We start from the raw sequence: 61,712 nt of genomic DNA, 5'->3' as shown, positions 1-61,712 counted from the left end.
GCATTAGATGATCTTAAAATATTAAAGAAAACAGTGAAATTTAGAGTTTTTACTTAGCAACACCACATTCAAGGGGGCTGCATGACACTTCACAAGATGGCGGCGTTAGTTCAAATTTTGGACACGCGCCAAGAGAGCCTTGTCGAACTGGTGTATGGTTGTCACCAAAGAGTATAAACTATAAATTATGTTGTAAATATGAAAATTAGGGGTCAATTTATAAATGACTTGGCAACCCTGATTTTCATCTAAGACCACAGACAACCAATAGTGTTTGCTGTTTGACAGCCAACCTTTACTTAGCCCTCTTCTCTTGGGCAACCATGGCGGCATCGACATGTATTAATTAGCTCTCTAAATTAATTTGTTATACCTAATAAAAGTGATCCAGTTCATCCACTGCTAATCTGCCTTATTATTTCCTCATAACTCACAAGAGGTTATGGGCTGGAGCGACGCTGGAATTGGAAAGGTATTTTACGGTAACTGCGTCACGACCACGCCACGAGGTGAGCGGCGCGGCGTCTCTCGCAAAGCTTGTTTGCGTCAGCGATCTGCCACTTGTAAGTACGTCGTGAAAATATTGGACAATGGCTTCTGGAGCGTTAATTAACCATCTGCATCATCACAACTTACCGTTCGAAAAATTGGAAGGTATTAGTAACTATAACATATGGAAATTCAACATGCGCCACACCTTGATCATAGATGACTTATGGTCATGTATTGAAGGTACTGAGCCTGTCGACCCATCTAGAGATTTACGTGCTCTTGCCCGTATTAGTTTAGCTGTGAAGCCCACATGTGTGCAATATATTAGAAATGCAAACACAGCTAAGCAAGCCTGGGACAAATTAAGCGCAGTGTTCGAAGATAAAGGATTTGGCAGACGTGTAGCTTTATTAAGACAGCTGCACCGTGCTAGCTATGCAGATTTTAATAGTATGAATGCATACTTTGAATATATAACGACTCTTGTCCAGCAGTTGACAGATATTGGAAGAGCTATAGAAGATGCTGAGGTTGCAGAGATTATCTTGAGCGGCCTTCCACAAGAATATGATATAATTGTGTCTAGTCTCGAAGCTGTTGCCTGCACAGGTACAATTTCAAGTGATCTAGTCCGTACTCGGTTGTTGCAAGAAGAGCAACGCAGAGGCCGTACTGAGAGCAAAGACGACATGGCCCTGCTATCTAAGCAAAGGACTAAGAAGGTACCTGTTTGTCATTTTTGTCTCCGTCCTGGTCACAAAAAGTTTCAATGTTACAAATTTAAGAAGGAACAGAAAAGTAATCCAGGAACAGCACTAGCAGCTCAAAGTAATGGAGTATTCGAGAGCAAGGACTGGATTGTGGACTCAGGTGCATCAAGACATATGTGTAAGGACTTACAGTGGTTTATTAAGTTATCAAAGTGTGATAAGACTGTGCAAGTTGCTAACGGTAGTACCCTAAGATGTCTAGGTTATGGTGATGTTGTAATTCCAATGAAAAATAACAAATCACAGCTGGTAACAGATGTTCTGTATATACCTGACCTCTCAACTAATTTAATTAGTGTTTGTAAATTATGTGAGAAGGCTTTATCTGTGAAGTTTAGTAAAACTAGATGTTATGTTTTCGATGGGGAATTTCTTGTTGTTTCTGCCACTAGACAGGGGGGAATTTATATTTTGGACAATGTTTTATATGATTCACAGGAGCATTCTTTTGCTGCAAATAATGTGAATGCTGTGCCAACGCCACAAAGTTCGCTTGACACAGAGGGAGCCAAGGATACACCGGACTTATGCTTGTGGCATAAGCGGCTTGGACATTTGAGTCTCCGAGGGGTAAGTGTTCTCCGTAAACTTGCTGTTGGTGTTAATGCTAACTCGACTCAGCATGGTACAGTCACTAACCAGTGTGTGTCGTGCGTTGAGGGGAAGCAAGCAGTGCAAAAGTTTCCTAGGGGTGAAGCTAAACGTTCCAAGCAGTTGTTGGAGCTTTTACACTCAGATGTGTGTGGTCCAATGCCGGTAAGGAGTCTGGGTGGGTCTAGATATCTGGTAACGTTTACCGATGATTTTTCTAGAAAGTCATATGGCTATTTAATGAGATATAAATCTGAAGTTTTGTCCAAATTTAAGATTTTTAAAGCAACTGTTGAGAAACAAACTGGTTATTTTATTAAATGTCTGCGTACTGATAGAGGTGGGGAATATTGCAGTGCTGAGTTCTCCAAGTTTTTAAAAAGTGAGGGTATAGTCCATCAAACTACTGCTCCATATAGTCCATCTCAAAATGGTGTCTCTGAGAGGCTTAACCGAACACTTTTTGAGAAAGCTCGTTGTATGCTTCTTGAAGCAAATCTTCCTAAAGAATATTGGGGAGAAGCTATTTCTACAGCTATATATCTTAAAAATAGAAGCCCTACTGCAGCTGTTCCCAATAAAACTCCTGAGGAGGTATGGACAGGTCACAAAGTCAACCTGAGCCATCTACGTGTTTTTGGTTGCCGTGCTATGACACTCATTCCACAGGTGAAGAGAGATAAGCTTGATTCAAAATCTAGAAGTTGTATCTTTGTTGGCTATTGTGAGCATACTAAAGGCTATAGATTGATTGATCCCTTGAATCCTAAGCAGATTATTGTTTCTCGGAATGTAATATTTTTTGAAAACCAGTTTATAAACCACTGTGACAGTCATTCTAATTTAGATAGTAATATTCTTATTCATAGTGATGTAGGTATGCAAAGCAACCGAATAAGTGATAATAATATTAATATGGACATGCAAAGCAATGATCCTATTGAAAATAATAGCTGTGATAATAATAATATTAATATGGATATGCAAAGCAATAATCCAAATGAGAATAATATTGATATTTCTTGTGATGACAGTAATGGCAGCAATGATACTGGCCTTACTAGTAAGAATGATTATTCTAGCCAAAATCTTGATGATGAGGTGTTTTCTTCTCCAATTTCAGGTGAGTCTTCCTTCCAAAGTGCAGAGGGGACTGCAACTAGTGCAACTAGTGATGGAGAGAGTAACGAGTCAGACATCACTGTAAGTAACGAAACAGTCGTTCGAGGGGAAGATACAGTACTAGAGGTTCCTAGTTCTAGCTGCGAGCGACCTGTTCGTTCTACTCGTAATAGAAAACCGGTAAGATTCCAAGATTATGATTTATCTGATTCATCAGACTTATCTTTTTTGGTAAATGGTTTTATTTATGACGAACCTCAATCTTTTGATGAGGCAATGGCAAGTCCTAATAAAGATTGTTGGCTCACTGCTATGAGTGAAGAGTACAATTCTCTGATTAAGAACAATGTTTGGGAATTAGTGGATAGACCAAAGGACTGCAATATAGTTAGTTGTAAATGGGTTTTTAAACTGAAATCTGATGAGTCTGGTAACTGTACAAAGTATAAAGCTCGTCTTGTGGCAAGAGGGTTTAGTCAAAAGTCTGGTGTCGATTATACAGATACTTTCTCACCAGTTGTAAGACATACTACACTTCGAATTTTATTTTGTATTGCTAATGAATTAAATATGGACATAGAACATTTGGACATAAATACAGCCTTTTTACATAGTAAGCTTGATGAAAGTATATATATGGAACAGCCTGTAGGTTTTTCTAGTGATAAGACCAAAGTTTGTTTCTTAAAGAAAAGTTTGTATGGTCTTAAACAGGCAAGTAGGCTGTGGAATAATAGTGTTAATGTTTTATTGACTAACAATGGCTATGTACAAAATAATTGTGAGCCATGTGTTTATATGAAAAGAAATGACAAGCAACTAACGATTCTAGCATTATATGTTGATGATTTTTATATCTTTACTAATAGCTCTAAGGAAAAGGACAAATTGTATAATTTACTAGAATCAGAATTTAGTTGTAAACGCTTAGGTAGTATAAAGAACTGTTTAGGCATAAAAATACATAGAGATAGAACTAGTGGAACTATTGTATTTGACCAATCAGACTATATTGTGAAGTTGTTAGAACGTTTTGGTATGACAAATTGTAAAAGTGTATCTACACCGATGGTTGTTAATAAACTGGAGAAAGGCTCTGGTGATAATATTTTAGATGACACTGTTTATCCATATAGAGAGTTGATTGGATGCCTAATGTATTTGTCAGTATGCTCTAGGCCTGATATCACTTATGCTTTAAGTTATTTAAGCCAATTTAATACAGCATTCACACGAGATCATTGGTTGGCTGCAAAAAGGATATTAAGATATTTGCATGGTACCATAAATAAAAAATTAGTTTTTGTTAAATCGGGTACTTTTGATATGTCAGTGTTTGCAGATGCTGACTGGGCCAATGATGTCGTGGACAGGCGGTCTTATAGTGGTTTTGTTGTAAAGATTGGCGACTCCACTGTATGTTGGGAGTCGCGCAAGCAGCGATGCGTTGCGCTTTCAAGTACTGAAGCTGAGTACTTAGCCCTAAGTGATTCGTGCAAAGAAGTATGTTTTATTAGAAATTTTTTGTTTGAAATTTTTGATAAACATTATTGTTGTAGAATCTTTAGTGATAATCAAAGTGCACTAAAATTGCTTGAGACTAGAGAATACTGCCACAAAAAGACTAAGCATATTGACCTTCGCTATCATTTTGTAAAAGATTTTGTAAGAAATAAGGATGTTAGTGTTAACTATTTGCGGTCTGATAATATGTTGGCTGACTTGTTTACAAAGCCCTTGTCTAGCTTTAAATATTTGGGTTTTGTTAATGACTTGGGTATGAAAAGTACAGAGTCATAGGGATTTTTAAGTTTGATCTTTTTATTAGTCAGTCATTTGGAATATAAAGGTTTTGAGATGATTGGTTTATACACAGTCATGCTAGACATGAGATAGACAATGTGGAGATTGTTGTATTTAATTAATCTGAGTTATTAATGTTTAATGTTGTTCTACATTGTAATGTTTTTCTCATGTTACGCATGAGGGGAAGTGTTGTAAATATGAAAATTAGGGGTCAATTTATAAATGACTTGGCAACCCTGATTTTCATCTAAGACCACAGACAACCAATAGTGTTTGCTGTTTGACAGCCAACCTTTACTTAGCCCTCTTCTCTTGGGCAACCATGGCGGCATCGACATGTATTAATTAGCTCTCTAAATTAATTTGTTATACCTAATAAAAGTGATCCAGTTCATCCACTGCTAATCTGCCTTATTATTTCCTCATAACTCACAAGAAATTAATGATATCACAATGTTTATCTTTCGAGAGGTTTGATGTTGTTTACTTTGTTTAGTTCGATTTTTCGATTAATTTCATGAGCTAATTATTTCTAAATAGATTTATCAAATAGATTATTCATCAGTGGGCGAAGAAATTGATTTCTACGTTTATTTATAAGGTAGGTTCCATATGTATAAGTGCAATAAGTTACTGATGCAATTTCCATTCAGCGTTGCACTTTGCACAGAGCTTCTTCGGTAAGTAGGCAAGTACTTACAACAATTGGAAGTAATTACATTGAATTATTATGTACTTATAAAGTAATTTATGGTAAGATATAAACATCAATGCAATGTGTGGAATTTAGTAAAAGTCCGCAGACGACGGACTTTTGTTTATTGCCTTTTTATTTTGTGTGAATAAGAATAAGAATAAGAAGTGTTTATTTGCTAGAATATATGGTATAATATACAAGTACATTGGTCTTAAATATTATGTGGAACCGCATATTCTGCCAAGCGTGGCGTGCAAAATTTATTGAATTTATTTAATGTAACAAATGTCAACTTATTATTATATTAACATGAATGTGAATTGAATTGAAATATTTTTTTTACATATTGTTAATAATTGTACTAAGTAGATAACAAGTGACGAATCCTTTTACGAGGAGCGGTTTGTGATTTGTCCCCGCCTAGGGTAATAATGTTCTGTGGGTTTGTCAGTGGGTTGAGGGTTCCCTTATGGTTCCCTTGTTCCCTCAAAGAGTATGTACCTAATGGGTGACGCTATCAAAATTCAAATCGATGGGTCGACGGGAACGTAGTGATTATATTCTCTTTGGACGAGACAATCTTGACGTCTGTTGGTCTGTGTTTTTCATAGTAATATAATTATAATACGTCCATGGTGTTTTTATTTACTACTCATAGACCAATAACATATGGATTACTATAATTTTTAGTTATATTTATTATAATCCTTCATCCAAGATATTTATGGTGTGGCAGTTGTATGTCATGCTGTCATTTTTAAAACATCAAATAATAGTGATGTAAATGTGTATAATGATGGTAAAATGGATGCAAACAAAAGTTACAGATTAAAAACTTATAGTAACTAATTCGAAATTCAATTTAAGGTTTTAAGGTGTGACTTCGTCTGTGATGGCGTTTGCTGGCGCGCGTGCTGTGCTTGTTTGGAGTGTTTTTTTTTTGTTAAGAGTGGCTGGTTTTTGTGTTAGTTGGTATTTTTTGGTGGTGGAACTGACTGGAAGGCGCTCTAAAGGGGCGCCGCGTGTGTGTCGGTGGGCGCCGACGCAGACGGAGTCCATACTTGTATAAATTCAATAACTTGAAAATATCACAAACTTGACATTGGCTAATCAGAGTAAAGCCAGATTTAAAGAAAAAAAAAAAAAAAAGGTTTTAAGGTTTAAATAGAGATGTTTACAAAATGCCTTTTCTTCTTCTTAATCTGTGCTTAAAAGCAACCATTTTGTGACTCAACGTTTAGACTTTACCTAACCTACCCACAATTTTCTTTTTTAGTGATACACGAAACCCTTCGAGCTGCAGTGACCGCTTGAGAGATTGATTTAATGTACTCAATTAAATGTAAACAAAACATTTCTTTAATAATAAAACTTTAGTACTTACTAATTTTTTCTACTTTTTCTAAATTGCAGGAATAGTTATGTGGGAAACAAGTCCAAACTCGAATGAACCCCAAAATTTACCATTTTTAAAAAACTTCAATGCTTACAACCTGCTGCGTCCAGAGAAAGTAAACCTTGAGAAAACTGACGTTTCTACAGCTACGCTAATAGATGTTAGCGATAGTACGAATAAACTAGATAATTCCTTAGATCTAAGTCCAGATTTACATGGCTCTTTTTTTGAAAAAGTAAAAAAGTCTGAATTCAACCTGATAGATGTATATCAAAATATATTTGTGACTCCGCAAGAAATTAAAAAGGAACCGCGTTACGACCAACACGCAGAAAATAAAAATTCAAATCCAGAAATTGACTCAATTGAAATCGACTATACAGAATTTTTCGAAAAAGCTGAACAGGGTAAAAAATTGTCGGAGTGGACGAAATACGACGAAAACTTAAACAATACGACAAAAAAATACCCACAACCTGATTTAATTAACAGTAATTCAAGAACTTTGGACAAAATTCTTGATAACGCTATCTCCTCGAGATGTTCAGAACTTAAATTAGAACCTCCGCCTGAATTGGATATTCCAAATCAGGATCCAATATGCGAAGATGAGATTGATGAGTTTTTGCAACCAAAACTTATTATAGATCCATCAGTGTTCAAAGAAACAACATCTATATCTTCTTTTAAGCCCATATCGCATTTTGATCATGTTATACCCCCTGTACCATCTTTAAATCACAATGATAGAAAACGAAACTTATTGAAAAGCTTATCAAAACCAATTGAAGCATGTAACACTATTAATGATGCTTTAAATATATCAAAAATGTCTCATGAACAACTAGAAACTCCAGGATCTATAAATTATCGTGACGCAAAATCACATGTACCGTCTATTCTACATGAGAGTAACTTGTATGAAAATAAAATGTCTAAAACTGTACCCAAATCAGATGTGACACCAATTTTCCGCAATGAAATAAATACAAGCCTAACTGACTTAAACAGACCACCTGTTAACTGTTTAACTTGTCAAGGAGAAACGGTTCCTATATTGCATACCGTCAAAATGGATCCAAAAGCGTATCATAAAAGGAGAATCGTCAAAACTGACGCTGAAAAAATTGGTTTCACTAAAGGACCCTGGTATTCATGAGAAATCCTTGGTATTGCCACAAATAATGAAACGTTTAGCTGAACGGAAACAAAGTTTAGAAGAACAACAAATGCAACGAAAGCTTGTGTTAGAAACTTGTGAAAAGCATAGCGAAAATCTTAATTTTGATGATTCAAATGGGGTGGTGAATGCCAAAAAATGTATTAAAACGCAAATACTGCTAAGTACAGAACCACCTATTCAAAACGTAACACATCTGATGCAAGACGGTGCTTGTAAGCATAAAGAACCAATTAATTTAGTAGCATATCAGAAACCAGAGGGAGTTCCCAAGCCTGAAGTTTCACTGAAACCACCAGCATATTTTCTTGAACCTGAAACTTCAGTGGCACTCAATCCTAAAGTGTTAATGGAAGATTGTTGTCTTAAAAGAGTAAAAGCTTTGCAAACGAGAATCGCGTTTGAAAAGTTTGTCAATACAGGAAGGTTACCTCCTTAACGCTTAAGGTTTTACATACAACGTTTTTTGCTAAACTTTTTATTTAAGACAGTTGCCGCTTCTGCAGAGCCATACCGATAAATAATGTAAGTTTCAGGCACAGTTGGCGTTACAAAAAAAGAGTTTTGATCTTGAACCTGTGCAGCGGGAGATTTAGCGATTTACTAGCTTTTTCGACTAATTACCTTGGTGGATTAAGGTGATTTAGGAAACTGGTTAGAATTTCTCAAAATCGTTTCTTAGTGAGGTTCTACAGTGTACATTATAGAGATTACAAGTGTAAATTAAAAATTTATAACACCCCCGACAAGTGAAGGTTACAGTAACTAGAAAAGAGCTGATAACTTTCAAACGACTGAACCGATTTTCTTGAATTATAGCTAAAAACACTCTCGATCAAGCCACCTTTCAAACAAAAAAACTAAATAAAAATCGGTTCATTAGTTTAGGAGCTACGGTGCCACAGACAGATACACAGACACACACGTCAAACTTATAACACCCCTCTTTTAGGGTCGGGGGTTAGAATCTATATGCAAAATCTTAGGTTTTCAGACCCACTGATGTGCGCCTATACGTCTATGTCAGTCAGCCAGTTTCTCTTTTTATATAAATAGATAGATTTGGGTTACGATGTGAATTGTGACAGTTAGAGTAAATATCTATGCTACCGCGCGTTAGTTTATAAAGAAGCATTAGATATTCACAAGGCGAACTGACTAAAATGGTATAGTGAGCATAAAACAAGCAATCCGATTTGAACACTTATTGCATACTAGAGGATGCCCGCGGCTTCGCCTGCGTGGATTTCGTCATTCCGTAGGATAAAAAGTAGCCAATGTCCTTCCCCGGGATGTATCCCAAGTCTGTACCGAATTTCATTAAAATCGGTTCAGCGGTTGGGCCGTAAAAACTTAGCAGACAGACACACACTTTCGCATTTTTAATATGTCATGGATTATAAAAAAACAGATCACAGCCAGGAACCTTAATATATGCGCCCAAATCTTCGCAATATGTCATGTTGCAATTTCAAATTGGACTTCTTGTTTTGCGCGAACTTAAACCGCGGACAGAACTTACTAGAATCATTCACAGAAGAAAACCGAGAAATATTCAACCGTCTGATTTTGAGCTTCCGGAATAAAGGTGCTAATAACATAATTAGTTAGTGTAAGAAGTCGTCTTATGTATTGGACGTATCAATATAATATACTAAGTTATAGATAGTTATGCACATTTATACTCTCTTTAGTTTTAATTGGGTTTAAATTAAAACTTAAATAACATTGTTAATGTATTTTAAATTTTAATGCGGTGTTTCTGTTACTTATAGGTACTCAATACTTTTTTTATTCATTCTAGTTTTAAAATATAGACTAGTGTTGTGTAGTGGCACTTACCTATTGTATTTTTTTTTTGTGTCTAAACTAGCGGCACGCTATGATGGCCGGTTTGACGTTTGTCCGCTCATGAAGTTCCGTATTAATTGATAACGACTTTGAAGGAAATAATTGTATTACTTTATTGACGATAGTGATGTGCAGAGATTCATAAATTTTATCGAATGTAGTTTTAGGTTTAGGACTCAAAATTTATTTATTAAATTGATTTCTTAAATGTATACAAGTGTAGAAAAATCAGTTTGCACCATTTAAGGGGTGAATGTACTTGTGAATATGAACAATTTTCACTATGTGGACAAACCTCTGAAATCGCAAAAAAATATCAATAAATTTTTAAAAATGGAATCTAATACGATCGTCACATAGGATCGCTGGCTAGCACAACTACTACCTCCGGCAAACTCGCGTCAATGCTCAATGCAAAACAAAGCAGTTTCGAATTGACGTTGCTTCGAAAAGTATAAACTGTCAGTGCAATGCGATTGTGATATAGTTTTGACCTGGCTTTGGATTTCAAATATTGATACTGCATTACTGTTGACCCTTGCTCGTTAATTTGGACTCTGTTCAAGCCCTTTGTTGTGGATTTCGTCGATATGACCGAACGTACGCAGAGAACTGTTCTAAATAGTCAGACACGTGAGTTCGTAATACGCCTTCGTAACTATTTCGATCGTGAAGCTCAAAATGGAGGGCCAATTTTACCTATAACGTCAGTGGTTGAACGCGTAGCTGATGCGCTTAATATTGGACAACGAACTTTTAGACGGATAACTAAAAAAAAATATGGCGAGACTGGCACAGAAGAAAATAAACTTCACACACCAAAAAAGAGAAAACGAGCAAAACCAGTCGTAGGCATCGATAGCTTTGATGCCGATGCTATCCGAAGACATGTTTACGGCTACTATTTACAGAAGGAGTATCCAACAAGAAAAAAGTTGGTGCATTCACTGAAGGAAGCTGGATTATTCTTCGGTGGGGAAAGTTCTTTAACGAAGATTTTGAAGACCATTGGATTTCGATACAAAAAATGTAACAAACGCAAAATATTGATGGAAAGATTTGATATAGCGATGGCAAGGTATACTTTTTTACGGCAAGTGAAAGAAATCAAAAATTGGCAAAATGTTGTGTTCTTGGATGAAACATGGCTTAATGCTAACCATACTGTAGGCCGTTCTTGGAACGATGACACAGCAGCATCTACTTCCAAAGTTCCTGTAGGAAAAGGATCGCGACTTATAATTTGTCACGCCGGAACCATTAACGGGTTTGTCGAAGGTTCTCTCATGGCTTTTGCGTCAAAAACCACTGGAGACTATCATGAAGACATGAATGGAGAAAAGTTTACTGAATGGTTTACCTCAATGTTGTGTAGCCTCCCTGAACCATCTATTATAATTATGGACAACGCCCCATACCACTCGATGCAAATTGACAAGCCACCTGCCCAATCCCAAAAGAAAGCTGATATCGTCGCATGGCTTCGTAAAAATGGCGTAGATGCAAACATGAATATGTTAAAAGCGGAATTAGTACGTCTTTTAAAAGAAAACAAACCAACCAAGATCCGATACGTCATTGACGAAATAGCATTAGAACATGGGCACAGAGTTATACGGTTACCGCCTTACCATTGTGAGTATAATGCGATTGAGTTGGTGTGGGCTCAAATTAAGGGATATGCTGCAAGACACAATACAGAACCCCCATTTACCACAAAAAAAAATGCTAAAATTATTAGAAGAAGCTTGTGAACATGTGACTAAAGGAGACTGGGAAAAGGTTGTGAATAGAACTGTTAAATTAATAAGGGAAGATTATGAAAGAGATGTGAAAATAGATAATATTATAGAAAACGAACATATAATTATTAATGTATGTGATGATAGCAGTGACGACAGTGAAAATAGTAGTATGGACGAATCTGATTAATTATGGCCTTTTGTGGCACCTTTTTTGGTATCTTTTGTATTCATATGTTTCTTGTGTGCATATAAAGTATGTATATTCATTTTCGTTCAAATATTCAGTTCGTTCAAATAAATTAAATAAACATATACATTTTTGTTTTATTAAACCTATTTAATCAGGTACAAAAACAAAACTTAATTGTTTTTTGTTCGAGAATAAATTGACATTCCACATCACTATTGTAATGTGTCAAACCGGCCATCATAGCGTGCCGCTAGTGTAGTTTGTTTGTTGTGCCTAATTCTTTTGTACACAATCTGTGAACTAAATCGACAGTTTTAACTTTATTTTAACCATATTATTTTAAAATTAGGTATTTAATAATAAATAATTCAAAAATACTCCATCCCACGATGTCTTTTTTACTTGCCCATCATGATACAACTACATAACATACAGTGATCGCTTGGGTTTCAGACTGGACTAACTTAACTACTTGGTTTACGATAAATGTAACTAATATTAATATTATAGTAGGTAACCATGAACAGTACAATCCATCTTACTGAATTTTTTTTTGAATGAAACCAAGTGATCTACTGGTATGTTTACAGGTTCTTTTTGGTTTTCACAAAATACCAGCTGTAGATGCATAAAATTTATATAAGACTATAGTGTACCTAAATTGGACGATTTTTTAAATAAAAAATTCACGCTCATGAACATTTGGAGCAAGAGGAATGCGTTGGCAAGGAACATTTATACTCTTGCGTTGGACCAGGACCAGGATTTCCCCATGAACATTTACAGCACTAAGGGAACCGCTAATGTGTTGCCAGGATTTTCACCCACCCCTTGAATAATACTATTTGAATGTCGATTAGTTTGGCAAAAATCCAGTTATAGTTACTGAAGAATTGTTTCCTATGAAATGACTTCAGATTGCAACTTCAGATTAAAATCGATTGTGAATCTTTTTCTCCGATTAAATCGATTTTGGTATTATTGCAAACTTTACAACACTATCTGAATCATTGTTTATTTTATCGATTGTCAAAGGCATCTGTTGGCACGTAAGAAGTACCTACTCTGTGGTAGACATTTATAAGTTTATCACGAAATTATTTCTGTTTTTAGAAAAATAATTAAAATTTATATGATTTTATGTATTAAAAACCAATTAAAGTTAAGTGTATTGGAGGCTTTTGCAATAGGTATTGCTTTTTTAGTAATTTTAGCATTTTAAATAGAATTTTCGTTCTAAGCAAACAAGTGCGGTTTTAAGTAAATAATATTAAGTAAATAGTGAAAACAATGGATATACTACATTGTCTTGAGCAAGAAGTAGCTGAATTGAAGGACACCTTGCAGCAAAAAGAACGGGAACTTTACGAAATCAAGCAAAAGTTATTGCCGGTAAGACTGCTTGTATTAAATGAGTAAATTCGTAATTTGAATACCATTAGGCTTTTAAAAGGCCTTAACATCGCCGCCTCACTACTGAGCACGGATTTTCTCATAACGAGAAGTATTTGGGTATAGTCCACCGTGCAGGCCGAGTGTGGATTAGTAGCAAGATTAAATAAAGTGAGGATAGCCTAATGTTTAAGGATTTTCGTAATTTGTAAACTAATACGACAACGTAGGCTTATGGTATTTTAATTGCGCCAATGGCAGTATCATCCTCACAGGTTTATATAAAAATCTTTACTTAAAAGGTTTCAGTTTAAGAAATTAGCTCTAGTATCGACTATTTTGTGAGTTATAGTCGATAATAGAGCTAATTCATATAGAATATCATATCATCAGTTAAACAGATAAATCCTCACGGATGTAAGTTTTCTCTGTACCAAATTTCATTAAAATCAGTTCAGCAGTTGAGCCGTGAAAAGGAAGCAGACAGACAGACAAACTTCCACATTTATAATATTAAGTATGGATTCTTTTTTTTTTAGACAAAATCAGCAGAGAATGGCAAACATAATAGTGAAAACTCAACTAAAGTCCAGTTTGGAGATACCCTACCTAAGTGGGCTATTGAACGATACAGCCGGCAGATCCTCTTACCAGATATTGGGGTCCGAGGCCAAGAGAAGCTGATGGCAGCCAGGGTTCTGATAGTTGGTGCAGGAGGCTTGGGATGTCCCTCTTCCGTCTACCTTGCTGGGGCGGGAATAGGTAATTATTAGGCACAATGCACACCTTTAGAACTGAGTGAAGCTGAACCGTAGCATCTCTTTGTATTAACCTAAACTAAACTTAACTGGAGATGTAGACATGTTCTGGAATGGAGACTTTACCGGTAAGCGCAGTGTGGGACGACCTCCAGCCAGCTAGACAGATGACCTGAAGAAGATGTCGGGGAGCGGCTGGATGAGGAAGGCGGAGGGACGTGTTTGGTGGCGCGCTCTTGGAAAAGCCTATGTTCAGCAGTGAACATGGGCCACGCGTAATGGAATGGAGTGGAATGGAAAACTAAACTTTTTCAACTTTAAAATAGAAATAGAAATATTTTTATTCAAATAAACTTTCCCAAGTACTTTTAATTCGTCAAATGCATCTACTACTGGTTTGGAATGCCTTTCCTACCGAAAGAAACCAGCAAGAAACTCGTTGGTTGCTCTTTTCAGTCAAATCCAGACTCTTTTAATCATTTACATTATCTATGTAAATCTGTACTAATCATCATCATTTTTGTAAATGCGAAAGTGTGTCTGTCTGTCTGCTACGTTTTCACGGCCCAAGCGCTGAACGGATTTTTATGAAATTTGGTACAGACTTGGGATACATCCCGGGGAAGGACATATGCTACTTTTTATCCCAGAAAATCAAAGAGTTCCTACGTGATTTAAAGAGACCGAAATCCACGCCGGCGAAGCCGCGGCTATCCTCTAGTGGTACTATAGCCAAAGTCCTTCTTATTCAGATGGAGATGCTGTTCAGTAGTGGGCCGGTGCTGAGTTGATGATGAAAAAGCTAAATATTCTGTGATGTTTTAGGAGAAATCGGCATAGTGGACTACGACCAAGTGGAGCTGACGAACATACACAGGCAAATACTGCACAGTGAGAAAGATCAGAACTTGAGTAAGGCGCAGTCCGCAGCTAATAGCTTGAGAAGGTAAGTTTATAGCTCAGTCATAGTTTATAGTTATAGCAGACGTCGCTGGCTGGGTCGCGGTTGTTTGCTTCGGCGTTCCCGTGACCCAGTCGCCAGGCGACGCGCAGTAGCGCCGCTGGGGTTTAGTGGGTATTCCGGTCGCCTCTCGGCCGGCGAGTCCCACATACCCTCCCTCAGCTGGCTGGCTGACTAACGGCTGGCTGGCTAGCTTCCGGGGGGGATGCGTAAATGCATTCCCCAGCGTCAAAAAAAAAAAAACAGTCATAGTTTATGACAGTTAATATGCCTAAAAGATAGGATATGCTTAGTGATGTTAGGGTTCTAACCAAGATTCCTCTGATATCTTTATAAACCCCTAGTGGGTAAAGCATGACCCCTAGAGTGTAAAACGTAGTCACTTGTGTATAAAGTGTACCCTTAGAGTATTGAACATGACCCTTCACTTATAGAACTTGACCCCTAGGTTAGAAAACAACCCCTTAGTGTAGTACGTAACCCCTAGTGTAAAGGTCATGTGCCATATAGAAAATAAGATGACCCCTACATTTCTTTTACAGTATAAACTCAAAAATCAAAATAACTCCGTACGATTTCGACCTAAACCCCTCAAATGCTTTGGAAGTAGCAAAGAACTACGATTTGATACTAGATTGTACAGATAATGTACCCACAAGATACATGCTCAGTGACGTCAGCGTTCTGAGCAAGATACCTCTGATATCTGGGAGTGCTTTGAAGATGGAGGGACAACTGACTATATATGGGTATAGGGCCAAAAATAATACAAGTGAAGAGGTAAGAAAATTTCAGAAAATCATACATTACTACGCAATACGTCTATGCTTGCGTGACGCATACGCCGCCTGTGTGGCCGGTGCTTAACAGTCATTATCAAGCTCTAAAATAAATTGTCCATAACTCAAAATTTGAAAACCCCCGACACAAAAACCTCTATAAGAAAACTAGAAAAGAGCTGATAACTTTCAAACGGCTGAACCGATTTTCTTTATGATGCCACAGACAGATACACAGATACACACGTCAAACTTATAACACCCCTCTTTTTGGGTCGGGGGCTAAAAACAGCCTATATTCATCTCCGGGATACAAGCTATCTCTGTACCAAATTTAGTCAAAATTAGTTTAACGGATGGGCCTTTAAAAATCTCCTGGGGACTTGTTGATCTATCTTTGTACCAAACTCAAAATTGGTTAAACGGATGGGCTGTGAAAAGCTAGCAGACAGACAGACAGACAGACACACTTTTGCATTTATAATGTCAGAAAGTATGGATTAATTAATATAATTCACAATATAGAGGGGATGATACTTATATTATGTTTATTTGTATGTTACAGGAAAAATCCTACATAGGTCCATGCTACAGATGCCTATTTCCAACCCCTCCACCTCCAGAGGCGGTGGGTAGTTGCTCTGCCAACGGCGTCGCGGGACCCGTACCTGGCGTTATAGGTATACTACAACCCCTGCCAACCCCTAGGGTGATACTTGATCCCTAGACTATAGAATGTGACATCTAATATGATTAATATGACCCCTAGTGTGTAAGGCGTGACCCCTAGTTTATTTTACATGACCCCTTAGTTAAAGGACTTGACCCCTAGAACCCCTCCACCCACCAGAGGCGGTGGGTAGTTGCTCTACCAACGGGGTTGCAGGACCCGTACCTGGCGTTATAGGTACCTATACTACGACTTCGCAAACCCCTAGGGTGATACTTGATCCCTAGAGTATAGATTGTGACATCTAATGTGATTCATATGACCCCTAGTGTGTAAAGCGTGACCCCTAGTTTACAAATTTTATTTGACACCTAAGTTATAGGACTTGACCCCTAGAATAAGAGGTAGTCCCATTCTGGTTAAAACCCGGTCAAGTGTGAGTGGGACTTGCTCATAAAGGGTTCCGTATCATCGAACAAGCAATAACACTTTAATTTTTTTTGTGATGTAACCATAATTGCACGGTTTTCAGATTTTTCCCTTTAGACATTGTTGCCTGCCAAATTTCATGATTCTAGGGTAATGGGAAGGTTTTGGTTCCCTTGACAGATAGACAGACAAAACAAATAAGTGATCCTATTAGAATTCCTTTTTTCTCTGGCGTAATATCTGAAAATAATATTAAAAGATTTTTCAAATGTACAGCCGTACATGTTTTAATAGTTTTTAACCTACTTCGAAAAAAGGAGGAGGTTCTTACTTTTTTTTTTCTCTCGTCTGGCTTTTACACTGATTAGCCAATGTCAAGTTTGTAGTTATTTGTAACAAGTTAGATAAACTATACAAGTATGGACCCCGTCTGTGCCGGCGCTCGCCGACACACGCACGGCACCCCCTCAGAGCGCTTTCCAGTCAGTTTTAACAAAAAAAAACACTCCAAAAAGTCACTACACGCGCGCCAGCAAACGCCACCACAGACGAAGTCCAAATAAACTTTTACAAAGTGCTTTTCAATAATATGTTGTAGCCAAAACTCTCATTAGTTCAAATTACTTTAAACTGCAACAAAACAGTCAAAAGTTGATTTGACTATAAAGATATACCATTGCTTACCTTTGTAAGTATTTAATATTTTTTTCAGGAGCATTACAAGCTTTGGAAGCTATAAAACTAATAGTGGGACAAACGCACAAAAACTTATTGGTCGAGAGAATGTTACTATTTGATGGTGATGATACCACTTTTACAACTGGTATGTATGTTTTTCAGGAATGTTTATTTTTTTTTAAATAAATTTTATGAACATAGATTACACTATACTCTATCCACGGAAACAATTTGAGAAGAATAAGAGCCTCGATAGCTCAACGGTTGAGGAGCGGACTGAATTCCGAAAGGTCGGCGGTTCAAACCCCACCTGTTGCACTATTGTCGCACCCACTTCTGGCACAAGCTTTACGCTTAATTGGGGGTGAAAGGGGAAAATTATTCATCATAATAAACTTGGCTAATATTCTTTATTGAAAAATAAAATATTATTGCATTATTTTCAGTGAAACTACGTCCAAGAAATCCTGAATGTGAGATTTGTTCGGATTCACCAAAAATAACGACATTACTTGACTATGAAGTGTTATGTAAAAGCAAAGCCAAGGGAAAGGTAATTTTCAGCCTACCTCCATTTTCGTGAACACATTTTAATTTTTTTGGGATGTAACCACAAATTCATGGTTTTCGGATTAATTCCTTTACTTGTGCTATAAGACCTACCTACCTGCCAAATTTCATGATTCTAAGTCAATAGGAAGTACCCTATAGGTTTTCTTGACAGACACGATAGACAGACAGGACTTCGTCTGTGTTGGTGTTAGCTGGCGGGCGTGCTCTGTCTTTTTGTAGTGTTTTTTTTGTTAAAACTGACTGAAAAGCGCTCTAAGGGTGTGCCGTGCTTATGTCGGCGAGCGCCGGCACAGACGGGGTCCATACTTGTATAGTTTAACTAACTTGTTATAAATAACTACAAACTTGACATTGGCTAATCTTTGTAAAGCCAGACGAAAGAGAAAAAAAAATAGACAGACAATAAAGTGATCATATAAGGGTTCCTTTTTCCTTTTGAAGTACAGAACACTAATAAATAAATAAACGTTTATTTCAAACGTTTCCATCCATAGATTGTTAGTGTGTTAGTAACAATTTTTCCTTTATTACTTAATAGTGTTAGTTTGATAATCATTTTTGAAAAGAGCAACCGCCGAGTTTCTAGCTGGTTCTTCTCAGTAGGAACGGCATTCCGAACCAGTGGTAAATTAGTTTGACGATTCAAAAGCACTCATAAAAGTCTACTTGTATAAAAATCTATTCAAATTCAAAATATTTTTATTCAATTAGACTTTTACAAGTTCTTTTGAATCGTCAAAAGCATCTACCACTGGTTCGGAATGCCTTTCCTACCGAGAAGAACCACCAAGAAACTCGGCGGTTGCTCTTTTCTTTTCTTTCTTTCTTTTAGTTCTTAATAAAAGATTTCTATTAATAACTAATACATTCCATACTATTGTTTTAGGATCGAAATCTGCACATTCTACCAATAGAAAATCGAATCTCAGCGAAGGATCTAGCGAAAAGTCTTGATGCGAAAGAGAGCCATCTATTGGTGGACGTGCGCAGCGAATCAGAGTTTAATATGTGCAACATAGGTGGCGCTGTCAACTATCCTTTGGAGAAGATGAATCAAAACCAGTTTGACGAGTTATTGGAGAAGATTAGAGAGTGCACAAGTTATGGTAAGTGTGTATGAAAATTAGTGTTTTTTTTTTTATTCAGATACTAGGCCTTGACTGCCATCTCACCTGGTGGTAAGTGATGATGCAGTCTTAAGATGGAAGCGGGCTAACCTGGTAGGGGTATGGCAGTTTTTTTAGGGTTCCGTATGTCAAAAGGAAAAACGGAACCCTTAAATCACTTTGTTGTCTATCTGTCTGTCCATCCATCTGTCGTGTCTGTCAAGAAAACCTATAGGGTACTTCCCATCGACCTAGAATCATGAAATTTGGCAGATAGGTAGATCTTATAGCACAAGTTAAGAAAAAAAAACGGAAAACCGTGAATTTGTGGTTATATCAAGCAAATGAAAATTGAAATGTGTTCACGACAATTTTTTATAGAGATAAGTGCTTCCCAGTCCACTTTTTCTTTCTTTTTATCTTTATTGTTACAACTTTCTGGTACAGATAAATAAATAATTCACTAAATAACATATAGATGGCGCAGACCGTTATTAACTTGCAGTGTTCTACGTAAAGGTGTTACTGTATATCTTGTACAATGGTAGGGAATCCTTCTTGTGCGAGTCTGACTCACACTTGCCCGATTTTTTTATTGTTTACTGTTCTATGTAAAAGGATGCTTTTTTCTCATTGCAGTAACATTCATATGTAGAAGAGGCAACGACTCTCAAATTGCAGCCAAGAGAGTGTTGGATGTCCTTGAAGAAAACCAACGCAGCCGGGTCAAAGACTTGAGTGGAGGCCTGCACGCCTGGTCCGCACACGTTGATAATGAGTTTCCAGTTTATTAGTGGTTTTAGGGGATTTAGTAGTGGTTTTAGTGGAATTAGATGGTTTTATACTGTTTGATGATGTAAAAATTTTGGTTTCCAATAAATTGCTACCTGAATTTTTTTGTTTTATTTTGTCTAACAAACTCCAAGTGTTAGAACCTAGATGGCGCTAGTTGTATAATGCAACACACTCTTACGATATCTTTTAATAAATAGAGGGACTTTCAAAATTCGTAAAATCCATGTTCGCTGTTAGTTTTAAGTTTGCTATTTTAAACTATCGATTTAACAAAAAAAGTATGTCCAATTAAGTCAAATGTCTTGGACGTCACATCTGTGAATTTCATACAGGCTCCCTTACTAAGCGAGCGTTTTGACGTTTGACAAAAAGGGCCGGCGCACATATGGCGGAGCGCAGCGCAGAGCATTTTTCACAGTCAAAGTATTATCGACATTGTCCTCATTGAAATAATATCTAAAATCAATTGTGCATCCGTGCGGATACTCGCGCATCCGCGCGCGGTCCCGCGCGTGCTCGCGCATCCTCTGGTAGAAATTCGCGTAATGTGTCACGCGATTAGAAAACTTCGCGGGCATGCTCTGCTCTGCGCTCCGCCATATGTGCCCCAGCCCTAATAATTCCCAGCCAGTTCAGCTGTTCCGAATACCGGTATCACTAGTATAATGTGACTTATAGAATTACGATATCTCTCTAATAAAAAAATTGTAAAAACCATTTTCGTAGAGAATTTTAAGATCTACAACTTTGGTCTGAATTTTTTTTTTTGATAAAACTTACTGTTTTCGAGAAAAATCCAAAAAAAACCTCAAAATTTGACCTTTGACCCTGAATAACTTTTGTAGCACACGTAGGATCGATGGGGATTTTTAACACTTTATTTGTAATAGTTAACACCAGCTCTATTATATTTGGCTCTGTGGGTTTTTTTTATATTGACTGGACTATAAAACCCTAGAAATTAGTGAAGCATGGGGAGGGGATTTATTCAGATAATAAAACACAATATTTAAAGCATTAAATTAACCTTTACTTAACAAATACATAATATTGCTACATACATAATATTTTTGTCTATACAACAGTGTTCAAGCCTTCTCGCGGTACTGTTTCATGTGTAGAAGAACCCAAATGGGGGTTGCGAGCCAGCTGCTCACCATTAAACCGGCTAGGACTATGACTTCCTGGAACAATAGAAAAATTAGATTAATACAGTAGAATATCACTATTGTCAGGTGTTATTATATTACAGTACTAGCTGATGCCTGTGACTTCGTCCGCATGGATTTAGGTTTTTCAAAATCCTGTGGGAACTCTTTGATTTTCCGGGATAACAAGTAGCCTGTGTGTTAATCCAGGTTATAGTCTATCTCCATTCCAAATATCATCCAAATCCGTTCAGCCGTTTTTGCGTGATTGAGTAACAAACATTCAAACATCCACATTTTCACATTTATAATATTAAGTAGGATAGTAGGATTAAGCAATTAAATATCACTTGCTTTATCAGTGAAGGGAAACATTGGGAGGATACCTGCATGTTAGAGTTCTCCATAATGTTCTCAAAGGTGTAAAGTCAGCCAATCTGCACTTGACCAGGGTGGTGGACAAAGACTTAAACCCTTCTTATGAGAAGAGAACCTCAGCAGTGGGCAAGCAATATTGTTGAGACTATCAGTTTCTAACTAACACCAAGATGTGACAAAAAGACATTGTTGTATGATCCAGTCTCAACTGATTAAGGGGTATATATGACTGCCATTTAACTAGCCTAACAAAACCGAAGGTAAAAAAAAAAACCATTATCAAGAAGCCAATCTCTGGAGCACCATGGTTTACAAGAAATGATGAAATCCACAGACACCTAGAAATGCCAACAATCAAAGAGGAAGTGAACAAGTATTCCAAAAAGTACAAACTTAGACTGGAAAAACATCCTAACACACTGGCACAGAAATTGCTTGTAAACCCCAACACTAAACGCCTTAAAAGATGGCACATATTGCAATTGGACGAGAGATGAGGCTCCATAATTTATAGCACGAAAAGGGGAGGACATTTATTGGAATGCCCCCTAAACCAATTAACAATTTTCACAACTCCCCACATCTGATTATGGCCGGAGGGCCGATCGCAGATGGACATATTGGAAAAAAAAAAAAATTATCAAGAAGTCATTATTCTTTGAGGACATTTTTTCTTTAGCATTGCTACATGCCTGGTAGTAACCACTAAGCTTTTATCTATTCTCTGTTAATATCCAGACACCATGTTTTGTCATGAGTTTGTCAAAAAACTAGTCTTAATCACACCCTAAATGGAAACACATTTTAATCCATAATAATGAAACAAGTATAGGTTCAAACCTTTAATACTTTTATCTACTGTTTAGATCAGTAGCATAGACATTATAATTTTAGAGTTTAGATTCACGACAAGAACTCGATTAAACGAGGGATAAAAGATAAGAAAAGTAAAAAATAACCTATATGAAATTACGTAACAAAAACATCCTATATTTTAGTCCCAATACTATTGCTAAGCACTGCCTATCGTATTTTATAGATAAAACAATTATTATTCCTTGAATTTAGGGCTTAACTTTACAATAAAACTATATAAAAAATCAAAATAAGAAATCAATACTTACTCCCTTGGAAATCTTATTTCTAGCGGGCACAGCGACGGCGCTCATGTTCCTTTGCTGGACAACATTCTTTGCGAATTGGGGGCTGGTTCTAAGAAGGTTTCTGATGGCGAACATTTTGAAAATCACTTAAAATTTTGCGAAATAATTTCAATCAAATGGCGCAGCGAAAAGCGATAAATTTTTAATTTGTCAAATCAGTTGTCAAATGTCAAATGGGTAATGACATTTTTTTTTTCTTTAAATCTGGCTTTACTCTGATTAGCCAATGTCAAGTTTGTGATATTTTCAAGTTATTGAATTTATACAAGTATGGACTCCGTCTGCGCCGGCGCCCGCCGACATACGCGCGGCGCCCCTTTAGAGCGCTTCCCAGTCAGTTCCACCACCAAAAAACACCAACTAACACAAAAACCAGCCACTCTTAACAAAAAAAAAAACACTCCAAACAAGCACAGCACGCGCGCCAGCAAACGCCATCACAGACGAAGTCCCGTAATAACATTGACATGTGCATGACAGAGTGGTCCATTTTTTTTAGTCTGGCTTTACACAGATTAGCTAATGTCAAGTTTGTAGTTGTTTGCAAGTTAGGGAAGGGACTTCGTCTGTGTTGGTGTTAGCTGGCGGGCGTGCTCTGCCTTTTTGGAGTGTTTTTTTTTGTTAAAACTGACTGGAAGGCGCTCTAAGGGGGTGCCGTGCGTGTGTCGGCGAGCGCCGGCACAGACGGGGTCCATGTATAGTAACTAACTTGTTACAAATAACTACAAACTTGACATTAGCTAATCTTTGTAAAGCCAGACAAGAGAGAAAAATATAAGTGTTTTTAACCGACTTTCAAAAAAGTAGGAGGTTCTCAATTCGTCGGAATCTTTTAATTTTTTAATTTTCAAAGTAAAATAACTATACCAAGTAAGGTATCATATGAAAGTGCTTTAACTGCACGTTCTACAACAGAGTGTTACTTATTTGATGCATACAAGTTTTTGATTTATCGTGCAAAATGTCAGAAAAATACCCGAGTACGGAACCCTCGGTGCGCGAGTCTGTCTCGCACTTGGCCGGTTTTTGTATTGGTTTTCTATTCTGATAAATGAAAGGCAAAATACATCAGGAAAGTTTATTACAAAAGCAGATACAAAATCTTTACAGGGTCTTAGGACTAATTTACAATCAATTATTTAAAATCTAAAACTACTAAAGACTAAGGTATACGTTGACGGAGTAGATGCCTGCGCTATGAACACTTAGAAATCAAACAAATCCATTCCATGACCATCAGAAAAAGTTTTAATTAAATCACGCAGAGGGGTCTCTCCGTCACTCGCTCCATACAAACGTAGTTCCAATTTCATTTGAATATTAAGCAACCAAAGTCCATGAAATTTTGCAGACATATTCTAGAAACTAATATCTATGCCTGCGGTTTTCCAAATTTCTGTTAAAATATTCGGCTTCAGAGTTACGCGGTCTTAAAAATTCACATACAAATCTTTGAGCACCTGTAATTTTAAAACTACATATTTTTAGAAAAATCTAAAACACCACAGGCACAGATATTAGTTTCTAGAATATGTCTGCAAAATTTCATGGACTTCGGTTGCTTAATATTCAAATGAAATTGGAACTACGATTGTATGGAGTAAGTGACGGAGAGAGCCCTGTTAATCCGTTAAAAAGTACAGGACATATTAATTCTCAACCATGATTTACTCAAAATTTTACCATGCTTTACCAATTTATAAATATTTTTCTGAAAAGCTACCACTTTTGTATATAATATTTCAGTGTATCAACACCAATCAGCTATAGAGCGCACAACCGATTTTGATACTTTTCACTATAATTTACTATGTACTGGTCGGAATGTTTTAAAAGTCAACTTTAGAAAAATTTCGATATAAAAGTTATTCCGATTATATAAAAATATACAAAAATTTCTTTTTCTAGACACGTCTACGACTATAAAGATCATGTTTACTAATTTTTCAAAATTCCACCTAAAGTTCATTTAGATTCAAAATTCATTTAGATTTTGATAAACAAAATTAATGGTAAATAATTCTAGCGCTTTATCTATAAAGACCCAAATCTTTGATTATCACCCGACTTGAGACAGAAAAGTCTGGGATGAAAATATATAATTAAAAATATAATAACCTGTTGATATAATTGGAATTAGTAGTCGGGTTTATAATTAAAGATTATTGCAAAGACCCAAGTTAGGTATACTTAAATATAAGTTAAGTACCTATACAGACTAAACTAAAAACTAAACAGTCGATTCATAGTTTAACAAACTGATTTTTTTTTATTAATAACAATCAACTAATCAAAGACAAGCACTAAACATTAGTTTTCTAATGAAGTTATTATTTAAATTATTTCGCATTGCCTCCACACCTAAGCCAAACATTTTATAATCGAAATTATTATTATTTAATAATTTTTACGGCCAAATATTGAAACGTTAAAAATATAAGAGCACCTTATATATTAAGAAAAGGCTTGTAAAATTTCTGTAAGATTGAAAAATTTGAGGTGCCCCCAAGTTATAAGAAGCGTTTCAGTACTTAGGAGATAAAAATAAGTATTACAAAAATTATTTTTATCAAATCCAAACTGACTAGACCATTTATTTCACACATTGACTAGAACGTCTTTTTCATTTTTCTAAAAAAACAATTAAGTAAGTACAATTACTTTAATAATTTTATGCAAAAATATTTTATTATGAATAATAAATATTGACGACAGCAAAATCATTTTTCAAGCTTTATGATTTAATATGACGTTTAGTTGAATCTAGTCTCTAGATAAGCGAGAATTCAAGACCTTCTCTTCATCCTATTTATTTAGAGCCTCGATAGCTCAACGGTTGAGGAGCAGACTGAATTCCGAAAGGTCGGCGGTTCAAACCCCACCCGTTGCACTATTGTCGTACCCACTCCTGGCACAAGCTTTACGCTTAATTGGAGGGGAAAGGGGAGTATTAGTCATGATTAGCATGGCTAGTATTCTTCGTGGCTATTCGATCCTGCTCTAGTTTGATTATTATATAGTTTTCTTGCATGAGTATGAAAATATTTCATATTCGTACGATAACCACGAGACATTCAAACAAAACAAATATAGATACCACATAGTAATTAATTGTATAAAACAACCCGATAATTTGTGCAAGGGATCTGTTTTAATATTTTTACTAAAGCTGAAATATTACGATTTTCTTTCTTTTTTTCGAGTTTTAGGGGCCCTGTCACTATTAGGGCCAATTTTTGAACAGCCAAGTAACTTTTGCCTAAGGAACGACATTTTAACAGATTTTTTACAGAAAAATCAGCCTCTAGTCAAAGAGAATTCTCACTTAACCAGTTCCGACTACTATTGTATGTTAACTGTTAATGAATATAATGATATGCAATATAAATATATGTGTGTGCATGATTAACTGTGGAATATACCTACATAATATAATATTTCAATCAATTCATGATAATAACAAGCTAATCTATTAGTATTTATTCTATTCGAAGGCATTTTCATACTTGTAAGTTGTAACCCGCTCTTCACCCACAAAGTCCGCGAACCATCCATGAAACAGTTTTTCACGGATTCTATCGTTCATCATCATCGTCAACTTATTAGAGAATTAGGCTGGGATGTATAGAGTGCACTTTCACTTTACTCAGACATAAGAGGCTGTTAAAACGAGACAGCGTTATATGGCTGGCATAAATCTGTCTCATTTTAACTGAAACTTAAGTCTTAGAACCTTAGAGTGCAAAGTAATTGTCAACGAGTCACGAATTTGACTGACGAGTGTACGATGGCGAATGACGAATTTGATACGACTTGGTGGTGTTTTTGAAATGATTAAAACAAAAAGTCTTCTCAAATTAAAATGATGAAATTAGCGGAAATGATTTTATATGACTGCAAAAATAAATACGTTGTAGAAACTGTTTTAAAACCATTTTCTTACGCTCACCCTTCACTTGCAAGAAAATCGCCGCGCAAAATCGAGTGAACGTCTCAAAACGGGCAGCGGTTTACTCGCTTGTAAAACGGGCTTTACAGCTTCAGCCCATACTTTACACTTCGACGCCGTTTGTAATTATTGTTGTCTTTATTGGTCGTATAGAGTACAGCACAGTGATGACGGCTTTACCCACTCTTCTTGTGTACGGAGTTGAAATAGGCGAGCAAGTCTGCATCGGCTCTTGACACCCACGCGGCGTTCAGAGATATGGTGTCTAAAGCGAGCAGAGCACCTTTCTGCTCACCGAATAACTCTTTAAACTGTGGACAAAAATATTGTTATAAAAATTAAAAAAAAAAAACATTTACACTATATTTTTTAATCAAAAGTATAGTAGGCATTTAACAGAGAGTGCTGATGAATCTGCGCGATGTGGGAGGATGAGGGCAACTAAAATTAAAGAAAAACTACAATAAACAAGCAAAATATAAAACATATTAATATGATATATAAATGTATAGTAAACAGTTAAAAAAGTTTCTCCACAAAAGATGTTCTTTCATTTAATTTTTTTATCACTAATGGGTACTAGATATTATGAACTGCTATGAATTAGCTGTTGTATTACACTAAAAATCACCATGTGTAAAAAAACTTACGTACCCTATAATAATCGCCCGGTTGGTGCAGACACCTCGCGGCCGCTTGCAAGGCGGATGGTGGCAGAGGCGCCATTTGCAGTATCCGCCATATTCCTGCCGCGCCACGCCATCTAGCGGACGAGAAATAGTGCATGTAATCTTTATGCAAAGTTGAAGTAAAACTAAAGCTGCGACCATTTTTGAAAATGGGTTGGCAAAAGATTTTTTTCCATCATATCATCAAAGGATGCAAAAATTAGAGTTTTTAACTTGTACCAGAGATACCTCGATAAAAGATGGTAGCCTGAAATAAATTCGGTTTCACGGCTATTTTCTTATCTTACTTCTATTTCGTTCATTAAAATGTCAAACATTAAATTCACTCCATAAAAATTATGTAGTATTTACAGATTCAGGTGTAAAGGCGGCTTTATCCTATATGAGCCTGAATGACTTCCAAGCAATCATACAAGTCAACAAAAGATGTTTTTCTTCAAATCCTATTTGTTTTTACTGCTCAAGTATCAAAACTAACGCGTCGCCGTGTTAATGGTACCTGCACACTCCCGCGCATAAGGCCGTCACCCACGTCTTCCACTCGCGGCCTCGCTGCGCCTCGCTCGACAGCACCGTGTATGCGAACCTTAAATACAAGATTTTTTTATTTATTTATCTAAGACTTAATTATAAAAGAACATTTTACACCAATTGTTGTAGACCAAAGCACTATACAAAAACTGAGACTGGTGCTTGAAATTTTGCAGCCCAAATAGACCGTAGATTAAAACGAACTTTTTATTTCATCATCATCATCATCAGCCTGTGGACGTCCACTGCTGGACATAGGCCTTCCCTAAAGAGCGCCACCACACCCGGTCCTCAGCCTTCCTCATCCAGCCACTTCCCGCCAGCCGCTTTATATCGTCTTATACATTTTTTTTTTACATGGCGGCCATTTTGAATTTTATTATTTGTTATTTATACGCTCGGATTTGCACAAAAAGGCAATTATTGTAACCTAAATATACGAGTTTAGCTTTTTTATTTTTCTCTGTATTTATGTGCCTATATACGTGTGTTTGTAATCAACACCTAATTCAAACAAACAAACAAAAATAAGTATAATTAGGGTTCCGTACCTCAAAAGGAAAAACGTAACCCTTAAAGGATCACTTTGTTAGAAAAGAATAGAATAGAATTTTTATTCATTGGATCAACATACAGGTAATACAAAACACGCTTAAAATATAAAATATAAAACTTAAAAACAAACTTAACTTAAACATAGTGTTGTGGTACTACTATATGTTGTGCCAACGATGTTGTGTCCGTCCTTCCGTCCGGACGGACAGACAGACCGGTTTTTTTTTAATGGAACACCTTACCTCACCACGTGGGGAAATCCTCATGGATACCACCGCGCCCTGGGAGGCACGGAGGTTATGTCGGACCCTTACCGACTAAAACCCCACGGCGTTCCACGTATCGCCTGGTGGCCAGGCTACGGGGCCAAACACGTTCCCGCAACCTAGCCAGCGGCGCCTGCTAAGGACTCTCCTCAGGGGACCAATTAAAGCCTCAATAGCTCAACGGTTATAAGAGTGGACTGAATTTCGAAAGGTCGGCGGTTCAAACCCTAGTCCTTGCACTATTGTCGTACCCACTCCTTTTTTTTTTTCTCGTGAGGAAAATCCGTCATGGATACCACCGACCACGGGGGAGCACGGTGGTTATGTCGGACTCCTACCGACTAAAAACCTCACGAAGTTCCATCCCACCGCTGATGACGGAGCACAAGGGACCGGAAACACCTCGTTACTCCGCCAGCGGATGTCCGCTGTAGCAGACCCAAAACTGGGACACTACGTGCCCCCAAACACCTAGTTAGAGGCATGCCGGAACCACAGCACGCCAACCAACCCGAGGACCACACTGTGAGCGACGGACCACCCCGTGTCCATCACCCACAGGTCCTACCCACTCCTAGCACAAGCTTTACGCTTAGTTGGAGGGGAATGGGGAATGTCAGTCATGATTAAAATGGCTAATACCCTTTAAAAAAATATATATATTCCCTAGTCCCTACACACCGTCTGAGGCACACCACGAACACAAAGGCGCGCCTACACCTTACCTCACCTAACCTAATGTACAATTTGAATAAATGACTTTGACTTTGATTGCGCGAACTGAATGTGTGCAAACATTAATCATTATAATACACTGGACCCCCCGTAATCCGACAAACGTTTTGCAGGGCATTGTCGAACTATCGAATTTGTCGGATTATAGAGTACTGCCTAAGACCCCCTATAGTCCGGAATTTTTTACAAGAGAGTACCTTGTAATCCGACAAATTACAGATCCAATGATAAGATTCTATATGTTATACATACTCTGAAGTACAAATTATACTTTACTATGTATGTCAAATTTAGTAAATTCAATAATTAGGCATGTCGGATTACAGGGGGTGCCGGACTAGACAGGGGCCGGATTACCGGGGGTCCACTGTATAGTCATACCTGTACAACAGCCAGTCGTCCACAGGCGAGGCGAGTGCCGCTAGAAGGGCCGCGTGCGAGTACAGCGGGCGAGCGGCGGCGTGCGAGGCGAGCAGCGCGCTCCAGCACGCTTGCCACGCCGACTCACCATGCTTCCTCACGCCTGCCGTGAACGCTGCCTGCAATGACAAAACCAAATGCCAGTCATCATATTATTTTTAACCCCCGACCCAAAAAGAGGGGTAGTATAAGTTTGACGTGTGTAACTGTGTATCTGTCTGTGGCATCGTAGCTCCTGAACTAGTGAACCGATTTTAATTTAGATTTTTTGTTTGAAAGGTGGCTTGATCGAGAGTGTTCTTAGCTATAACCCAAGAAAATCGGTTCAGCCGTTTGAAAGTTATCAGCTCTTTTCTAGTTACTGTAACCTTCACATGTCGGGGGTGTTATAAATTTTTAATTTACACTTGTTACTCTGCCAACGTTCCCTGAGGAACTCAGGACTTCTCTATAGAGTGCTACAATGACATCAAACCTTCCTTCCTCATCCAGCCGTTTAACACCACCCTTGTCATATCGACTATCCATTTTGCTTATTGGCCTCCGCTCACTTTCTAGAACTTTCTGACCCCAGTGGGCATTGCTCCTACAACAACTCGACTATGTACAATACTTTAAGAGGGGTCTCTCTGTCACTCGCTCCATACAAACGTAGTTCCAATTTCATTTGAATATAAAGCAACCAAAGTCCATGTTTTGCAGACATATTCTAGAAACTAATATGTCTGTGGTTTTCCAGATTTGTGTTAAAATATTTGGTTTCAAAGATACGCGGTCTTAAAAATTCACATACAAATCTTTGAGCCCCTGTTATTTTAAAACTACATACCTATTTTTAGAAAAATCTAAAACACCACAACAGCACAGGCACAGATATTTGTTTCTGATCTGTCTGCAAAATTTCATGGACTTTGGTTGCTTAATATTCAAATGAAATTGGAACTACAATTGTATGGAGTAAGTGACGGAGAGAGCCCTGTTAAGTAAATGATTTTGACTTTGACTTTGACTTTGACAACATATTTTGAGCGCTGTCACCTACCTAATGGTTTGGATTAGTGTTATTCCTTGCACTTACCTCTTGGTAAATGTCAGGAATGGTCTCATTGTCGCCGAGCCACGCGTCAAACAACTCTAGCGCCTGCTCCGTCACATTCTCGTTGCCCCACTCCACGCCCGCGGTCAGCAGCGCGCCACTTAGCCACCTGAACAAAAAACCGGCCAAGTGCGAGTCAGACTCGCGCACTGAGGGTTCCGTACTCGGGTTGACATGTACTTTAATGTATCAAAGCCCTTAAATAAATAAAGAAAAAAAAAAAAAAGAAAACATTTTGCACGATAAATCAAAATCTGTTTTAGAATGTACAGGTAAAGCCCTTTCATATGATACCCCATTTGGTATAGTTATCTTACTTTGAAAATTGAAACATATTTTAATTTTTTTTTTAATTATGTAACCAAAAATTCGCGGTTTTCAGATTTATTCCTGTTCTTGTACTATAAGACCTACCTACCTGCCAAAGTTCATGATTCTAGGTCAACGGGAAGTACCTACTCTATAGGTTTCTTGACAGACACGACAGACAGACAGACAACAAAGTGATCCTATAAGGGTCCCGTTTTTCCTTTTGAGGTACGGAACCCTAAAAACCAAATATTGTGGAGGTTATATTCAAACACTAAATGACCTCACTCAAACTGGGAGCAGGTGTGCTCATTTTTTTTTTTTTTTTTAATTTATTTAATCAAAAAAAAAATAACATTGGATCTATAATATTATCGCTCGCCAAACTGGTGGGCCAGTTTGTTGGCGAGGTGGCGCTCTTATTTTATCGTACATATTATATTAACTAACTTATCCATACACCTTAATCTATACTTATAATAAACTTACTACGAGTAAACATTTATTTAAACCTAACTAATTTATTAAACAGACAAAAACACATTACTGTACAAATCAAAAGAAAACACAAAACACAAATTACTAATTTTATAAAGCATGGACCTACTCCGTTAGGGAGTCCCTAAGTAGGTGTTTCTTTAACCTCTTCAGGACTCCCTCACTGAGCCCATCTCTGTCCTCCTCAGCCCAGCCGATTGCATTATATAATTTGGGTACTATATATGCGCTTATTCTTTTGCCATAGTAGTTGTAAATTTTTGGCATTGAAAATCTCACCTTCCTATTTGTTCTAAGATTATCCCTCATTTTAACCTTTTTTTTATAATTAGTTGAGAAAAAATTATTTTTTACTATTAAATATTCTACTTTTTTGTTGATAGGTAAAATTTGTAAGTCTTTAAAAATACTGTCATATTGTCCTTTGTATTTTTTTTTCTCTTTTTTTCCTAAAATATGTTTTAAAAGTCTAATTTGTATTTTTTTAATTTCTGTGAGATAGGTACTAAATGTTCTGCCATAAATACTCAAGCCATAACTAATTACTGAGTCTGCTAACGCATAGTATACTACTAGTTTTGTATGTTTACTTAAGACTCGGTCTAGGTGATAAAATTTTCCCAATATTGACCTTAGCTTGTTGCACACAGCTCCTATGTGAGATTTCCAATTAAAATTTTGATCTATGATCAAACCTAGGTACTTATAATTATCTACATATTGTAGCTGTGGACATACACACGAGTTTTTAGCACCATGCAAGCAGTCATAACTGTGGCCAACTATACCTATATCTTTATACTGAACCATTTTAGCCCGTCTGTTGTATGGCGAGTATATATGCATGCATTTCGTCTTTTCCATATTAATAATTATACCATTATCATGCGCCCATTTAATCACATTTTCAAAGTCTGACTGACGCGCGCCTCCCTCACGTCCTTTGACGCGTACAGCAGACACATGTCGTCAGCATACATATATACTCGACATTTTTTAATCACATTGACTACACTATTAACGAGCATCAGGTAACCCACTGGCCCGTATAATGAGCCAGTCGGTACTCCCAGGGTTACGTCATCCATCCATACTTCCATACTGATATTATAAATGCGAAAGTGTGTCTGTTTGTCTGTTTTCTAGTTTTTACGGCCCAACAGTTTAACCAATTTTGATGAAATTTGGTACATAATTAGCTTATATCCCGGCGAAGGAAAAAGGCTACTTTTTATCCCGGAAAATCACAGAGTTCCCACGGGATCCTTAAAGGCCCATCCGTTTAACCGATTTATATAAAGTTTAGTAAGTACAGTGATAGCTTGAATCCCGGAAACTGACATAGGCAACTTTTTATCAAAATAATATAAAAATTCCGTTTTTATCCCGGGAACTGTTTGATTTCCCGGGATGAAAACGGGATTTTCAAAAATTCCACGGGGCCGAAGCCGCGGGCATTATTTAGTCATCTAGTAGATAAGGATCTTCTTTCAGACTACTGTTAAGGCCGGGGGTCTGATGGACCGATCATTGTGTTTTGTAACTTGTGTAAGGTTATTTTTAAAAATTGATTTGAGTTGTCAAAAATAATATAAAATTATTAATTTATCTAATGCAGGTAGTTTGATAAAATCGATATTTGGCTCATTCGATGTCATACAATCTGTTGCTAGGAGGCCAACAAGATTGAACTTGCATAAATACGGGTGTTTCGAAGGTTTTAGTTTAGTCTCCTTCTGAGATTCGGAGCGATATCGCATATTTTCGGTATTTGGATTGTGAACTGAATAATTAGATGTTGTGATAGCAATCACGCTCTAATTAAATTATTTATTTTGGCATTAGTTTGTTTAGATTAAAACTCTCGGATAACCTTACACATTAAACTTGTGTTTTTTTGTGTTGGTTTTGGAGAGGACATTCCAATAATTCGATAAAAATATTTAAATAATACCTGCTTTTCTGAGTGACGCCAATACTTGTGAATAGTGCTCCGTGAGAAAACTTCGCTAGCGTGATTCAGAATGTATGGAAAGCCTGTGGACTTTGTGACGGCAGTGGCGGTATACTCACAGCTGGTCCTCATTGAGCGCCGCCTCCTGCAAGTCCTGGCCGGTGTACAGGGGCAGGCGCGGCGGCAGGGTGCTGAGCAGCGCCAGCACGCGCGGGCCCGACGCGGACACTTGCAGCAGTTCCCGCCACCACGACAGGTGGCCCACCACCACGCGCCACACTGCCCAGTGCCGCTCGGTTGTTAGATGTGCACTACGACAGTGGCGGTATACTAACAGCTGGTCCTCATTGAGCGCCGCCTCCTGCAAGTCCTGGCCGGTGTACAGGGGCAGGCGCGGCGGCAGGGTGCTGAGCAGCGCCAGCACGCGCGGGCCCGACGCGGACACTTGCAGCAGTTCCCGCCACCACGACAGGTGGCCCACCACCACGCGCCACACTGCCCAGTGCCGCTCGGTTGTTAGATGTGCACTACGACAGTGGCGGTATACTAACAGCTGGTCCTCATTGAGCGCCGCCTCCTGCAAGTCCTGGCCGGTGTACAGGGGCAGGCGCGGCGGCAGGGTGCTGAGCAGCGCCAGCACGCGCGGGCCCGACGCGGACACTTGCAGCAGTTCCCGCCACCACGACAGGTGGCCCACCACCACGCGCCACACTGCCCAGTGCCGCTCGGTTGTTAGATGTGCACTACGACAGTGGCGGTATACTAACAGCTGGTCCTCATTGAGCGCCGCCTCCTGCAAGTCCTGGCCGGTGTACAGGGGCAGGCGCGGCGGCAGGGTGCTGAGCAGCGCCAGCACGCGCGGGCCCGACGCGGACACTTGCAGCAGTTCCCGCCACCACGACAGGTGGCCCACCACCACGCGCCACACTGCCCAGTGCCGCTCGGTTGTTAGATGTGCTGGGAGAAACAGTTTTTGTTTTTATTACCCATTCTGATAAGACTAACGTAACGAGCGCGATTTTTGTAAAATTCAGATACAGTTTAGCCCTTGATTTAAGGCAATAAGGCCGCCTTGTGCGCAAAGGCAGCCTTATTGCTCAGAGCAATCTCTACCAGGCAACCTTTGCTGAAAGGAGAAGCTAGTGTTGGATAGTACCCAAGTCACAAAGAATAATTATTCGAACAGTTTGCATGTGCGTGGAAAAAATCTGCCAAGTGCAAGTCAGACTCCCGCACTGAGGGTTCCGTACCAAAATGTTGGAAAAAATACCAATTTTTTCCAACATTTTGCACGATAAATCAAAAACTATTACACATACTTATTACACATAAAAATAAATAAAAATCTGATACCCCACTTGGTACAGTTATCTTATTTTGAAAATTGAAACACACTTTAATTTTTTTTTTAATGATGTAACCACAAATTCGCGGTTTTCAGATTTATTCCTGTACTTGAGCTATAAGACCTAGCTACCTACCAAATTTCATGATTCTAGGTCAACGGGAAGAACCCTATAGGATTCTTTAAAGACACGACGGACAGATAGACAACAAAGTGATCCTATAAGGGTTCCGTTTGTCCTTTTGAGGTACGGAACCCTAAAAAGGATCTGAGAGGGAACTCACCAGCGGCCGCTATGGCCCTGCTGGCGGGCAGCCGGCCAGCCCGGCTCAGCACGAAGGCGTCATCCAGCAGCAACGCGCGCTCCGCAGGGGCTCCGCTCTCGTACAGAGCTGCTGCCCTTTGCGCCGCCGCCTCCGCCGACTGAACAGTAATAATCTCTCTTTTTTTTTTCTTTAAATCTGGCTTTACTCTGATTAGCCAATGTCAAGTTTGTGATATTTTCAAGTTATTGAATTTATACAAGTATGGACTCCGTCTGCGCCGGCGCCCGCCGACACACGCGCGGCGCCCCTTTAGAGCGCTTCCCTGTCAGTTCCACCACCAAAAAACACCAACTAACACAAAAACCAGCCACTCTTAACAAAAAACACTCCAAACAAGCACAGCACGCGCGCCAGCAAACGCCATCGCAGACGAAGTCCCAATCTCTCTCTTAAATACATAGTTCAGAATGTACCTACTACTAAATTAAAAGTTTAATGATCACGTACTGATTTATCGGCATGCAGATAGCTGGGCTCTTCTCAGATCTGGGCGCGTTTGGGACCCGCGTAGCGTTAGTTTTAAGTTGACGTAATTAATTAATTTAAATTATTACTAAATTTAATTAATTATTATTAATAAAGGCGTACAATAGTACCTACTTTGAATAGTTCGAAGCTAGTTTTTATTAACCCCCGACCCAAAAAGAGGGGTGTTATAAGTTTGACATGTGTATCTGTGTATCTGTCTGTGGCATCGTAGCTCCTAAACTGATGAACCGATTTTAATTTAATTTTTTTGTTTGAAAGGTGCCTTGATCGAGAGTGTCCTTAGCTATAATCCAAGAAAATCGGTTCAGCCGTTTGAAAACTCTTTTCTAGTTACTGTAACCTTCACTTGTCGGGAGTGTAAATTTAGAGAGAGTAAATTTTTACTTTACACTTGTTATACACATAGATGAACCAAGGTCACTGACATAGCCCAAACTATTAGCAAGCTGAAGTGGCAGTGGGCAGGCCATGCCTGTCGTAGAGGCGATGGCCGTTGGAGCCGGAAAGTCCTTGAGTGGAGACCGCGTTTAGGCAAGCGTAGTGTGGGACGCCCTGCAGCACAATGGACCGATGATATTAAGCGGCTGACGGGAAGTGGCTGGATGAGGAAGGCTGAGGACCGGGTGTGGTGGCGCTCTATAGGGAAGGCCTATGTCCAGCAGTGGACGTCCACAGGCTGATGATACACATAGATACTCACCTCCCCGGCGTTTCTGTCTTGTGGCGCAACTCTGTACAGACCACGGGCTCCAACGTTGTATCTGACCCATTTGTGTTTGCCCAATTCCGGTATGACCACTGAAATAAGAGAAAGTTGAAAAAAATTCAAAAGAAAAATAAAACCGACTTCAAAAACCACAAACACAAAAAAGTAAAAAATATTTTTTGTTTATTTTTTCCATACTAATATTATAAATGCGAAAGTGTCTGTCTGTCTGTCTGTCTGTCTGCTACGCTTTCACGGCTCAACCGCTGAACCGATTTGAATGAAATATGGTACCGACTTAGGTTATTTTCCGGGGAAGGACGTAGGCTACTTTTTATCCCGGAAAAACAAGCAGTTCCCGCGGGATAGCACGCTATCTTTCACGCATTTGACGTTCAATAACCCCGCAACAGAGCTACAGATTGACGGCATTTTTTGCATAGACATAAAACCAACTTTTACTTACTTTCCGTGTCATTCATCCATACAAGGTAAGTGACGTTTTCGGACCACTTCGAAGTTTTCTTCGTCTCGTTCGTATTCACTATGTCATACCTGTGAACAAACGAAACTTATTATTAGTTAACTTTGTATTACTTTGCATGCTCTTAGATCCATCCATCCATCCATCAGCCTGTATGCGTCCACTGCTGGACATAGGCCTTTCCAAGAGCGCGCCACCAAACACGGTCCTCCGCCTTCCTCATCCACCCGCTCCCCGCCACCTTCTTCAGGTCATCGGTCCAGCTCCAGTTCTTAGATAATAATCTATAATTTTTTTAGGGTCCCGTACCACAAAAAGAATAAAGGACCCCTTATAGGATTACTTTGTTGTCTGTCTGTCGTATCTGTCAAGAAATACCCGGCTGAGTTTGTTGTGGGCTCTTCTCAGATTTGGGCGCGTTTGGAACCCTCGTAGCTTTAGTTATATATAAGTTACGTAATTATTTATCACCACAATTATCGTACAAATTTAACAATTTCGACCATCAAAAGGAGTACAATTGTACCTACTTTGAATAAATGATTTAGACTTTTTTGACTTTGAAAACCTATAGGGTACTTCCCGTTGACCTAGAATCTTGAAAGGCAGAAAGGTAAGAGCTTTGATGGGCCAGGAAATATCTTTTGTTGTTAGAGAAAATTAGAAATTTTCTTACCATGTCCCGTTATGTATATTCTCAGTAACATTCTTCCATAACTTCGTAATATTCTCCAGTTCTTCCTCATCACGCTCGAGAGGCCCGACGGAGAATGTGACCGGTATCACCCATTTAGGCGTTGGTGGTGCTTTGGTGGTTTTGACGGTTGGCTTTTTGGTGGTTGTGGTGGGAATAAGAGTGGTTGTGGTGGCGTTTATGTCCTCCTCTATGATTTCTGTGAAGTTTTCTATAAAACAAAAGGATATAATAAATACCTAAACATCTGGTATAAATGTTATTTAAAGGAAATCTTTAAATTTCTTGGTCATGACAGACTAACTAGATAATTTTGTGGTCAGCGGGAAAATTCACTCTAGCGACACATATTCTCTGTATTCGTATTCCTCATTACTGAGGGTCGTGGCCCCTTTCCATTAATCCTATAACGGTAGGAGTTCTCTTGGGATAATCATGCGGTGGGTTCCCAGATCCTTTCGCATACAACTCGACTAAGCGAACGCATTTTCGACTCAGGTTAATTGACAGTTATTATCAGATGTTAGTGATAATAACCGGGACTGACGGCGAGGGCACCGAGGAAACGAAAACCGGTTACCGGACCTTTGGAATCGGTCACCCGTCGAGTTACCGACTTGTGTCAACGTTGCTTAACAATCACAATCGATTTACTGCGCCGGGAGGTCGTCAAAAGTTAAGGTTTGTTTGACTAACCCGGCTCGAAGAATAATTCATCGAGTTCAGAACGCAGTTCCAAAGTGAGGAGGTGGTTCAACATCGGAGGCTCAGGGTCCGGGGGATCGGCAGACATCACGAATCTGAAAATAATTATAATTTCAATTAATCCATACTTCCATACTATCCATCCATAATATTATAAATGCGAAAGTGTGTCTGTCTGTCTGTCTGTCTATCTGCCTGTCTGTCTGTCTGCTACATTTTCACGGCCCATCCACTGAACCGATTGTAATGAAATTTGGTAGACTTGGAATACATCCCGTGGAAGGACATAGGCTTCTTTTTACCCCGGAAAATTTTCCTACAGGAAAAGAGTTCCTACAGGATTAAAAAAAAACCCGAAATCTACGCGGGCGAAGCCGCGGGCATCCTCTAGTTGCTATGGTTATTAATTTCATAATTAATTAAGGTGCATGACACGGTCTTTTTCGCAATTTGTAAACTAATACGACAAAGTAGGCTTATGGCACTTTAATTGCGCCAATGGCAGTATCATCCTCACAGGTTTATATAAAAATAAAAATTTCTACTTGGAAGGGTCCAGTTTGATGATTGATTGTGATCATAATTGACTAGCCGATGCCCGCGACTTCGTCCGCGCGGATGTAAGTTTTTTTAAAACCTCGTGGGAACTCTTTGATTTTACGGAATAAAAAGTAGCCTATGTGCTAATTCAAGATATTAACTACCTCCATTCCAAATTTCAGCCAAATCCGTCCAGTAGTTTTTGCGTGAAGGAGTAACAAACACACACACACACACACACACGCGCACGCACACGCACACGCACAAACGCACGCACGCACACACACACACACACACACACACACACACACCACACACACAAACTTTCGCCCTGATAATATTAGTGTGATAGTTTGAAGTATGATAGTGTGAAGTGTGATAATGACTGAAGTGTGATAGTGTGAAGTGTGAATGACAAATGTAAGGTTACCTCTCCTGCTTCAACACAACATCAGTCCCAGAGATGTTGGCACAGAGTAGCGGGTATCCCGGCCGCTCACACCAGCCGTCCCACGCGTGGGCCGGCGCCTCATCCGTGCCGTCGTGTTGGAGGGCTCGCCAGAGGTCCCTGATGAACAATGATCCATACTAATACTAATACACTAATACTAATAATAATATTATAAACTAGAAGATGCCCACGGCTTCGCCCGCGTATTTAGGTTTTTTAAATCCCGTAGGAACTCTTTGATTTTCCGAGATAAAAAGTAGCCTATGTGCTGATCCAGTATATTATCTATCTCCACTCCAAATTTCAGGCAGATCCATTTAGTAGTTATTGCGTGAAAGAGTAACAAACATACACACACACACACACACACATACAAACTTTCGCCTTTATAATATTAGTGTGATGCGAAAGTGTGTCTGTCAGTCTGCTACGTTTTCACGGCCCAGCAGTGTAACCGATTCTGACGAAAATTGGTGCAGGGTTAGCTTAGGTATATCCCGGGGACGGACATAGGCTATCGCTTAAACAGGTGGGCCTTTAAGAATCCCGCGGGAACTCTTTGATTTTCCGGGATAAAAAGTAGCCTATGTGCGTCCCCGGAATGTAAGCAATGTACAAAATTTCATCCAAATCGGTGAAACTGTTGGGCCTTGAAAAGCTAGCAGGCAGACAGACAGACACACTTTCGCATTTATAATATTAGTATGGATTTGTTTTGCTACCTGGCGTCCGCGCTGGCGGAGCGATGGTCGCGCAACAGCCGTGCGAGCGCCGCGCGCCCCGCCTCCTGCCCCGCCGCTTCTATCGCCATACTCACTATCGCCGCACCCTGTATATTACCAGAAAACCATGTCAATTGCCTCGAACGTCATCCTAAGCCGTGGTCCAAGCCTCACAAGACGCGTCCCGATGTTGCCCCCCGACCTCTCCAACTATTTCTTCGAGCCCTAAGCCTCACCCCAAGCGAAGCTTCGGGCTCGCCATCCCACCCGATAACATTGTAGCGGTCAGTAAGACCTACGCAGCATACTCAATCCGAAAAAAAAAATTGGTTGTCTGTAAAGTCGGTTTACTGACGATAGTTGAACGTGACAACAAAGGCCGATTGTGCTTCTTTGTCGCTCGTTCCGCGCTCTCGCTTGCACTTCAAGCCTTATATGGAACGCCTCAGAGCGAGGTAACGCCGCATGAGTCATGTTTTTTCGTACGTGCAGCCGGCTCTATCGAATTATAAGACGTTGTCACGTCAAAAACAACTGCCTCATTGGCCTAGTGGTTAGAATGTCTGCGGATGACGAGGTCCCAAGATTCGATTCCTACGGCTCGATTGCGGTAGAATAAAATCGACATTGTCAACGATCGCAATCACCTTTGTGTGATTCGTCGAGTAGTTTGAGCTGCGCGTTGATAGATCAGTCAGTCAGTCAGTCATCTTAGTTTAAAGCTACCTTATGTAGGGACAGTTCATCAGCAGCTGACTCGATGTCCGCTCGCTCCAGCCTCGGCGACGCCACCGCTCGGACCGAGGTGCTCGAATCCAGTCTGTATAAGATATTACCTTTTTACAATAGAATAGAATAATTATTATCTAATGGAATAGAATCACCGTTCCATCACAGAACAGCAACAGCAAGAAACCGTGGACGCTGATATTTATAGCCTCGATAGCTCAACGGTAAAAGGAGCGGACTGAAAACCGAAAGGTCGGCGGTTCAAACCCCACCCGTTGCACTATTGTCGTACCCACTTCTGGCACAAGCTTTACGCTTAATTGGAGGGGAAAGGGGAATATTAGTCAGCATAATAAACTGGGCTAATTAAAAAAAAAAATATTATTTTAAAAAAAAATTCTAATGTGGTCGACACGACATCGCACTCGCACGAAATGTTTTTATTCAGCGTCTCTGAAGCGAACCGCTAAGGTTTAAGAACGCCCTAACGGTGTCTGTGTTTCCTGCTTTTAAGATAAATACTTTCAAGTTGTTATCGTTGTTTATTTTAAGGCAATGTTAAGTGTAAATAAAGATATTTTTCATTTTTATTTTTTTTTATTTTTTTCCAGGCAAGAGTGAATAGGCACCTTCGAGGTAACGCGCGTTCCAACTCCTTAAAGACCTCATCGTTTCTTTCTTGTTGTCAAGTTTTTGCAAAAGCTAAAAGTCTTACCTCCCACAGACTCATTTGATGAAGTCTGCCCTCTTGGGGTCTGTCAACGCTGCGCTTTTAAGCGGGAGGTCACCATTTCAGCACCTTGCGACCCCGACCTCTATCCATCCCTGCCCATTGGCACTTCAGCTCCATAACCCATCAATTACTTCGATTCTTCTAGTATTTGGAATGTGTAACTCTTCAACAGTAGAGGATCTCACCTCAGTGCTGGTAACACATGGTCCAGCAGTATAGCATCTTGTTCCCTCTCAGCTGGAGCCCCTCCTAGAGCGGGCGCCCTCTCCCCTAGAACTGACGTGAGGGCCTCCAGTAGCCACTGAGCACTCCACCAGCGAGGAGACACCAGACCTCCAAACCACTAGGATACACAGACAAAATATTATTTTAAATTGAATCATGAATATGTAGGTACTTGAAAAGAGCAACCGCCAAGTTTCTTGCTGGTTCTTCTCGGTAGGAACGGAATTCCGAACCAGTGGTAGATTTTTTTGACGATTCAAAAGCACTTGTAAAAGTTTAATTGAATAAAAACATTTTGATTTTTTTTTTTGAATAAAATACAAAAAGCAAGTTTATCTACGACCTTTTTTTATTCAGATACAAGTTAGCCCTTGACTGCAATCTCACCTGGTGGTAAGTGATGATGCAGTCTAAGATGGAACGGGCTAACCTGGAAGGGGTATGGCAATTTTTATTAAACCCTTTGGTTTTTACACGGTCGGCATCGTGCCGTAACGCTTAATCGCTTGGCGGCACGGCTTTGCCGATTCCGGAAAACCTGTAACAATCTGGTCTGGTGGGTGGCTAGTTACCACACTATCAGCAAAGCCGTGGCAATGGGTTGATCATGATGATGGATATAGAATTATGGGTTCGCCCTTAGATGCCTTAATGTCTCTAGGCACTTGGCGACAGGTTCCTTCTATCCTATTAGATTGCACCACTGGCACAAGAGGCGGAACAGCTCGGAGCCGTGATCAGGGACCAGCGCTTAAGGAGAGGAACGGATCCGGACCGCGCGGCACGCGGGGATCTGCGTATAGTGTTCGTCTGCCCCAGAAAGGGGAGAATGACTAAAGGGACAAGGAGGAGATAAATAATTTGTAGGGAGTCAAGAATGCGCCCCTGGGAAACACGCCCAGAGCAAGTACCGGGGGGCTCTCCCGCGATTCGGCCCATATAACCGAGAGGTTGGTGGGGCCATGGGTGGTTGGAGGGTTGTATCCTATTAGATTCCTATCACTACTCACCTGTTGAGCCAATAATCTGGCGATAACCTTTGTATCACTCAGCATGGAAGGTGACAGGGTTATCAGGCCCCAGCCTTCTGAATACTGGTTGCCGCCTTCCACCACCACGATATCTGCGACCAGACGAAGAAGATGACAAAATATCAAACTACCTACAGAAAAAAACCGGCCAAGTGCGAGTCAGACTCGCGCACCGAGGGTTCCGCACTCGGGTATTTTCGATATATATGGCACGATAAATCAAGAACTATTATGCATAAAAACAAATAAAAATCAGTTTTAGAATGTACAGGTAAAGGTACAGCCCTTCAATGATACCCCACTTGGTATAGTTATCTTACTCTGAAAATATTTCGTCGTGAATACATTTTAATTTTTTTTTGTGATGTAATCACAAATTCACGATTTTCGGATTTATTCCTTTACTTGTGCTATAAGACCTACCTACCTATCTGCCTTTCATGATTGTAGGTCAACGGATACTACCCTACTACTACTATAGACAGACAGACAGACAGACAGACAGGCAACAAAGTGACCCTATAAGGGTTCCGTTTTTCTTATTGAGGTACGGAACCCTAAAAAGAGGACTTACCAAATTTCGGCAGCGGATACGACGTATTCAATTCATAGGCGAACAGCTGGATTGTCTTCTGCACCCATTCTAGCAGCGGTCTACAAAATAATGAGATAAAAAATTTAAAAAACCCCGACACAAAAACCTCTAATAATAATCTTCAAACAGCTGAACAGATTTTCTTGGATTATAGCTAAGAACACTCTCGATCAAGCCACCTTTCAAACAAAAAAAACTAAATCACAATCGGTTCATTCGTTTAGGCGCTACGGTGCCACAGACAGATAAATAAATAAATAAATAAATAAATAAATAAAGGTTTATTTAGCTCATATACAGAATCACACACAAAAACAAAAAAACAAGAATAAAAATAAAGATGCAATTAAACTTGACTTAAAACTAGAAAATACTATTATACTATTGTTGTGTCTGTGAGCTAAAAGGGCTCTGCCTCAGCAAGATGCTGCGGTATTTGACTACTGCAGCGCTGATTTTCAGGCAGAGCCCTGGTGTCACGACCTGACAACGAAACAGCGCATCTGCATATTAGATTAAATAACAGATATAAAAAGCAACCAAAAAAATACACAGATACACACGTTGTAACTGAACTAACGGGGTCCTAAAAAACTCTACCCTATTTTTCCTTCGGATCTTTCTAAAGATTACATTTTAAAACAATTTCTTTAAAGTGGCACGTGTATCGTATAGCGGTAGGACCCCTTGTGATGTTGTGTCCATAATAAACCAAGAACTTTTAGAGCGTCGGAAATAATGAGTTCATCAGACTTAAACGACTTTACAGAGTTCAAGTATTGAAAATGTGTGATTGCGTATAATGTCTCTCAAGCGTTCGGTCCGGCAAGACTATTGCCAGTGCTAACTGAGTTCGAGTATTGAAGGTGTGTTGTTTGTGTATGAATATTTATTTATCATTTGGTCTGATAAGACAAATGCTAGTTCAAGAATCAAAAGGTGTGTTCCCGCTTAGGAACGCATTAAAATATGAAAGGATCATGAGACTGCTCTTACAAGACAACACTTCATATAGAGCCCTACTTATTAGACGTGTGTGTGTGAGTGTGCTTCTTCCTTAGGAAAGGAAGAAGTTGTGTGCGGCATCATTCACTGTAGTTGGCGTAAAAAGGGTTTAGAGTGAATGATGGTACGTAGCTCCACCACGCCACGTACGGTGAGCTTCTGCCTTCCCTTGGTATCCCATCGTCATACTGGGACCCTCGATAAATCAAGAGATCAATATGGCACATAAAATACCAATGAACAGTAGCTCCCCCCCCCACACACGTCATCATCCAAATAAACAGCGCAGCGTATGCAAGCATACTTTAGGAAGTGGTGCGTGCCACTTATGATCCCACGTTGCAGCCGAAGCTGAAATAGCATTTTTATAGTGGTGCTCTCCCACTACAGACCTGTAATAGGTTTCAAGGACGGGTCAGACTCACTGCGGGAATATCCACAGGCCTTAACCCAACCTTCAGTATATATGCATTAGCGTAATTTTGTGTGGGTATGTTATTAATATTGGGTAACCACCACAAGGCGGTTAAGTATTCCAACAAATGTCAGAATACAAACAGAACAGCAGCATTACCTGCCCTCTGTGGTCAGTCTGTTATTAAAGCACATTAGAATCATCTCAGCAAAGGATTCACAAAGCGCCTAAGACACTAGGGCTCTCCTCAGTTAGGATTGACAAAGCATCAAAGGCACCAGGGTTCTCCCTCGCATAAGTTTCTTCCAACGCGCTCTGTCATATGTCAGATAGTTAGTTAATATCACCGAAAGCCATCTCAAGCAAAGATCACCGAACATCCGGAGGACACGCGGTTCTCCCCGCCTGAGCAGCCACGTCGTCAACAGTTCAAACATAAATCGCTTTTAGATCTTAGGAGGTATCGCCCCTATATAACAAATATATCTGTGTAATTAAAGTGGTCCCTTCTATTCGAGTGTTTGCTTAGAATGTTTCTCTCCAAACACCAACTTGGTCCGAGTCTCAACTCAGTATTCTTTAATATAAACTTTATGTATCGCCCCAGTACAGAATTTAAACAAATTAATTATCTCCGCGCATTACGACGTCCGCGCAGGCACCGCCCGCCGACGCAAATGCACGCGGTCCCGCTCTGATTTCGACTCTGCTCCGAGCGTTACGACGCCCGCGCACACATCGCTCGCCAACGCAATTCGGCCGCGGTCGATCGCGTCTCTGCATCACCGACATGCGAAACGGTGTTTGCCTATTTTCGAAAATTCAAAAATTAATTTTATGTTCGTATGTGTAAGTACATCTCTACAAGTATTCACTAACCTGATTTTGATAAAATTGAAGTAAAAATTTTAATACGTTTTTTTTTTTTTTTTTTTTAAATATTATTTTGTAACACTTTGGTGTAAAATGTAGGGTCGTTACAACGTCAACTTATAACACCCCTCTTTTTGGGGCAGGGGTTAAAAAATGACATCATTTTAACCATCGTCAGCCCTGCACTAGCACGAATCTCCTATCAGATGGAGCAGGGTTAGGCCCGGATCCAGCCCTCAAAAAGGTTGTGGTCACAGCCGCCCGAAAATCGGCCAAGTGCTAGTCGGAGTATGAACTCGCTCATGACTAACTAACATGACAAAACCGCCCAGAACAGTTTTACTATTATATCATGTTGATGACAATTTTATCAGTTCTTTAGTCTGTGTAAACTAGTACATTAATCTATGTTTCTGCGTAAGTCTATGACTTGTGTGTGTGCTGTCATGGCGTCTTGGTCCGATTGTGTAATATGTAACTCTAAAGATATTAAATACAAATAGTTATGATCTCAAGTTGTTATTATTTATTACGGTCTACAACATTCCTTTGGAGCAGCAAGAATATATCATTACTTCTCTAGTTCCATGAACTTTGGTTCATTAGTATGTTCGGTTCATTGCTTTACAACTCGAGGTAGCACTTGCCTTGACCTGAGGCAAAGTAAAAAATACTCAACGGTGCAAGCTTGGGCCAAGCCAGCTGTGTGAGCATTTGCCTCAGATTGAGGCAACACTTGCCTCGACTGAAGACAAGGTAAATTAATACGTAGGTACATGTAGATAGACTCACCCAGACTCATCCAAAATGACTTGCTGGTCGCTATACAGGCTGATTTCAGGCGGGGGTGGCGTAAGCTCGTCCGGTGCCTCGGTGACGTCAGAGGTGTTGGTGGGGAGGGGAGGTGCGGCCCTCCTCTGCAGTCTGCACACCGCTAGAGCCATCATGTGGGGAGCCATTGGCGGGGATACCGCGAATTCGTCTTGAAGCTGGAACAACACAATATTCAAGGAACCAAAAGCTTAATAATTTACTATAATCCGCCAAACCAAACATGCAGCATGCGACATGCACCGCCCGCCCTCCCACTGATAAACATGCAGGAAAAGCCAGCCACCGAGCAAGCTATACGCACCACCACCACGCAGCACCACACAAATCCCAACACCACTCGACGCACGTTTCGCCCCGACACCGGAGCATCCTCAGGAGACGTAGACCTTACAATGCCTAATTGTAAAGTCTTTGCAATTCGTGCGTCGAGTGTTGGTATTTGTGTGGTGCTGCGCGGTGGTTGTGCGTGTGGCTTGCTTGAAACTAGCAGGTATTAGTGTATTATCTATTAGCTAATGCCTGCGACTTCATTCGCGTGGATAGCCATAGGTTTTTAAAAAATCCAGTGGGAACTCTGATTTTTCGCGATAAAAAGTAGCCTAGTTGCTAATCCAGAGTATACTCTAACTCCATTCCAAATTACAACCAAACCCATCAAGTAGTTTTTGCGTGAAGGAGTAACAAACATACACACATACACACATGCTGTTTGTATGTGTACATACAGACATACACACAAACTTTCGCCTTGGACTTTGTCTGTGTCGGTGTTGCTGACGGGCGTGCTCTGCCTTTTTGGAGTGTTTTTTTGTTAAAACTGACTGGAAAGCGCTCTAAGGGGGTGCCGTGCGTATGTCGGCGAGCGCCGGCACAGACGGGGTCCATACTTGTATAGTTTGTCTAACTTGTTATAAATAACTACAAACTTGACATTGGCTAATCTTTGTAAAGCCAGACGAGAGAGAAAAAAAAAACTTTCGCCTTTATAATATTAGTGTGAAGTATGACGTTACTTACCAGCCTATGTCCCAAATAGAAGCCGGCCTCCTCGGTGGCCACTATGGGCATGTTGGTAAGAGAAACGTGGAATCTATCTCTCACAATCGTCAGCTTGAAGGTGGCTCGCAGATGCGGTTCGTCCAAGCATGGGAAGGCCGATCTTGCGTGCGTGAGCCAGAATCGCGAAACCGCGCACCGACTGTAAAATAAATATTTACAGAGTATAATATTAAGTATTTTACATTACAACTGCCATTATATTATAATGGAGCTTTATGGCACAAAAAAAAATCCTACATACCTAGTCCTACATTCGGATTAAACAGTCTTACTTGACTAACTTAAGAATGTTAAATATGCACGTGGAAGAAAAAAGAGGAGAGGATGACCAAAGAAAAGGATGGGTTGCGTGAAAGAGGTTATGCGTATAAAAGTGGTGGATGATAAGTTGATGGATGACAGAATAGAGTGGAAGAGGAAGACATGTTGTGCCGACCCCACGTAGCATAGCATAAGATCAACCCTCCAACCACCCATGGCCCCACCAACCTCTCGGTTATATGGGCCGAAACGCGGGAGGGCGCCCGTTCGGTACTTCTTTCCCGGGGCGCCTTCTTGACTCCCTACAAATTATTTCTCTGTCATATCCTTGTCCCTATCGCGGTCACTCTCCCCTTTCTGGGGCAGACGGCACAACACAGCGGATTCCCGTCGCCGATCGTGGTGTCTCCTGTTTCCCACTTCCGCTAGAGTACTCGCGCGTTCGTCCTCCGTGCTGATAGCATAAGATCAGGAAGAAGAAGTCTTACTTGACTGCATTCACACTAAAATAGTGGATTGTAATGCGCCGTGATGATATCATGATATAGATGGAGCCGCCGACCCACAAGGCACCTATTCGTTCTTTTTTTGAAGGTATTGATATTGTAGGTAGTGGGGAAAACGGAAGCCGGAAGTGCATTCCATATTCTAGCAGTGCGTATAAAGCGAATCGTTTCATGTGAGTCCGTGGAATTTTGATTATATCGTGGTAACAGACCTTTGCGATGCCACGCGGTCCAATAGTAATGTGACAAGGGGGAACTATGGCAAATATTTTCTGTAACTTTTACTAAAAATACTAACAAGTCCGGGACCTAAATAAGCAAAAGTGAAACAGACATACATGGCGATGGCAGCACATATTTTTTAATAATAATAATAATAATAAATAGGCTTTATTGCTTACTTATTGCTAGTGACAAACATACATATGTTATAAGTAAATTAAATCTATAAAAAAAAAAAAACTAACAATAGCAATAGGCCGCAAACTCAGCATGGCCGAGCATTGATGACAATGCTCAGCGCTGGTTTTCAGTTTGCTCCAAAAAATATTGATTAATAAAATAAAAACGCACCGCGCCCGTTACGTTCCCTGCTTATTGATCAATATTAAAATGAATACAGTACAACCCAAAAAGAACCTTAAAAACCGTACAGTAGTAAAGAAAAATGAAAAGGAGAAAAAAGCACACACATACACATAACAAGCAAAAAAAAAATTAAAATAAAAACTAAACAAGATAAGATCTAAACAAGATGTCCCTTCCCAGCTAGGCCTAACGAATAATTAATTAAGTGAATGACACAGTATTCTAGAAGAGAGAGAATATAGTTATTCGATTAGTCATTAGGTAATCGGAAGTGACTTACTGTCGATGCGTGCCAGCTAAGAAGAAGCCTCGTTGTTTATCACTTCTATCCAGCTTCGTGATGAATCTGAGGCTCAGCGTGTAGTTGAACTTCCGTCGGAGCTTTTCCTGAAATAATCAAAACGAGCTTTATAAGTGGTCTACAAACAACAAGCGGTTAAGTTGTGATGAATGAGCTGAGAGAAGTTTCCCTAGCGCGGTGTACAGAGCTCTTCATACAAATAATATATTGATTCACATTTGAATAAGTTTAACTAATCAAACTCAAAGAAATTTTGTAGCCACGCTCTCTAGAAGCCAATATCTTTTCTGGTTTACCAGAATTCTGAAAAATTGTGTACTTTCAAAGTTACATGGGCTCATAGATTCGTATGTATCTAAATCTTTGAGTCACTTTGTACAGTTTCTATCAACACTTATATTATGAAGGTTTCTGACATAATAACCTAACATACCTACCATCAATCAATCAATGACCCCGTTTAGGACATAGGCCGTTCCTAAAGCGTAACACTACACACGGTCCTCCACTTTCCTCATCCGCTTCCCCCTGACCACACTGCGCTTGTTAGTAGATGCGCGATCTCCGCTCCAGAACACTCCATATAATAAATGGTGCGTTGCATAACTATAGTCGCGTCAGGTTGAGATGGCAATCCGGGTATGAGGCTGGGAGATGCCCCGCACACCCGCACGTCACCCGCGTTCGCTCGCATCGGGTCAGCACGGGGGCTGTGCGGGTGTTCGGGCGTTTCCTCCCCGATTGTCATTTCAACCTGTCGCGTACTATAGGTATAGCTTGTTTACCTTAAATTCAATATAAGTCTGGTCCGCAGGAGGGTAGTCCAGGCTCTTAACGACCTTGGGTCCCAAAGACCCCCCGGTCTTGAACAAAGCTCGTTCCGTCACATTCATGTCACGCACGTTGAAGACTACGAAGATCGTGTCACGGTCCACTTTGAAGTCTATTGAGACCTCACCTGGAAAAAAAATCATCATCATGTCAACCAATCCCATCCATCTAATGAGCAATCTCCTCTCAAAATCCTCGATAGCTTAACAGTTAAAGGAGCGGACTGAAATTCAAAAGGTTGCCGGTACAAACCCCACTTTTTTTTTTCGCTGGTAAAAATGCAATTACGCATTCCGCTTAAAAGCTGGTATGTGGGGCTTACTAGCAATGCATTTGATGCTGCATTAAATGCATTGCTAGTGTTGTAGGTACTACTGTCTGTCTTACCCACTCCCAGCACAAACTTTACGCTTAGTTGGAGGGGAAAGAGGAATATTAGTCATCATGATAAACTTGGCTAATGTTCTTTAAAAAAAAGAGATTGAAATGAGAATTGTGTAGGATCACTACGCTGACCAAATGGGGATTGACAGATATTACACACACAAAACATAATGAAGATCCCTCAAAAAGGCAAGTTTCCTCACGTTTTTTCATAATATACTATCATTTAGACTTATTAATTTAGTTTAATTTATAGTGTACTTACATTACTGTTTTAAAACAATTTACACAAACTAATCAATACACAGCAAAATGAAAAGCTGTGTAATAAATGACTAAAAAGTTCTGTAAATTACAAAAAATGGTTTGTAAATTACATAAAATGTTTAGTACTGTGACACGTACCCCTTAGTTCTCCAGTGGTCAAATTGGGATGTAGCCATAAGCTATAGTGTTTGGGAATCAGGAAAGTTGGCAACCTCGCACCGCGCCATGGGAACACCATGCCATTGCTTGCTATTCGTTCTCTGGTGAAAACAAATAAAAAGGTTCAATTTTTATTCGCTTATGGTCTCATATTCTGCTGTCTACGTATACCTTAGAATTTTTTTTAGAAACAATACCTAGTTTTGTCAAAGTCCTATTTTTATGGGGATACTCTTCAAAATATTTCTTCAGAGTTTCTAAAACAGACCATTGTGATGAGGATAGCCCGGTTTCTAATCAGTTAAAAGCATTTTATTTTATTTTTATTCAGATTCAAGTTAGCCCTTGATTGCAATCTCACCTGGTGGTAAGTGATGATGCAGTCTAAGATCGAAACGGGCTAACCTGGAATGGATATGCTAGTTTTCATTAAACCCATACCCCTTTGATTTCTACACGGCATCATAGGTACCGGAACGATAAATCGCTTGGCGGCACGGCTTTACCGGAAGGGTAGTAACTAGCTACGGCCGAAGACTCCCACCAGACTACTATCATATATTATACTTACTTATTAGCTGCAGTGGCATTTTCTTCTGAACCCGTTGGAGGTTGACCGGGCATTAGATCAGACTCGGGTAGGCATGGGCATTCTATACAAAGAGAAAACATATATAATTGTAACACTAGTACGCAAATATTTTGTAAAAAGAACTGGCAAGATGTTCAAGGCAGAATCGTAACTAAAAGTAGTAAGACTTCTGTGGGTCGCGACTGATGCAACAATATCTTCTTATATATAAAAATCAATGTTTGTATGTTTGTGTTCTATAGGCGGCTAAACCGCTGATCAGATTGTTATGAAACTTTGGTAGGGTGTTCTGAGGGCGCCCGAGATGGTTCCTGCATCAAAAAAACTATATATATATATATATATATATATATATATATATATTGAATATATATATATTCAATAAAAAAAACATGTTTGTTTACGGCATTGCAACGCATGCTGGGTACAGCTAGTTAACAATAGAAAACGATGCCTCTAAGAACCCCACGTCAGACGCATTTATCCGATGCCATACATTTGCATAGCATTGAAGCTGAGACTTATAGAGTGCACGTTGACTTAGCTTACACTTAATACACTGTTAAAACGAGACAGCGTTATATTACTGCCATAAATCTATCTCGTTTTAACTGAAACTTAAGTCTGAGCAAAATCAAAGTACGTTATAGACCTTAGCCTCAGAGTCCTAGAATAAAAGGGGTGGCTCTTTCAAAATCAATGCTTAGAGTCGCATCAGTCGCACGTGTCAGTTGCTTCACCCACGACCCACGGAAATCGCGTTGCATCGTGCGACATCAGCACACCGCGACAGGCGCGTCGCCTAACTTACGTCATACGTGCTTAAGTACATACCAGGTTGCGGAGTAGCGTACACAATGATCAGGGCAGTAGAGAACATGGCAGTGAAGACTAACGCGGCGAGACATATCGCACGACGCTGCGAGCACACCGCGACAGGCGCGTCGCCTAGCTCACGCGCTTCGCGGGCCTTGTCTGTGTCTAGAAAAAGATACAACCTAGATTTAGTGTAAGTTTTGAGAGACATTCCAAGAGAGGAAAAAACTCAGTGACTCAGGATTTTTGTTTTTACTGTATAAGTTTTAGTGTATTTTGCAAAATAAAGAAATCATTTCATTTCATTTCATTTCATTTCATAAGCATTTCACCTGCTAAAAATGCTACATCGTCGAGATCTTGATCCACCATGTTACGCCACGCAGCCGCTGAAAAAAAAGTTAAAACATGAAAACCGTTGGCTGAGGATCACCAGTCATTACAGTCATTATGACTTCATGCTTCAGTCAACAATAATATTTAAATACCTCTCCTTTCACTCTTTTTTGGGCAGTTTAAACGACTCCCTTGGTACAGTAGTAAGCGCTGTGTTCTTATTAGTGGGAAGTCCTGGGTTCCATTCCCGGCAGGGGTAAGGAATTTTATCTATACTAATATTATAAAGAGGAAACCTTTGTATTTTTGTATGTTTGTATTGAATAGGCTCAAAAACTACTGGACCGATTTCAAAATTTCTTTTACCATTACTTAGAGGGATTCTTCCGAATCCGTATAGGCTATCTTTTATCCCGGAAAATAGAAAAAATAAATGTCCACCCGTGCGAAGCCGGGGCGGGTAGCTAGTAATTTCTAAAGCACTGGTCTGGTGGGAGGCTTTGGTCGTGCCTAGTTACCACCCTACCGGCAAAGCTGTGTCGCCAAGTGATTTAGCGTTCCGGTACGATACCGTATACAAACCAAAGGGATATCGCTTTAATAAAAACTGCCATACCCCTTCCAGGTTAGCCCGCTTCCATCTTAGACTGCATTATCAATTCCCACCAGGTAAGATTGCAGTCAAGGGCTCACTTGTATATGAAAAAAACTCATGTAAAAAAAAAAGTCGTGTAAAAAAAAGTCGTGTAAAAAAGTGCAGTCAAGGGCTCACTTGTATATGAATAAATAAAAAGTCAATCAATCAATCAATCAATTTATAGCAAATTTGGGTATATACATTGGTCTTAATCTAAGCTAATAATAAGTACAGCCAAATTTAGCCTTACGGCATGCAATATTTTATACATTTAAAGTCAAATGGAATACAATTACAATTAAATATAATAAAAATAAATAAAATAATATAATGTCTAATAAGAAAAATGAAGAGAATCGTAACAATTAACAAGTCGTGTAAAAAAATAAAAATAAGTCATGTAAAAAAAAAGAAAAGTGAAGTGTACCCTTAGCGGATCCGTTGCGGTCGGCCTTATACTTGCCGATGGGCTCCATCTGAATACCGTCCATCTCACGGCCACCGCATGCCGACTGCGCTCTGCGGACGAGGAAACCAATTATTTGGCACTACACTAGGAAAGGAACCTCCAGGCAAATACCATCCTATGCTGGTCGTCTTACTAAATTTAACATGACTCCTCTCCATATTCGCCGTAAACGACAAGATTTGCTAACCCTACATAAAATACTACATTCCAATATAGACTCCCCCACTTTACTTTCTCAGATAAACCTTAATGTTAGATATGTTAATCGTAAACCAAAAACTTTTATACTGGAAACTTATAAAAATAACACCTCATATTATAATCCTGTTATAAGAATGTCCCGCTCCTATAATAATATAACAGATTTAGACATAGATATTTTTGATCATAAATTTAATAACTTTGTTAGAAAAGTAGTTAAGATAATTAAGTAAAATAATAGAATATTGGTGCTCACATTGTTATTTCATCGAATTCTTAGGTTATTATTTAGATCGAGTATTAAGTGTTTATATTAAATTTACTTTATTAATATTAAGTAATAACTAAGCGTGCCTTAAAAACCATGGTCATGTTGTGCGACCATATAGGATTGCAATAAGGTCAAAATGTAGCAATTTAAGAATTAGGTTAAAGTTATTATTGTAATCTGTTTTGGTCGTCAATAAATAAATAAATAAATAAATAAATAAAGTTGGTGTAACAGTGGTTTTAGGGTTCAGTACCTCAAAAGGAAAAACGAAACCCTTATATTTTCTGTTTTGTTAGGTATCTGTCTGTCTGTCCGTCTGTAGCGTCAGTCAAGAAAACCTATAGGGTACTTCCTGTTGACCTAGAATCATGAAATCTGGCAGGTAAGCAGGTGTTATAGCACAAGTAAAGGCATAAATCCGAACCCCGTGAATTTGTGGTTACATCACAAAAAAAGTTTTTCAATTTTCAAAGTAAGCTAACTATACCAAAAGGGATATCATAAGAGCTTTACCTGTACACTCTAAAACAGATTTGTATTTATTTTTATGCATATTAGTTTTTGATTTATCGTACAAAATATTGGAAAAAATACCCGAGCACGGAAGCCTCGGTCACGAGTCTGACTCGCACTTGGCCGGTTTTTCGGATTTTCAAATTCAAAAATAATTAAAACTCCCAAAATCACTCAACACGCCTAAAGAAGTTTTCACTACAAAAATCTTGCTTACAGCATTTGTTTACAATCCATCCATACTTAATATTATAAATGCGAAAGTGTCTGTCTGTTTGTCTGTCTGCTAGCTTTTTACAGCCCAACAATTTAACCGATTTTGATGAAATTGGTGCAGAGTTAGCTTACATCCCGAGGACGGAAATAGGCTACTTTGATCCCGGAAAACTAAACAGCTCCCACGGGATACGAGATTCTTAAAGACCCATCCATTTAACCAATTTACACGAAAGATACAGACGTAACTTGCGTCCCGGAAATTGACATAGGTAACTTTTTATCCCAGAAAGCAAACAGTTCCTACGGGATTTAAAAAACTTAAATCCATGCGGATGAAGTCTCGGGCATCACCTAGTTAAGCTATAATTTACTACCTAGTTCGAACTATTTAGCTCATTTCAAATTACGAAATATAATATAACTAGCTGATGCCCGCAGCTTCGCCCGCGTGGATTGGTCAGATCCCCTGCAGCATCAGGATTGAGGAGTTGGACTCCAAATTTTTTATGAAACAATGTCGCAAAGTTCCTCTATAGATTAAAAAAGAAATGACGCAAATCGGTTCAGAAATCTCGGAGATTTCGGTGTACATAGGTATAAAAACACAACTCCCTTTTTGAAAGTCGGTTAAAAAAGTAGCCTATGTTACTCCCTTGTCAATTCTCTACTTGTCTGTGAAAATCCCGTCAAAATCGGTTCGGCCGTTCCAAAGATTAGCCTTTTCAAACAGACAGACAGACAGACAGACAGACAAAAATTTTAAAAACGTGTGCTTCAGTTATGGTATCGTTCAAATAACCATATGAGCTTAATATGAGGTAGTTATTTCGAAATTACAGACATACACTTAAATTTTATTTATTAGTATAGATGAAACTATATATAGATGAACTCACCCTACTTTGAAATGTCACTGTTCGCTATAATGTCACACAGCATTCCGAACCAGTGGTAGATTACTTTGACGATTCAAAAGCACTTGTAAAAGTTTAATTGAATAAAAATAATTTGAATTTGAATTTGAATTTGAATTTCAAAGTAGGGTGAGCGATATTTATATATTATATTATATTTCGTAATTTGAAAAGAGCTTTTGCAGAAAACTTTCCAGTTTCCACTCATATTGACTGCCGAGTGTATAGTCAAAGGTGAGTGTCTACAGTCTACACATAAAGTGAGACCCGGCTTCCCCACGTGAAGGCGTGAACGCGGCAAAGCATAATTACGTCATCATAAGGACTTTGATCCTTTTAATCTGTAGGGTTGCAAACTAAGAAAAGAAAAAGTAGGTAAGGTAAGTTAGAAATTACGGTCTTTTTAATCGAGGGAACGTTCATTTAATCCACACTTCCATACTCCATACTAATATTATAAATGCGAAAGTGTGTCTGTCTGTCTGCTACGTTTTCACGGTCCAACCACTGAGCCGATTTCAATGTTTGGTATAGACTTGGGATACATCCCGGGGAAGGACATAGGTTACTTTTTATCCCGGAAAATTGAAGAGTTCTTACGGGATTAAAAAAACCGAAAAACACGCGGGCGAAGCCGCGGGCATCCTCTAGTTTATTATAAAACAATTTTTTACAGTTTACAAAACTATTTTTCACAATTTACAAAACTTTTTTACACAATTTTTAAACTTTTTTTACATACTAATAGCAAAAATAAATTTTACTCAATTGATAATAAATATAAAACTATAAATGGAGTAGGTACTCTCAGCTCCGTCATTTTAAGGATTAAAACGAGAAAACAAAATTAGGTTTACAAGTAAGTCATCATGGGAATTATGATTCTCTTAATTTACAGAGTTGTCATTTTTTTATGACAAGTTTGTCCTTAGCATAATGTATCTTTTGTTTGATATGTTTTATTTATTAATAAAGTCTTGCTTGATAAAACTGTCTTTTTGTAAATCATAGAAAACTAGAGGATGCCCGCGACTTCGTCCGCGTGGATGTAGGTTTTTGAAGATCCCTCGGGAACTGTTTGGTTTTCCGGGGTAAAAAGTTGTCTATGTCAATAACATAGACGCAAGCTACATCTGTAGCTTTCATACAAATCGGTTGAGCGGATGGGTCTTTAGGAATCCCTGGGGAACTCTTCGATTTTCCGGGATAAAAAGTAGCCTATGTCCGTCCCCGGGATATAAGCTAACTCTGTACCAAATTTCGTCAGAATCCGTTAAGCTGTTGGGCCGTGAAAAGGTAGCAGACAGACAGACAGACAGACACACTTTCGCATTTATAATATTAGTATGGATTAAGCTTTTTGAGTGACTGCCAAGCGCACAGCCGTATCTAGTAACTTTTGTAGCACTTTTCAGAGAACAGTCAAAAGTAGTAAGGTACCTATGAAGTCTTGGCTCCCTCGGCATTACGTGGGAAATCATGGGAAAGCATAATGACGCCATCCTTATAATTTTTATAAGTGCGGCTTTTTTACAGGTTTACCCACAACATTGTCATTTGATCCATATGTTTAATAGCTCGTTCACACAGGCTGCCTAAGCGTAGACGTAGCGCGTACCATTGCGTTGTTATAATATTGTATGGAACTGTATGAAACATGGCACACCGCTTGCGTAAAGCGTGGACGTATGCGTAACCCGGTGTGTTAGGGGTTTACGCGCGTCACTACGCACGCGTCACGTGTACGCAATTGGTGTGAATCGGCCTTTACTTATCGAATGGCGCTGAATGTAACAAAAAGGCCCTGTATATATTCCTTAACTTTAATAAATATAAATATAAGTACCTAGGTATATCAAATTTTTGTGAATTTGCAAAACTGATATTTATGAAAATTACAAACTGTCTTTTTGTAAATTACAATGCCTACTTTTTGTGGGGGTAGGTAAGTATAGAATCAATAATTCTTTAAACAGAATAAAATATCAGTGTCATTTCATTGGTTATTAGTCTTATTACTTAAGATATGGATAGGTTTTACTAATATATTGCACTTGGAAAATAAAATAGATTTTGTATTCATAGATTCAGAGAAACGCATGAAAAATTATTATGTACTAATATTATGCGATCGGTCATGTATATTACATTGTGTTACCTGCATGAGTTGTGTGTGCCCGTAAGTGGTGTGTCACACTGAATAAGACTATTATACTATTGTATTTTTAAGTGTTTTGTGAACATGCTGTGGGCGTACCTTATAATAATAAATAAATAATAAATAAATAAACAAATTCATTTTATTGAAACAAACATTTTATCCATCATATCTCATGTACACATAAAAGCTAAAAGGTTGTATGCACTCCAATGTACGTAAGTGCTCATCCTCTTTAGTCTAGGCTTTCCATAAAAGAGCAGGCAAAGAATACATGCGTTCAGCCGAGAACAGGGGTGTGAACTATGGTGGAAAATGATTGGAATTAATAAATGGTGTGTGATGATTATTGTTGATTGTTGAATTCTATACTTCTACAATTCTTCTATTAAAATACTACTACTAAAAAGTCAAACTTGAATAAACTACTAGCCGGTTTTGGATGGAGATAGATAATATCCTAGATTCGCACATAGGCTAATTTTTATCGCGGAAAATCAAAGAGTTAGATAACCTAAATCTACGAGGATGAAGTCGCGGGCATCGGCTAGTAATAGATAACAAGTGAACGAAGAGTTCTGTACATATATATTTTCTGTAAATTTTTGTTATATTTTGCTGTCATAGCGGCAATAGAAATAGGTGAACAGTCTGTGAAAATTTCAATTCTCTGCCTATTACGGTTCATGAGATTCAGCCCGCTGACAGACAGACAGATGGAAGGATAGCGGAGGCTAAGTAAAAGGGTCCTGTTGGCACCCTTCGAATACGGAACCCTAAAACAGAATATGTACTCGTGTAATTAGAGAGTCTAGTGTTCGATCCCGGACGTCAGGTATTTACCTTTAAGAGGGCTCTCTCCGTCATTCGTTTCATACAATCGTAGTTCCAATTTCATTTGAATATTAAGCAACCAAAGTCCATCAAATTTTGCAGACATATTCTAGAAACTAATATCTATGTCTGTGGTTTTCCAGATTTCTGTTAAAATATTCGGTTTCAAAGTTACGCGGTCTTAAAAATTTCCATACAAATCTTTGAGCCCCTGTAATTTTAAAACTACATATTTTTAGAAAAATCTAAAACACCACAGACACAGATATTAGTTTCTAGAATATGTCTGCAAAATTTCATGGACTTTGGTTGCTTAATATTCAAATGAAATTGGAACTACGATTGTATGAAACGAGTGACGGAGAGAGCCCTGTTAACACGCTGACGAAATCGCGGGCATCATCTAGGGCCTATATATCAGCTTAATTAAAGGAACCAATCGCGCACCCAGGGTTCCGTACTCGGGTATTTTTTCCAACATTTTGCACGATAAATCAAAAACTATTTATGCATAAAAATAAATAAAAATCTGTTTTAGAATATACAGATAAAGCCATTCCATATGATACCTCACTTGGTATAGTTATCTTACTTTGAAAAAAACACATTTTTTTAATGATGTAAAACATAATCACGGTTTTCGGATGTATTCCTTTACATGTGCTAAAGACCTACCTACCTGCCAAACTTCATGATTCTAGGTCAACGAGAAGTACCCTATAGGTTTTCTTGACAGACACAACTGACGGACGGACGGACAGACAGAGAGACCGACAACAAAGTGATCCTATACCATTATTACCATTAATTAATACCATTATAATGGTATATACTATATACCATTTTTCCTTTTGATGTACGGAACCTTAAAAAAGCATAAAAGCGAATGCGCACCGATCTCTAACGATTCCTGAACGGAGCCTCTTCCGTTCAGAAATTGCAATTTGCAATTTATCAATCGCTTCAGTCAACCGGATATTTGTCAATTTTCGAACGAAAGTGCCACTTAGATTTTAAAGAGTAATAAATGAAATAAATAATTGTTTTCTATGTTTTTATTAATTAGGAAAATTGGACGCCTCTATATATTGTCCAATTAATTAATATTAAAGGTATCTATATAAAAATAATGTAAAATACATATGTACTGATTTAAATAGAAAGAAATAATTATTATTACGGCCTAAAATAAAAACCAGCTAACTAACAAAATCGATAAATCTATCAAAAAAAAAAACAAAAAAATACATTGCTATTTATCCGACTTCAAAAATGAAAGAGATTTTGTATTTTTATACGTTTGTTTTCACTCAAAATTCGTTTTTAATATTCTCTATCTATAAATTTGGTATTATGGAAGTCATCCGTTTAAATATTTAACAACTTATGTCATTTAAGAGTAAAATGGACGTCTAATAGGCTTGGATGAATAAATACTCCTAATAGGTACCTAAAAATAAAATCTTACTGTTTTTATCGATTTAGAATAATTTCAGACATGATTAATTACTGAATTAACAAAATGCTAAATAGAAGAAGACATGAAGAAGATAATTGGGTAGAGTTACTAAAAAATATATGATGTAAAGCAAATGCTAAACTTAAATTATTATTATAATTTATATTTTCTTCACATGAAAATCTTACCTTTTAAATTCACAATCAAATTACCACGGACACTTCGAAAAATACACTGATAAAGTAATTAAATAGTACTTTTTAAGACCACAATTTTGAAAAACACGTTTTTGAACACGTTAAAATGCGCGTCAGAAAATAAATTCTTCGCGTTTGGTTCCCACGATGGTAGGAGGCGAAATGTTGGTGCGATCGATTTTCACGGGAAAATGTGAGAGGGAAACAGGTAGAGGGAAGTTAGGGTGTTAGAAAGGGACGGGCGGAGGGGTGAGTGAGAGGGGTTGAATGTTTATTTGTGGGTGTGTTGAACCCTCTGGAAATCAGGGTTCCGAAGAGCGTTACTATTGGTTTCATATTGACAATATTATCTTTTTTAACAAATTTTTTTTTGTTTGTTTGTACTTTATACGTTCAAAATATTAAACTGAGCAGTTATATCGAAAACTAGCTGATGCCCGCGACTTCGTCCGCGTGGATATAGGTTTTTAAATCCCTTGGGAACCACGGATTTTTACGAGATAAAAAGTAGCCTATGTGTTAATCCAGAGTATAGTCTATCTCCGATCTAAATTTCAGCCAAAACGGCCCAGTAGCTTATGCGTAAAAGTGTAACAAACATACACACACACACTACCTACACACATACACACAAACTTTCTCCTTCATAATATTAGTGTGATAGTGTGAAGTGTGATATCAGTTCGTCTTCCGAGTGTCATCATTACTCACTATTTTTCATGATTTCCAAAATATATTTGGCTGTCATTTTCGATTTTTTTCCGGGGATAATGAGATCTATGTTTAAATATATGCAGATAAATTTAGAAAAATACGTACGCACTGAATTTGAGAATCTCCTTATTTTTGGTCATTGGTTAAAAAAGCATAAAAAGTGATTCCTAAAATTTTCTTTTACGGAAGTTTGTATGTGGAGCGCACTACTCATAAAAATAAACGTACGAGTACGTACGAAATGCCACCCAATACAAATGGTAACGCCTTGGCAAATTTTTCCCAGTAGTTTTCTTTGCCCCTCAAATAACTGGAGCAGTAGGGGCTGCTTAGAGTGTAGGGATGCTGCGATGCTCTACACATCTATACACACAACAGACAACACGGAAAGGTTAGTTCGTAGGCTCCGAGACATGACATTATTGGAGGAATAATTTGTACAGATGGAAAAT

General features: G+C 38.9%; 2 protein-coding genes and 1 pseudogene across 2 annotated transcripts; 2 read left to right on the top strand and 1 right to left on the bottom strand.

The window, feature by feature from the left end:
• The first annotated feature begins 6,000 nt into the window (after positions 1-6,000).
• Positions 6,001-8,831, top strand: LOC123879652 (annotated as a pseudogene).
• A 4,047-nt stretch (positions 8,832-12,878) lies between these two features.
• LOC123879650 (adenylyltransferase and sulfurtransferase MOCS3) lies at positions 12,879-20,078 on the top strand. The gene is made up of 9 exons (XM_045927478.1): positions 12,879-13,232; positions 13,772-13,994; positions 14,816-14,936; positions 15,494-15,731; positions 16,296-16,410; positions 17,542-17,652; positions 17,954-18,060; positions 18,967-19,186; positions 19,826-20,078. The coding sequence occupies exons 1-9, from the start codon at positions 13,131-13,133 to the stop codon at positions 19,978-19,980; spliced, it is 1,392 nt and encodes a 463-aa protein (XP_045783434.1). The 5' UTR covers positions 12,879-13,130; the 3' UTR covers positions 19,981-20,078.
• Positions 20,079-25,538: 5,460 nt separating this feature from the next.
• Positions 25,539-60,700, bottom strand: LOC123879629. The gene is made up of 27 exons (XM_045927428.1): positions 60,538-60,700; positions 53,739-53,830; positions 52,671-52,727; positions 52,357-52,503; positions 51,502-51,583; positions 50,910-51,031; positions 50,075-50,247; positions 49,269-49,375; positions 47,592-47,772; positions 46,533-46,729; positions 43,427-43,506; positions 42,832-42,944; positions 41,782-41,939; positions 40,861-40,954; positions 40,135-40,241; positions 39,392-39,529; positions 38,413-38,516; positions 37,699-37,927; positions 37,005-37,093; positions 36,533-36,630; positions 35,302-35,440; positions 34,440-34,629; positions 30,894-31,020; positions 29,777-29,934; positions 27,808-27,894; positions 27,274-27,382; positions 25,539-26,930 (listed from the first exon to the last, which is right to left on the bottom strand). The coding sequence occupies exons 2-27, from the start codon at positions 53,800-53,802 to the stop codon at positions 26,796-26,798; spliced, it is 3,285 nt and encodes a 1,094-aa protein (XP_045783384.1). The 5' UTR covers positions 53,803-53,830; positions 60,538-60,700; the 3' UTR covers positions 25,539-26,795.
• Positions 60,701-61,712: the final 1,012 nt, after the last annotated feature.

Source organism: Maniola jurtina, chromosome 28 (assembly GCF_905333055.1).
Source record: "Maniola jurtina chromosome 28, ilManJurt1.1, whole genome shotgun sequence".
In the NCBI taxonomy this organism is placed as follows: Eukaryota; Metazoa; Arthropoda; class Insecta; order Lepidoptera; family Nymphalidae; genus Maniola; species Maniola jurtina.
This window is presented reverse-complemented; position numbering and strand designations above follow the sequence as displayed.

Coding starts and splice junctions, on each gene's coding strand:
- LOC123879629 (XM_045927428.1), bottom strand. CDS start 53,802: ATGGACGGTATTCAGATGGAGCCCATCGGCAAGTATAAGGCCGACCGC. Junction 52,728..53,738: donor CCGCAACGGATCCGCTAAGG/GTACACTTCACT, acceptor CTTTTTTTTCAG/CGGCTGCGTGGCGTAACATG. Junction 27,895..29,776: donor GACGACTGGCTGTTGTACAG/GTATGACTATAC, acceptor CTTGTATTTAAG/GTTCGCATACACGGTGCTGT.
- LOC123879650 (XM_045927478.1), top strand. CDS start 13,131: ATGGATATACTACATTGTCTTGAGCAAGAAGTAGCTGAATTGAAGGAC. Junction 15,732..16,295: donor AAAATAATACAAGTGAAGAG/GTAAGAAAATTT, acceptor TGTATGTTACAG/GAAAAATCCTACATAGGTCC. Junction 19,187..19,825: donor TAGAGAGTGCACAAGTTATG/GTAAGTGTGTAT, acceptor TTCTCATTGCAG/TAACATTCATATGTAGAAGA.